Source organism: Molossus molossus, unplaced genomic scaffold (genome assembly GCF_014108415.1).
Source record: "Molossus molossus isolate mMolMol1 unplaced genomic scaffold, mMolMol1.p scaffold_m16_p_23, whole genome shotgun sequence".
Classification (NCBI taxonomy): domain Eukaryota; kingdom Metazoa; phylum Chordata; class Mammalia; order Chiroptera; family Molossidae; genus Molossus; species Molossus molossus.
In genome coordinates, this window is record NW_023425359.1 from 26,053,664 (window position 1) to 26,121,608 (window position 67,945).

The following is a 67,945-nucleotide window of genomic DNA, read 5'->3' on the forward strand; positions in this document are numbered from 1 at the left end:
CCTCTCTCCTCCCTGCCCTGGAAACGTCCCGGTGGGGGTGGCAGGTCGCGAGGTGGAGCGGGCTTACAGGGGGTGCGTCCGAGCACAACAGGACAATAGCTGCACATCGTCTCCACTGACGGGTCAAGCGAGGCAGAGGAGACTCCAGGAGGCCACGCAGCCAGTGAAGGGCAGAGTGGTGCCGGATGCCAACTCTTCTGACTGCACCCCATGGACATGCCGCCCCAGAGCACAGAGCTCGAATGGACCCCGCCTCGCTCCAGGAGCACCCGAGGTCTGGGGTGGACGGACCCAGCTTCGGCTCCCCCAGGCGGCCTGGCTCAGGGAGCAGGCTGGGGCGGCAGTGAAGAGAAGGGATGAGAGTTTTGCTTTTTTTTGGACCCAGAACTGAGGAGCAGACCTATTACCCACAGGGAGTATGCAGAGTTGTCTGCGCCTGTTCCCTTGGGGGTGAGAGTGTGTGGGGAGGGGCTCAGGTGCCTCCAGAGCTGAAGGTGGTGGGGTAGGCGACTCGTCACCCACCCCTCGCTGCAGCCCAGGCTGCCTGGGTCTCTCTCTGCAGGTGTCTGGCAGCCAGACGAGCCACAGCTGGGACGCTGAGGGAACATCAAGAGAGAGCCCTGATCACAAAAGAACTTGGGTCAGGGTGGACGGGTGCAAAGGCTTTGGGGTGGCTGGGGAGTGACGAGTGTCAGACATGGATGCCCCTGGGAGTGCTGAGGGTCGTGGGGAGCCGGAGGGAGAATAGATACTTCCCAGTTTCTCCAGCTAAGCCCTAGGGAAAGACCACACACTGTGCTGTCTGAGGCAGAAATGGAAGTTACCCCCCCCCCCCAAGATTCAGCAAAGAGCCTCTCCTCTGGGCAGGACTCTCTGGGTGTCCTGAGATGCAATAAGGGGCAGCGCCTCAGGGGCTTGGTGTGGCCCAGGGCCCTTTCCTGCTTTCCACGAAGGAGGATTTCTCTGGTTGGGCCTGGCTGACCGATGTGGCTCAGTGGTTGAGCATTGACCCTGCCCCAAGAGGTCGCTGGTTCGATTCCTGGTCAGGGCACATGTCCATGTTGTGGGCCTGATCCCCAGTGGGGGGCATGCAGGAGGCAGCCAGTCGATGTTCTTTCTCATCAATGTTTCTATCTCTCTCTCCCTCTCCCTTCTTCTCTCTCTAAAATCAATAAAGAAAAAATTTAAAAAAGAATTTCTCGCCCTGGTGGATTTGGCTCAGCGGTTAGAGCACCGGCCTGTGGTCCAGAGAGACCCGGGTTCACTTCCCGCTAAGGGCGTGTACCTCGGTTGCTGTTTGTCCCCGGCCCTGGTTGGGCCCTGTGGGAGGCAGCCACTCGATGTGTCCCTTTCACATTGATGTTTCTCTCTCTTCCTCTCCCTCCCTCCCAGTCTACCTGAACAAAAAATGGGAAAATGTCCTCAGGTGAGGATGAAATAAAAAAAAAAAAGAATTTCTCGGGTTGGGATACCTGTTCCTAGTGAGGGTCTGGTAGGGGGTAGGAGGCAGGCCCGGGGTCCTTAGTGGGTACCTGACCCTGCAGCAGGAGGCAGCCAGGAGGGCACTCTGGTGGTAACAGAGGGAGCCCTGTGCAGGGCCTCAGCCAGAATTCCCTGTGCACCCTGCTCCCTGGCTGGCTCATCGGCAACACCAGAGGACTGGAGTGTGAGCAGCAGAGGAGCACGGAGGGGGCACTGGGGGTGGGGGGCATGATGGAGAGGATCTTGGGAAGCGAGATGGCTTCTCTGAGCCTGGTACCCCATCTGTGAAATGGAAATTGCTAACAGACCAGGGAGGCAGGGGAAGGATGTGATAATGACTCAGGAGTGAGGCAAGAAAGATGCTACTTCCTGAGAATGTCCCGGCGGCCTCGTGGGAGCAGGTTTCAGGACTGAGGGGTGGGGTGGAAGGAGTCAGAGGGAGGCTCCAGGTCTGGGAAGCAACCCGCTGGTGGAGGGGGTCGCCTCTGGCACCCCGCGGAGAAGGGGCGGTGGACGCGGGAGGCTGCACCTCTGTCCACTCCCAAGGCTGGGTTCACACCAGGGACCCCTCAGAAAGCTCATGTTCCCCAGCTTTTCTCACCCAGAACCAGTTCCTTTGTTCAGCGGAGGGGGTGGGGGAGTAGAGGGAGGGCGAGGAGGGAGGGGCCGGTGCCGCCACCCCCGCCCCTCGGCTGCCTGGAGCTGGGTTGTCAGCTCCCGCGCTGCGGGGCGCCGAGTCCGAGCAGCTTCCTCCCCGGACCTGGGGCTTGGCCCGGGGCTCCCGGCACCCGAGCCGGCGGCTGCTGAAGGAGTCGGGCTGGGCGGGCTTTTGGTCAGACCTGCTCAGGCGGCTGTCGGCTCTGCCAGCTTTGGTGACCTTGGGTAGGTCCTGTTTCTGGCGCATCGGGCTCCCCGAGAGGGATGCAGGAGAGGGTTGCAGTGGGCGACGGGAGAGCCCCCTTCCAGGGACAGGGTGGGCGAGGCTCCCCGGGTAGAGCTGGAGCGGAGCCAGGGCGCTGCTGCGGGCCGGCGCCCAGCGCCGCAGGTGGGTGGGCGCACGCGGGGGAAGGCGCACCCCGCGCTGCGGCGGCGCCGGCTCGGACCCCAGAGCCCCTGCCGTCAGTCCCGTCCCAGGTGTGGAGCAGGGCGCTACCTCTTTAAAAGCGCCCGGGCCGAGCCTCCGCGCACCATGTGATCGCTCGAAAGGCTGGGCCGGCAGCGCTGCGGCGGAGCCAGGACGATGAGCTGCCGCGGTGCCCACAGCCCAGCCCTGCCCCGCGCATCCGGGAGCTCCGGGCGCACCAGGTGCCCTCGCTTTGAGCGCTGCCTCTGGGACTCCCTGGCGGCCAGCAGGCAGGCTGGTGAGCTCCTGGCGTCCCGTTCTGTGGGCACAAGTGGGCAGCGCCAGGCATGGGGGACCCTGTGGGGTGTGTGCGGGCAGCTGCTTCACACCTGATTACAAAGCGAGTGCAGGAGTGAGCGCTGCTCTCTGAAGTTGCTGAATGGTACCTCTGGGGCGATTCCGGGAGGGACAGAGGGTAGGCAGAGAGAGGGCCAGGGTGTCTCCCCAGCCTGGGCAGGAACCAACTGTGTCCAGCAGGGCACTTCTCCAAAGGGAGGGGACTTCCACAGTCCCAGTCCGCGCCCCACCCACAGGCCTCCCACCCCAGGCCTCCTGCTCACAGGTACCTGCTGTCTGATGTGCCCAACCCTTGGCTGCGATGCCGCCCTCCATCACGGCCTTCCAGGCTGCCTACATCAGCGTGGAGGTGCTCATCGCCCTGGTCTCCGTGCCGGGGAACGTGCTGGTGATCTGGGCCGTGAAGGTGAACCAGGCGCTGCGGGACGCCACCTTCTGCTTCATCGCATCGCTGGCCGTGGCTGATGTGGCCGTGGGCGCTCTGGTCATCCCTCTGGCCATCCTGATCAGCATCGGGCCGCAGACCTACTTCCACACCTGCCTGATGGTGGCCTGCCCCGTGCTCGTCCTCACCCAGAGCTCCATCCTGGCCTTGCTGGCCATCGCTGTGGACCGCTACCTCCGCGTCAAGATTCCTCTCCGGTGAGTCCCCAGCAGGGATGGTGATGGCCACACCCGAGCTGGGGGTGTGAGGGCCAATGTAGACAGGGCAGAAAGTGGAACACAAGACCCCAATAAGCCGGATGCCCCCAGCCCATTGTGCCCAGTCCACACTCTGCCTCTTTGCCCTCTGCCCTCTGAGCAATGGTGGGAGCAGGGGTGCTGCGTGGCTGGGCAGTGTGGCCCTGGCTGTGCCCAGGACCCTCGGGCTAAGCTGCTGCTGTTCTCAAGACAGCCAGCCGTCCAGCCTGGGTGGGTGGGTGGAGGGGCCACCAAGACAGTTCCTCTGAGTGTCGGGCAGAAGGAGCGGAGCCCGCGTGTCGGGGGCGGGGGGGGGGTGTGTGGAAGGGAGAGCAGGTTGCTGGGGTGGGGGAGGGGTTGTGTGTTGCGGGTGGCCTGCCAGGAGCCAGAGGGGCTGCTCCCCTATCCAGATAGGACAGACTTCCTGCACGCATCTCTGTGCGAGCGACTCCACCCTCCGGGGCTGTCCTGTGAGCCTAAGCAGTCGATCACCTCTGCCCAATTCCCGCTGCTGAGGCAGAGGAGGGAGAAATCGGGCCTCTGTCTCAATGTCCCTGCTCAGCCACAAAGCCCTCAAGTCTTTGCCACAGCAGAGGACTTTGCATGCAGGCAGCACCAGGGTGGGTGGCCAGATGGTGGCTGTCCTCCTGTGGGTGTCTAGTCCACACTGGGCTCCTTGCCCAGGGCTTCCAGGCCACAGGCTCGTCACCAGGCAGTGCCTGGGCCACCGAGTGCCAGTGGATGCCTGGGCGCACTGCCAGGCTGGCCCTGCTGGGACACCGGTGAGGCCCCCTCTGTAGGTCTCGTCAGCAGGAGAGGAGCTCTGGCCGTCTCTGGCACCTGCCATCCCTGGAGTAGCTTCCATATCTGAGCTGTGGGGCCTCTGGCCTCACTTGGCAGTTTGCCCAGGCAGGCCTAGCCGCCCACGTTTCTCCCGTTTGCATTAAATTTGTGCAACTTTTTGAAGCTTTTTTTTCATGCACCATTTTCCCCTTTCTCATCATGATCCTGTCAGGAAGCTGCAGTGGGAGCTGGTCAAGGGAAACTGAGCCCCGGAGGGTCTCCTGCCGCTGGCTGGGAGCGGAGCCTGGACTCCCCTGCCCACCTAATTTCCCGATTCCCCCACGTCCCGGCACCACGATGCTGGCTTCTGTGCCCTGCCTGCCTCCCTCACAGCTTCTGGGCTTCCCAGGGGAGCTGGGGTGACCGCTGCTCAGGGGAGAAGGAGGCAGGGAAGGCGACCTGGAAACCCAGGAGCTCAGCTGGAGCACCTTGTGCCCCCCTCGGTCCCGGGTCGTGGCGGGCTGTCAGAGGAAGCCTCAGCCCAGCAGAGCAGTTGGGCCTGTGCCTATGACATTAGGAAACACACAGATGTGCAGGTTTAGGGAGCTGCTCAAGAAACTGTCTGGTGGGTATGAGGTGAGCACAGGCCGCACGTGGCACAGGCGAAATGTGTTCCACTTGCCCTGTGGGGGCGGCGGCTGCAGGCTCTCCGCCCTCCGGGGTCAGCTCTCGTGCTGCGGCCTCCAGGCTGTGTTCTCGTGGGGCTATCTTCTGAGGCCTAGGCTGTGACGTGCACAGAGGTGAAGTACACGGTGGGCGGCCGTGCCCACTATGAACCTGGGAACGTCACGTGTTGACCTCTTTAAGCTCCAGTGTCCTCATCTATACAAGCGGACAGGACTATTGTACCTTCTTCCTGACGCCCGGCAGAATAGGGAGCACTTAGTGCTGTCTGACGTGTGCAGGGCCACACATGGTAGGTTTGTCCTCATCCTCTCATCGCTGTGAACACAGAGCTCGCAGGGGGGCTGCGCAGGCATCTTATGCCCCCCGCTCATGCTTCTGCACAGGAGCACGCATCCCCCCAGGTGTTTGCAGGAGGTGTCAAGGCACGGTGATGTTACATGCGTACCTGCCTTCTCTCCCTTGGTGGATCGTTAGTGTCTCGAGGGCAGTGCCCCGGCAGCTGTGGCATTCTGTCTGTCTCTGCTCTCTGCAGAAAGCCTGGCACTGTGTCTGGCACACAGCAGACACTCAGTAGACGTGGACTGGACTAGATGAGGCAGCGGAGCTCAGCGGTAGAGTCTAGGCAGGCCTTCCTGATGCCGACCCTGTAATTTACCTTCTCGCTAAGTCTAGACCGTCCGTGTTCCTACTGCGGAGTCCTGGCCACAGCTGCCCCTCAGCTCAGGCTTGCAGTGCCCACGGAGAGGGACCTTTCTCCTGCTGATGCCCAGCTCCCACAGTCAGGGTCCTGGAGGCCAGGCCAAGGTGATGGGCCCTTGCTTGTCACTGCTCCCTGCTTGTCTGCTGGAGTCAGCCACCTGCTGGGTCTGGGAGAACATGTCTCGGCCCAAGGTGCCAGGCACCTGGCTCCCTGCCCTGATCAGCCAGTCAGAGGTAGCTGTGGCCCTGGGCACCAAGGAGGAGGACTGACCAAGCACTGTGAGGCCAGCACATCTGGGTGACGTGTCTGCTGGCCCCTCACCGTGCGAGACGTGGTTTGGTCAGGCAACCACAAATTGTATTTCCTTCCACTTGGCAGAAAGACAAGAGAGAAAAAAGTTCACTGCATGTATGTGATTCAGTTACAGAAACAAACAAAACCCTCAGGTGGTTGATTCATCAATAACCTGTGATCACTCGTAGGTACTTTGTGTATCATCTGAATAACACCTCCCCCTGCGCGGTGACTGCTGCTGTGTCCCCTTCAGCCTCTGCTTCTGGGGACTCACTCTGTGGGGTGTCTTGGGGCACCTACTGCAGGGGCCTGGCCCTGGGACGGAGGGCTGTCAGGACCCCTGACCAAAGCCCTCTCTGTGGGCAGGTGACTCAGATGGGTGGGGTGGGGTGAGGGGTGGTGGGGGTTTGGGAGGCAGAACGACCTGAGTTTGAACCTCGCGCTGTTACTAACTCGCTGTGTAACTTTGGACAAAGTGTTCAGCTTCTCTGAGCCTTTCCCCCTTGTCAGCCGAAGGGGCTGGCTGCCCGGGCTCTCGGCTTCCTTTCTGCTGCTGGTGGGCTGCTGTCCGTCGCTGTCGCTCCTGACGGTGCTGTAGTGGGTCCTGGGAAGTCGGCTGTGTGTTCAGCTGCTAGGCTCAGGGGTTCAGAAATCTGCCCTGACCAACGTCTGTCCAGAGCAGAGATGGGACTGAGTTCCAGGCCTGGGTACCAGATACCTTTAGCCAGTGAGCCCATGTGCTCCTTGAATCAGCCCAGAAGCTGGGGTTTAGAGAGGAGTTCCCTCACGGCTGTCAGCAGCGAGATCTTTCTTCTCTGCTCAGCCCACACAAGTTCCTCCCCCTCCTCACCTTCACTCCAGTGGGCAGAGCCCCTGTAGCCTCGCCTCTGTCCACAGCTGGAAGCCGCCCAGCTGGGCTGCTGACCAGGGAAGCACAGCCAGGCGTGGGGGAGGCCGGCCTGCTGCGCCAGGCTCAGCCCGGAGAGAAATCTGGTGGATTAGGGTGTGTTCCAGTGCAGCCCTCCTCCCTCTGACTAGCCTGGGCTTTTTTTGTGTGTGTGTGACAGTTAGAGTGCTCCTGGGCGGGGCCCCCACAGGCTGCGGTCTGTGCTCAGGGTCCCAGAACAATTGCTCCCTAGTCTTGGCACCTGCTTCCAGGAGGGGAAGGCGGCCCCAGCTCCTCTGTGCAGATGGATCAGTCAGAGGCTGGAGTGAGAGGCAGCAGAGGGGCCGTAGGAAGCCTTGATGTCCGACCCCCCCCCCACCGGCAGAAGAGGAAACCGAGGCCCAGGGCCCCAGGCTGGTCAAGGTTGCCGTGGGGAGCTCTGTCCTTCCCCCAAAGCTGGCTCTTGCTCCCAGGCTCCGACCTCAAGGCGAGGGCAGGAAGACCGCTCAGCAAGGACCAGCACAGAGATGCAGCCTCGGCAGGTTAGGTCAGCAAGTTAGTGGTGGGCGGAGGGGGAGTGTGATGGGAGGATGCTGATCTGTGATTAGAAAGGTAATTTCTTAGTTTGAATTAGGGACAGCCTTCAGGTGGGCTGTGCCAAAGAGCATGCTGGGCCAGGTGACATGGGCTGCAGTGGACAGGGGTGTGGATTCGTTCCAAGGGCGAACACTTCCCTCAGCTGCCCCTGGACTGGCTCCCGGATGCCCAGGTGTGAGCTGCTGGGACGCAGGTAAAGGCCGAAGTGCCTTCTGAGAAGCCCTCCACCCGAGGGTCCTGGGTGGAGGCCCTGAGGCCGTGCCCTGACATTTGGTATTTATTTCTGAGCGTAAAAACAATGTAGTTGATTGTGAAAAATTTGAGAAATACAGGAAAGAATAAATGGGATAAAATCACCAGTAATTCTACCACCTATAGATAATATTTGGTGTTCCAGAAATTTCTTCCACACACCTATTTATCTACCAATCTACTTACCTATCTGTCATGTATCAATCATCTATTGACCAGATCACCTATCAATTTTTACATAGTTAAAGCATCTATAGCTTTATATTCAAGTTTACTCACCAAATATTATTTTATAAGCATTTCTCCACATCAATAACAATTATTTCATAAGGATTTTTTATGATGGTGTAACACTGAATTGTTTTGTTTTGTTTTGTTTTTAATCCTCATCCGAGGACATTTTTCCATTTTTTGTACAGAGTGGGAGGGAGAGAGAGGAAGAGAGAGAGAGAGAGAGAAACATCGACGTGAAAGGGACACATCAAATGGCTACGACCCGCACGACCAACCAGGGCCGGGGACAAACTGCAACCGAGGTACATGCCCTTAGCGGGAACCGAACCCTGGTCTCTCCAGACCGCAGGCGGACGCTCTAACCGCTGAGCCAAACCGGCCAGGGCTTGTGTTGTTTTTTTTTAATCCTCACCTGAGGGTACTTTTTCCCATTTATCTTCAGATAGAGTTGTGGAGAGAGAGAAGGAAAGAGAGAGAGAAACATCCATGTGAGAGAGGCAAATCTACTGGCCACCTCCTGTACGACCCTGACCTGGGCCGGGGACCAAACCGCAACTGAGGCACGTGTCCTTGACCAGAATCAAACCCGTGACTCTGGTCCACAGGCCGACGCTGTACCGCTGAGCCAAACTGCCAGGGCCATTGGGTTGTTTTTTTTATTCATCTCTTAGTCTGTGTGAAACGGCCCCTTCTTTTTTGGTACATGCCCTTAGTAGGAACCGAACCCGGGACTCTCTGACCGACGCTCCAACCGCTGAGCCAAACCAGCCAGGGCTTTCTTTTCTGAGAAATGGCCCCTTCTTAGGAAGCCTGTCTCTGCCCCTCCCCAGGAGCAGAGGAGGTCCATGGTCTGTTAGGTCCTCGGGTTGCATCTGCCGCCCCTTCCCCGTCACTCACGGTCCAGAGGGTTTTTCTGAACGTGTCCGGTGCCAAGACGGCCAGGGCCACACCTGCCCCCCTTCCCATGCCTGGCACCGAGCAGGCAGGCTGACAGCATTTTTTTCAATAAAATAATGTCATATTTTATTTATGAATTCTCATGTATTTTATTATTTGGATTATTACCATTGTTGTGTTATTATGAATGACACAGAAAGCCATCCACAGTTCACAGTGTTGGCAGGGTCGGGGTCCAGACCGGGACCCTGGTCCCTGCTGTTCTCGCAGCACAGCCTCCCGCTGGAGGGTTTCCTGAGCGGTGACTCCCCGCTCTCTGCTCCAGCTCTGTCTTCCCTCCAGACCCACTTCATCAGCTGCAGCTCCTGGCAAGAGCTCCGGCCTTCCTCTGCCCGTGGGCCCTCTGTGCGGGGCAGGTAGGACCGTCTGGGCCCGAGTCTAGGCCTCTCTGCCTCTCCTCCCTCCGGAGGCCTGGGCGCCTGTCACGTAGCCTCTTGCTGAGGAGAGCCGTCCCAGGTGTAGGGCTTGAAGTGTGGTCCCTCTTGGTCGGCCCCATTGGGCAGGGTGGGCACAGAGTAGAGACGAAGGAGGACACGATGACCTTGGGCAAATCACCCCTGCAGCCTCATTAGCTCAAGAGTATAGCTCAGGCCCTGGCCGGTTTGGCTCAGCAGTTAGAGCATCGGCCTGCGGTCCAGAGAGACCCGGGTTTGGTTCCCGCTAAGGGTACATACCTCGGTTGCAGTTTGTCCCCGGCCCTGGTTGGTCGTGCGGGTGGCAGCCACTCGATGTGTCCCTTTCACGGCGATGTTTCTCTCTCTCTCTCTTCCTCTCTCTCCCTCCCGCTCTGTCTGAACAAAGAATGGAAAAATGTCTTCAGGTGAGGATAAAAAAAAAGAGACAGTACAGCTCAGTAAATTCTTACACCTGTGTAACCACCACCCAGATCAATAGGACACTTTAGCAACCCAGAAGGCTCCCTGGTATCACCCCCAGTCAGTACCCTAGAAAGTAACCACCAGGTTGATCATTGTATACAGATTGATTTTGTCTGTTATTGAATTTTTTTTTTTTATCCTCACCCGAGGACATTTTTGGAGGATATTTTTGTTTGTGAGAGTTGCCACCAACAACCGAGGTTCGTACCCATAGTGGGAACCAAACCCGGGTCTCTCTGGTCTGCGGGCTGATGCTCTAACCCCTCAGCCAAACCGGCCAGGGCTGAACTTTTAAAAAGAACATCGAGTAGTATATACTCCATTTTATGTACCACATTGTATTCAGTGTAAACATTTCTGGATATAGTTGGAAGAAAGAGCCAACCAGTTTGCTTGTGGATGTGGGACGAGAGAGAAAGAGTCAAGTGTGACCGAACGTTTAGTTCTGAACAACTGAAGGAGAAGCTGGTGGGGGCAGCAGCTCCCCGGTGGACACGCTGGTTGGGCCGCAGCGGAGTGTTGAGCTGGCAGCTGGACGCTCCAGGATGCGGCTCAGGAGCAGGGCCTGGGCCGGGGGTGAGAGCCATGAGCACGTGGACAGCCGCTGGGTGAGGTCCCGAGAGGGAGAAGAGGACCCCGGAAGGACTGAGCGCTGAGGGGCTGGGCGGTAGCAGCAGAGAGTGAAGAGGAACCAGAGATGCCGGAGGGAACCCTGGGCCCACCTACGGGTCTGAGTGGCCAAGTGTAGAAAGTGTATCAAGGAGAAGCAGACATGGGCTGTCCCCACGGCCGCCAGGCGTCCATGAGAGGAGTGAGAACTCCCCTTGGACTTGGCGACAGCAGTGCGGGCCCAGAGGTGGCCGGGGGCCCTGGGTGGAGAGGCGGGAGAGGAGGGGATCCGGGCAGACCCTCCTCCGAGGGCTTTGGGCGAGGAGAGCACAGCGATGGGCGGAGAAGAGGCAGCCCGTTCTCTAAGAGAGAGGGACACTCACCCAGCCGGCCTGAACAACTGGGGCGTGGAGGGGAGGCTTTCTGCAGGGATGTCCTAGTTTAGGGAGCAGGGCTGGGACCTGAGACAGAGGGTGGCTTCAGAGGAGCATGGAGATGTTCTTGGGGGCAGGAGGCAGAGTGTGTGGGTGCAGGTGCTGGGAGGCCACGGCCTCTTCTGTGCTCTTAGCCCTGAAGCAAGGTCATCAGCTGAGTGGGAGGGTGTGGGAGGCAGGGATGGAGTCACTGGTGTGAAATCGTTCTCGGAAGTGGGACAGTGACTAGAGCCAGGGAGGCTGGTTTAATTGGGGGCAGCAGAAAGGGCCCCCCTGAAGCTCATGGGGACGGATTTGAGGAGACTCCGTGGGTCGTAGCCAGCTGTGCCCAGCTGCGGACACAGCAGGGAGGAGAGCCCGTCCCCTCACGGATTCAGATGACAGGCGGGAGGTCACGGCCGTGGCTGAACTCAGAGGCTGGTGGGCAGAGAGCCCGTACACCGGCCGCAAGGGAGCTACAGTTACAACCTGAGAGGAATTCGAGGGAGGAAGCGTGCTGGCAGGCTGTCCGCTTTTCCCAGGTCCAGGTCAGCGTCCGGAGGGACTCCCAGGGGCCGAGGACTCAGGCAGGATCAAGAGCTCCCATTGAATTCTAAGTGCACTGAGAAGCCTGAGTGCTTTCGGCAGGGATGACATGATCCCAATTACATATTTAAAAGGTCAAAAGTCCTTCATGAAATATTAGCAAATCCGATCCAGTGATATACAGTGTATCACAACCAAACGTATTCCGTATTCCGTGTGTGCAAGGGTTGTGTACTCCCCACATTAATGTAACAAGGTCCCTGGCCTGCTGGGTGCAGGGTGGGTCACAGGCAGGGATGACCGCAGGGTGGGGGGGCAGGGGGGGGGGAGCTGGGGAGAGTGGAGAACACAGGAAAGATCCGAGGTGCAGTGTCAGAACTGCCTGGTTCTGGAGCAGATGTGCCGAGTGGGAGAAGGAATCGTGTGGACAGACGGGGAGGGGCGAGGAAGGGACTGGGAGACACTCCAGTGAGCAGATGGCAGGTGCCGGGGCCTCCCCCTCACTTACCCCTGCTTCTACCCCTCCCTGTGTTCCGGCAGACAGGCCCCTGACTGCTGGCCTCACAGAAGGGGTCCCTCAAGCCCGCCCACTTCTCAGGAGGCTCTGGGCTTTCTTAGGCGAGGACCCTACCAGACTGGGGTCCTTCCTTCCTGCCAGGCTCTACTCCGGGTGAGACACAGTGGCCTCTGGATCAGCTAGGGCCCCTCCGAATCTCTACCCATCCTCAGCCACCTTTCGGTGGGTCCTGTGTCTGGACACTGCCTCCACAACCTCACTTCTCACCCCCAGTGTGGCCCCTGCTGTGACTGGCTCTGTGGGCTGTCACCCTCCCCCCTGCACAGCAGGTCCTGGCACCGCTGCTGCAGGGCATTTAGTGGCCGAGTGTCTGCTAAGCCAGCAGAGGGTGGTCACTCAAGAGGCTGGTGGTTGTCATCAGCTCCCGCCCAGCCCTGGGAGGCAGAGCAGGCAGGCAGGGGGCACTGGGACCCATCCTCACCTTCCGGGAGAGCCCCCTCAGCTCTCCCGACATCATCTCTGGGAGCTCCTGGAGTGGGGAGCGCAGTTGGGTTTGGCGCAGGCGCTGGGACCAGACCACACAGCTCTCCCCTGCAGCCCTGTCAGAGGCCACTGTGCCCACTTGTGGGCTCCCCCTGAGGCCGCGGCGTGGTGGGAGCTGGTGTAGCCTTCCTCTGTCCCAGCGGACCCAGCGGCTCCAGGCAGGGGCTCCCCTGGGGCAAGGAGAGGAAAAGGTGTTTTTGAAAGAAACTCCTCTACCCCAGATATTTTTAGTTGTTCCCTTTTCAGAGAGGCATTTTTCTTCCCTGCTCTACGGAGACACCCGTGGGAGGCCAGGTGAGAACACCGCTCCAGGCTGACAGTCCGGGCCGCAGAGCTGTCGTCTGGGAGCATCTCCTCCTGGGTGAACCTCCTCTCACACCCCGCGGTTGCCCTGAGGCTCCCGGAGGAGATGTGAAGGGTTGGCAGACACTAGGCACTGGGTACGCGGGGTCGTCAGTGGGGCTGTCGCTGTGTCAGATTCTCCGGAGCTTGTTTTACGTTTGCCGTGTGATGTCCTGTGGGTTCTGCCCCCACTGGGCTCAGGTCCCTGTCAAAATGGGCTGCGAGCACGTGCAGGCAGGTGTGCTTCTCTCCTGTCTTGCTCATTGTGTTCCTGGCCGGCACTTAGTAGGTGGCTGGTCAGTGTCTGTGGGGGGAGGCAGGGGGAGCTCAAGTGGAGGATGGGTAGCCCTGGACGATGCCAGTCATGCCAGTCGGGTATTTACTTTTCACCTGCAGGGCAAAGGCAGGTCCTGGAGCAGGAAGGGTTATTTCATTAAAACATTCCTAAGAGATCAGAGGGTGGGGGGCTGGGACACGGAGAGGTAAAAGGCTTACCTGGCAAGTTAGGGAGCAGTAGCCTGGTCTCCGGAACCCCAGCACACTCCTGTTTCTAGGAGGGAAGGGTGTGGCTAGCCCCCCTGAACCCTCCCTGTCTCCTGAGGGCCTACAGCTCCAGCCTCTGGCATCTCTGGGTGCTGCCAGCTCCGGAAGTCGCCTCTGGGGAGGAAAACATTCCATGTGTTTGGGGGTGGCTATGCCCAGGAGACACACCTGCCAGAGGGGCCTGCCCTCTACAGAGTAAACAGAACCCTAACCCTCCCCTGTGCCCCTGGGGCCACTTGGATGACAATGGTCCAGTGAGGGCTGGAGAAACACAGACACTATTCAGAGCTGCCCAGGGGCTGGCAGGCTCAAGTGAGCCCCGAGCCCCAAGGGGTGTGACAGCGTGACCACCCTGCCCCCTTAATCACAACAGGAGGTCACAGTGGCTTCAGGCGATTTAGTGCAGGTGTGTATTATTCACACATTCACACCTGTGTGTGGAGGGGGTTACAGCTTTTTATTTTCATTTTTAGAAGTAAGAACGTACTGTCCTGGGCTTCCAGATCACTGGACTCCGCCCCTCTCGCCTCCCCTCCTTCTCCAAGGCCCAGATGTGAGCTCCCATTTTCTGTGTGTGTCCTGCGCACCCCCCCCCCCCCCCCATCAATCTTCCTGAGGCAGGAACACAATTTACCTGTTTGGGTCAACAAACGTCTTCTGATGTCCAGCCCGTGTGGCTCACTGGTTGAGCGTCGACCCTGCACCAAGATGTCGCGGGTTCAATTTTCAGTCAGGGCACATGCCCAGGTTGTGGGCTGATCCCCAGTGGGGTGCATGCAGGAGGCGGCCAGTCAGTGTTCTCTCTCACCGATGTTTCTATCTCTCTCTCCTTCTCCCTTCCTCTCTCTCTAAAAATCAATGAAGAAAAATAAATTAACAGAAAAAGTCTTCTGATGACACTGGTTCTGTCCTGAAGGGCACAGACCCACAAGCTGCCCCTTGGCAGGAGGCCTGAGCAGGCCTGGCTCCCACCAGCACCCAGGGCCCAGGCCACCCCCGCAGTCTGCAGTGCTCAGCCCCACACCCCCTTCTGCCTGTGCTCAAAACACTTCCCTGCGTCCTGGCCCTCTCTGCTGAGCCTGCCTGGACCTTGGGGTTGAGGAGAAGGGCAAGATCACACGCAGAAACACCCGAGAAAGCTGTTCCTTTCTCTTGTCGGTCTCGTTCCTACTTATTCTTTAATAATCAGTTGAGACGACACCTCCTCCAGGAAGCCCTCGTTTTGCTTCATGTTCCCACAGGTCCGCAAGCCCCCCTGTAACACAGCCCTTGTCACATCTCCCTCGCTGGCCTGTAGCTACGTGAGTGCCGCCCATGCCAATCGTCCCCGTCTCCACAGTGCCCGGCGCAGTTTCTGCCTGTTTCTGGTGTCGGATGCCTGGCCTAGGGACTCGCTGAATGAATGGAGTAGTGGCAAGTGAGCACCTAGTGTTTGCTAGGCCCTGTGAGGAGCACTTTGTATGGATTCTCTTCTTCAAATTGCATTTTTATGAGGAGCACTAAATAGCATTTTATGTCAATAGCATGACGCACCGTACTCCCCACACTTTCTGAGAAAGCTGAAGCTCAGAGAGGTGAGCGCACTTGCTGAGTGTGGGCAGAACTGTCAAATGAGTAATGGAACAGAAGAATGCAAAGACCCGTATTTGAGCCTTGACTCCAACACTTGATGCTGAGTGATCTTGGTTGATCACCTACCTGTTTGGGTCTCAGTTTCTACATCTGTAAAATGGGCTTACTTCCAATCCCTACTGCAAATGTTTGTCTGTGAGGCAGCGCTCTCAGAATGGGAGGGGAGCCAGGGGTGAGCTGGCTCTGTGTATCGTGTGGGGAGAGGGTCAGGTGCCTGGAACCCGCTCCCCAATCTGTTCTCTGGCTGCAGTTCAGAGCAGCCCAAGGGCTTGACTGCCTGGCACTGAGCTGCAGGTCCAAGTGTGGGCGGAGCACAGACCCGAGACAGCAGAGCAGTCAGGGAGTGGGAGGACCTCACGCCCCCGGAGTTGACCTGCTTCCTCTCCATCCCCCACCTGCTGCAAACAGCCCCTTCCAGGCTTCCGGAAGACGATCCTGACCAGGGCCAGTGGGAGGCCAGCAGAACAGAGGCTTCACACCCTCGAGAACTCCCGGAACCCACGAGGTGGGGAGGCATCTGGGGCTGGTCCAGCAGCTGGCACTGGCTCTAACCCTCAGTGACTGATGATGGGGCAGCTCCAGGCCTCAGAGGGCGCCCCCACTGTCCCATCAGAATGTGGCCAGAGTCTGAGCTCAGTCTGCAGTCAAGACTTGAAGAAAAATGTTCAAGGAAAACATCTGTGAGGAGATTCAAGGGTAGGGGAGCCCTTCCCATCTGGGGGAGGCTCGGGGAGAAGATATCCCCCAATCTGCCCAGTACAGAGGGGTACACAGGGCTGGGAACCCAGAGCCCTGAGCACAGGGCCTGGTCTGCACTGGCCCACTTGACAAACCACGTGATCCGTAAGGGGACTCGAGGGCCCACGGCGTCAGGACTCAGGCTGCCATGCTGGCCTCCCAGTCTCAGCTCTGCTCTCACCGCGCAGACTCTCTGAGCCTCAGTTTCTACATCTGTAAACTGGAAACACTAGCCTCGTGGAATGTGGGGAGGCTCGAACTTAAAAAGAGAGTCTCCCCAGCATTGGGGCTCCTTCTTCCCCTTCCCTGTGGTTTCAGGGAGGGAGGACGGGGGTGGACAGCGGTGGATGTGTGTGTGTGTCTCTGTGTGGTTGGGGTGGGCAGCAGACATGCCCATCCACAGTGAGGCTTGAGGGCTCCTTTACACGCACAGTGTGCTGAGCTCAACCGTGGGAATGGCTGGCGCTGCTGGAGCCACCAGAGCCCTGTGCACAGGTGAGGGCACGGCCTGCCACTGTCCTGGGCACAGAGCCGGGCACCTCCATCTCTCCTCTGAGCCCATCTGTGAGCCTGGGGGCTGCCTGGCATGAGAGGGTCCTGGGAAAGGAGACGCCGTCGGGTGGGGTAGGGGCACCTGCCTGCGGACCTCCCCTGGACGCCAGGGCAGCTCTGCTGCCTTCTTTGTCACACACTTAATTTTATTTACTTTTTTTTTCTGACATGAGAGACACATCAACTGATTGCCACCCACACGACCCCAAGTGGGGCCGGGTACAAATTGCAACTAAGGTATGTGCCCGTAACAGGAACCGAACCTGGGACTCTCTGGTCCATGGGCCGATGCCCTAACCATTGAGCAAACTGGCCAGGGCTAGTTTTATTTACTTTTTGCAAGGCTGGTATCAACACCATTTTACAAATAAAGATATTGAGAACCAGGGAAACCAAGGAACTTGAAAATAAGTTAATAAACAGAACAAAGGCATTTGAACACCTGCCGGACAGATACCTAAGTGTGTGATATGCCCACTCCCTTAGCCACTGCCCAGGGAGCTTCCCAGCTGAGACAAGACATAAGATTCTGCAGATGACGAGAGAGGGTGAGAGCGGGGACCGAGGCTGCTGTGGGCACGGGCTGGCATGGTTTCCTATCTTGACCCAGGGCCTGTGTGTGCTCCTCTGCACAGCTGTTTCTCACAAGTGCAGGGAAGCTAAATCTGGAGGTGTTACTGGCATCGTGGAGCAGAAATAATCTCCTGAAGCGCTTGGAGGTGAGAGGTGGGGACGGGCTCGGGGAGGCCCTGTCTGCGCCACAGACAGAGGCGCCCTGCAGAGAGCATGGGCAGTCTCAGCTCCAACGCCAACCAGCCCTGCCGCAGTCGGGGTGCTCCCTGAGGCTTCTTGGGCCTCGGTTTTTGCATCTGTAAAATGGCAACAACAGAAGCCCTAGGAGTGGTGCTGTGTGCCCTGCTGGCTGGTGAGGTGGGAGACACTGCCCCTCCATCTCCCACCCTGGTTCTGCCTTTCTCTCCACATGTGCTGGGTGCTGCTCTACACAATGGTGGGTTTGCCGTGGACCTGGCCGGGGTTTACGGTCCTATTTCCTGCATGATCCAAGGCAGTGCGTTCCCTCCTCCGGGCTCTTCTGTCTGCCTTCTCCCTGCATGAGGTGGGGCAGAGTTTCTTTGGAGCGGATACCGCGTGCCACTGGGCCTTGAGAAGCTCGGACAGTGTGGACACTGGGGATGTAAGACCAGGCTGTCCTCCAGTTTGTCACGGCCTCAGGGGTTCCATGCCTGAGCTGCAGAACAGAGCCTTGGAGGCTTCTGACCTGAGTTGCCACTCCTTTTCGGCCACCAGGTGTGTAACCTTGGGCTGGTCATTCTGGTGCATGACCAAGAGGGGAAAGAGATGCTGGGAAGCTCGAGCCCTGGTGACCGTGGAAATCTGGGAGGTGGTGCCGAGTAGGCAGAGGAGACAGGCCCTGAGGCTGCGGGCGCACTGACGGCACTTTGGTCTGAGTCAGAGTCTGTGCCTCTGGTGCAGTGGCTGGTGTTTGTTCCTGGCCACCAGGGTCCCTCTGCTGGGGAGAGGGCAGCAGCCGCGGAGGTCAGGGGTCAGGGGAGGGACAGGGGCCGCAGTCAGGCTTTTGGGGATTTGAAAGCTGGTGCTGGGTTCCAACTCCTCATGGATGGGGCAGCTCCAGGGCCTAGAGTTGGACCTTCCAAATGGCCCACATTGTGGGTGTTGATTTCAGTGGGGGTAGGGAAGGCACTTTGGTGTCCCCTGCACCCTGCCTGAGGCTGCATCAGGTCCTGCCCAATCCCTGGTTCAGTCCCCAAGGCCCTTTGTTCCCGCTGTCTGATGTTCTTTTTCCAGCTCTGAGCACCGTGCTTTCAAGCTTTCATGAATGGTGGACAGAGTTTGATTCAATAAGCTCCCCTCCCCCGCCCTGCACTCTGCAGGCTGCGGGCTCTGGGGCTGGGTGGATGCCCTTGCGGTGGACAGAAGGGAGAGCCGAGAGACGGCTCTGTGCCCCGGCTCTTCCTGTGGTGCCCCCTGGGTTGTGGTGTTGCAGGAACCACTGAAGTTAGACTGCAGGGTGGACTTCCTGATGTACAAGTACAAGCAATGGAGCAGAGGCCCACAGCTGGGAGCGCATTCTTCCTTTGGAAAAGTGTCCAGGGTGGGGGACCCTCCCTGTCCTCTGCCGTCTTTTCCAGAGCAGAGGGCGAGATACCGTGAACTGTAGGGAACCCTGAGGCCCAGGCAGCAGAAACAGGACTCCAACCTGGAGAGAGCCCTTGCCATCTGAGGGCGAGCGTATCCCCGTCTCCAGGCCAGGGAAGCCTGGGCACTGGCGCCTCAGTCTGCACAGGGTCACTCCAGCGGGGAAACAGCCCTTCCGGCAGAGGCCGAGTCACCCCTGGTTTGAGACAGGCCAGAAGAATGTGGGAGAAAGGGCCTGGGGGCCCCACTTGCAGTATCCAGAGGGAGCAAGGAGCAGGGGGAAGTGCTGGGCCAGCTGGCTCCCCCTCCCACCCTGACCCTCCCTGACTGGGGCACCAGTGAGACGGATCAGGGACAGACCGATTCTGTACCAAGGTGGAGCTCAGCCTGTGAACAGCCTCCCAAAGTGAAACAAGTAACTTTGTTTCTCTGTCCCTGCAACTGGTTTGCATCCATCTCTTCCGGAGCTAACAATGGTCACCAGCTGCTACTGTTCACCAGGGGGCCTAGCTCAACTAGTCCTGCACCACCCTCGTGGCCCCACGGAGCCCACCAGGCCAGTCTTCCATCCAGTGTGCAGAGGACCAGCCCGGACAAGCTCCAGCGACTTGCAGGCCGCGCGCTGGTGGGGCCACTGTTTGAACTCAGATCTGACCCCTCAGCACCCCACTCACTCCAAAAATACTGTCTCTCTCCATTCCACGGTGCCCGCCTTCCCCTCCGTGGGCCAGCAGCTAGAGCGTGACATCTGTGGAGGGGGACGCCTTTCCGGGCCATTGAATGTGCCCGGGGCTCCTCCCTCCTTCCCGCTCATGCCCAGCTTCTGTGGAAGAGGGAAGCGAGGTCTCATTCAGTCCCACACCATCCCGCTGCGGACACAGATGCCCCGAGGCCAGCTCCCTCCCTCCAGGAGGACCAGGACCTAGGTCTCCTGAGGCCAACACCTCAAGGTCTTCCAGGCAGGAGGCCGCCCTGGGGGTCCTGATGGGGCTCCTCACACACAGGACCCCTTGCTGGCAGTGTGGGTCCCTGTTTGCAAGCCCAGGCACGATGAGATGAAACACGAAACATTCCTGCTCCCCTCCTAGGATCCAGCCAGGCTGTGGGTGCTCTGCCTCGTGAGGCCACGGTCTGCTCCCTTCCCCCTAACATCCGCTCTTTCCACCTCACTGGGTAAGGAATTCTACCTCCCTCGACACCGAGGACGCCCCGGGAAGGCTGCACAGCCACTCACAGGTCACCGAGTCCTGTGCCAGACGGGATGGTTTTTTCCACCCCACCTGATGAGTCAGAAAGTCACCCACAGCAGGTGGGGCCATTAGGTTTTGGTCTCCTCACTATCCTGGCCGTACCCTAGGGCTGGGGAGAGTCAAGGCTCAGAGCAGGAAATGGCCAGGAATACTGAGGTCAGGGCACACTGCCCTGAGTTGACTGTTCAGGTCAGATACCCTCTTCCTCAAGGGCCACGGGCCACGGGGATGTGGCGACATCTCCTGGCTTTGGGAGTCCGAGAGCTGGCTGGCGAGGAGGTGGCTGCGTCTCAGTCACCCAGGACGCCGGTTCCATGTGCCTGGCTTGGGGGGGGGGGGGTCACACACAAACATACTTTGAAAATGTGAATCCCCTACGTCTGAGAACCTTTTCCCCCACACCCCGCTCCCTGTGGACTCCTCTGGTCAGACCTTTGAGGGAACATGCCAGGGACAAGCAGCGGCACCTGTGTGGTCAGTACCCGTGTGACCTTGAGTGTGCAGCTCGGCCTCGGCTGTTTCAGCACAAGCTGGGTTCTCATCAGACTGCGAGCTCCCTTTGCTCAGGGCTGTTCCTCCCCGGCAGACAGCGTCTCTTCTGCTCCCTCCCAGAGGCCAGACGCGAGAAGGGGGTCAGAACCGGAATCTGAAGCAGAGGCATGGGGGAGCACACACGGAGACTTGTATTTCCCACCAGCCTGTGCAATCGTTTGTCCTCAGCAAGTGAGCAGGAGCTATTTCCAGGGCCCATTACACTAATAACCTCACCGACTTATTCTGCTCCTTCCTTTCAAGGAGCTCAGCGTCCCTCCCTTCCCCAGCAGCTCTGCAGGAGGGCCATGGGGTTCAGACGGCCCCCTCTGGGGAGTGGGGTGCTGTAATTCCCGGAGGATGGTGGGTGATACCACAGGACCCAAAGCAGGGTTCTTAGGGCCCCGACCACTCAGCCTCCTGGGGCCCTTCATCCAGACTCCTCTGGGCAAAGTCACTGTTAAATATTTGCCCCTGGAGTGTGCCACAGCCTTTGATCGTATCTGGTTTCCTGTTCTCCTCTGGGAGGAACTCCTCTGCAGGAAGTAGTTCTAGTCTGAAGGCCTCACTTCCCTGGTCTTGAGATCCCAGGTTTCGGTTACCAGTGGCTGAGATCCTTGCTCAGAGGGAGACAGGAAGGAGAGACCAGAGCAGTGAGGTGCCTTCAGAGCCACAGAGGATGCTGACCCCTCCGGCCCCCACCCAACCCTCGGGCCCGGTGCCTGAGTGAGGAGCCGGTGACAGGGAGACGGATGCCAGGCCCGGGGGACCCTGCCCTGGTTTCAGCAGCTGGATGGACATTGCATCACCCACTCTGCAGATGCTCTCTCTCCTGAGTCAACACACGTTTATTCCGAGACTGCTCAGTTCTCGCTGACAAGGAGTCTTTGTGAAGACTGCTCAGTTCCTCCTGCTCCCATGTTGCTCCTGCACGCTGGGGTCTGACCAGGAACTCAGAAGTGACATCACTGTTCACAACGGAAGGCCTGTGATGCCAGAAGCCGGTCACACCAATGAGGAAGCACCTGAGAAGCCAGACCCGGGCAGTGAGGTAGCGCGGAGATCAGCAATGACAGGAAGCGACCCTACCCCTGGGCTTCAGGACACAGGGCAGAGGCGAGTCCTGAACCCCAGGGCTGGCTGCACCTGGACTGTCGTGGCCTCTCTGTGGGAGGTGAGCCAAGGAGGAGACAGAACTGCTGCCTGATACCCAGCCGGAGAGGAGGAAGTGTCCTGGCTCCGTCCCCTCCTTCGCCACAGCACTGCCTGCTGTGGGCCCAGCTGACTCAGGAGCTTGGGAAACGCCTCCGTCAGGCTCGCACCCCGTGGTCCCAGGGCAGGGCTCCAGGGCCAGCCCGATCTGCTCTGCTCGTATTCTGTCATCGAAGGGGCTGTCGGGCCTCGGTGCCTGGCCCTCTGCTCCCTCAGGTGCTCCTTCCTGCCTGGGTTCATGGTCTGCTTGGCACCCGGTGGCTTCCTGAGCTGTTGTAGGGCAGCCACTGTGTGTTCTCAGAGTCAGCCTACAGATCATCCCCCCCCCCCCCCCCCCCCCCCGTGTCCAGGAAGAGTCCTCATCTGAGGCTGTAGGCAGGGAAAGGCCACCCTCTGTGCCCAGAGGGGAAGTGATCTCATTTGTCAAAGGGACCCATTCATGAGGCAAAGGACAGTCGGGGAGCTTTGGACACATGCTCATGGCTCGTGCTGAGATTTGGCTTGAGCTGGAGCCCTGTTTCTCTGGGCTCATCCGGTCGGAGCCTCTGCTGGGCTCACACGGTGTGGGCAGCGTGGGGCTCTGGCTGCCCTGGATGTATTGGAGCTGGTTGGTGGCCCCGGAGGGGGTGAGATCTTGCACCCTGATTTGGGAGGGACATCACCAGGTGTCAGAGGCACATTTAGCACACCCCACCCTATGTGCACCCCAGGACTTGCAGCCTCTGCTTTTCTTTCCCACAGCTGGAGAGGTGGGTTGCTCCCTGGTCCTGGTGCAGCCCTTCCTGTGAGAACCTGCCCCACCTCAGCCAAGGTCTTGTGTCCGGCCTTTTCCCACCATGGAGAAAATAGCAAGAAAAACAGATGAGATCTGATACCCTGAGCAGCAGGGTCTGCTGGGACCTGACCCTGGAGGAGCCCCAGTAACACTCTGACCCAGGGGCTCCAGGAAGTCGGGAAGGGCCGGGGAGCAGGGGAGGGGGCACCTCTCTAGGTAGAAGTGTCCCACAGCCATATCCCACCTGGGACACTGTCAGTATCCACCTCCTCTGTGGGTGGGTCCTCATCGCCCACCCCCCATCTCTGGGTGGTGCTCTCTGAACAGGGTCCAGTTGTTCCCACTGTAAAGCTTGTAGGAAAGGGGCATCGTCATCTGCCAATCCTCCTGCGTCCAGTCGTCCACAGTGAGCCTGTTGCCCCGAAGGAGATGAAGACATGGGCACGCCATGGCCCCTTTCTGAGCCTTGAATCTGTAATCTGTGAAATTGGGGTTCCTCACAGGAGGTTACAGGGCTCCCTGAGGCATGAATGTAACAGGGCTTGTGAGCGATGACTGCGACAGAACCCGGCGGGTGCGGTGCCTGGCCTCCACCCTTCCTTCTGCAGGGGAAGCTGGCCCTGGGGACGCGTGTCCCTCCTTTCTTCTCTCTTCACAGAATTGTCTGTGCTCCTCTGGTCTCGCCCCAGAGGCTCTTTGGACAGAGCTTCCCTCGTTTATCTGGAAGCCCTCGGGGTCATTGGGAGCCAGCCCGTGCCAGCTGTTTGCAGAGGTTGTGTTTGCCAAGCGTCTAGAGATTCCAGAGGGTTCCAGGTGTGAGTGTTTTGAGGGCTCGGTGAGTGAGAGCGCGGGCACAGGAGTATTGGCGGGGTGTTTGCAGAGCGTTTCACACGTTATCTCGTCTGGCCCGCACCCTCGACGTGGGCCAGTGCTCATTTTGCAGAGGAGGACTTGATCTGGCAGCTTGCAGGGGCCCCGACTTGGTCCCGTTTCAGCATATGCTCTGCTGGCCTTCCTGCTGCTGACCCGAGAGGAGGGCTCAGCCACAGCAGAGAGCAAGGGCCCCGGAGAAGAGCACCCAGGCAGGGGCAGCAGACTGGGCGGCTGTCCGGCTCGGTGCCTTGGAGACACAAGGACGCCACCATCACAGGTTGGAGGGTGCTGCACCGAAGGTGTGGGAGTCCCCTGGGGTCCTCGGTGTCCCCATTGGGAAGACAAAGAATGAGAAATGGGGTTCCCGAGGCCCATCCACCTCACTTTCTAGACAGGGCAGGGAGGGTACCTAATTTCTCCCACCCCCAGATTGTCCCCTTCCTTTCCCGTAAAGCCTTCACAGGACAGTGGGCTCTAGTGGGCGGAGAGGCCTCCAGGAGGAGAGGGACCTGAGGTCTCATGGCCGTGAAGGAGGAAGCCACAGGCACGGACAGAAGCAGCAGCTGGAGGGAGCCCCCCCGTTCACACCCATGGGTCTCAGTAGCTGTTTGCAGGCTCCAGAGGGCATCCGTCCGCCTGTCTTGGAAGCCAAACTGGAAAAAAACAACTGTGCTGCTGAGCCAGCACAGAGCCAGGCGCAGCCTCCAGCACCTTCTCCAAGGGCCCTGTGGCCAGAGGACACACTGGCTGCGCTTGATCCCTGGAAGCGGGGACATGAAGCCCTCAGCCATCGTAGGGTGCGGGGTGATCACCAGCCAGGGGCCCCTCGTCAGTTTTGGGGTCCTCCAAACGTTTTTATCATCTGTGCGTTATGACGTGTAAAGGCTCGGTAACCCCGTCACTTGACAAGATCCCTAGCATTTCCTTCCAAGGACATATCACTACCTAAAGTTGGCTTGTTTCAGTACCTGTGTGTTATCTGTACCTTTCCCCAAAGTGTGAGCAGCATAGAAGTGGGCTCGTCTTCCTCTGGGACAGACATACTCAGAGTGTTTGCTGAGCAAATGCTCCCCACGCGCGTAGATGCAAGTACCTCGGCGTAGTAGATGCTCAGAGCATCCGTTTTCTTTCCTGACAACAATTCCCAAGTGGCTTGGGTGTGCTGAGCCAATATTGGAGATCTAGGCCTCAGGAGACAAGCCCTGTGCAGTGATGGGGCGCTGAGCAGGGGGTGGGTGATGAGGGGCTGCCCAGGGAGTGTGGACGAAGCCTAAAGGAGGCTTGTGAATGCTTAAAAAAAATTTTTTTTTCTTTATTGATTTTAGAGAGAGAGGAAGGGAGAGGAGAGAGATAGAAACATTGATGAGAGAGAACATGGACTGGCCGCCTCCTGCACGCCCCCCACTGGGGATCGGGCCCACAACCTGGGCATGTGCCCTGACCGGGAATCGAACAGGCGACCTCTTGGTGCAGGGTTGACGCCCATCCACTGAGCCACACCGGCCGGGCAAGGTTGTGGGTGCCGTTTGAGTGTCGCTGGCCCAGGGAGAGCTGTGTGCTCCCCAGGGAGTGTCAGCCTGCACTGGGAAGGATGGGCCACACCGCCACCTTCAGCCCCGGCAGCTCCCGGGACACGTTCAGTTCTGTGTCTTCACGGCCCCCCAGGAGGCTGTCCTGAAACAGCTGATGAAGGCCAGGGGCCTGCCGAGTCATCCAGTCGGATGTTCCTTTGGTCATTTTATTTAATTAAAATGTAGTGAACGGTTTTTGTCATTGACCAGGAGAGATGAGCCAGCGCGTTGCAAGCTGTGCCTGGGTCTTAGACCCTGAAAACCTGGAGCTTTAGCCAGAGATATGCACTCCCTGCTACCTGGCCCCTGGCAGGCAGGGCCTCCTCCCGCGGGGCTGGGCCAGCCTCCGCGGGGCCTCACACTCTGCCCTCCTTCCCCAGGTACAAGACGGTGGTGACGCCCCGCAGGGCTGCCATGGCCATCGCCGGCTGCTGGACCCTTTCCTTCGTGGTGGGCCTCACGCCCATGTTCGGCTGGAACAACCTGAGCGCGGTGCAGCGGTCCTGGGTGGACAATGGCAGTGTGGGTGAGCCTGTGATCAAGTGTGAGTTCGAGAAGGTCATCAGCATGGAGTACATGGTCTACTTCAACTTCTTCGTCTGGGTGCTGCCCCCTCTGCTGCTCATGGTCCTCATCTACCTGGAGGTGTTCTACCTGATCCGCAGGCAGCTCAACAAGAAGGCGTCGGCCTCCACGGGCGACCCGCAGAAGTACTATGGGAAGGAGCTGAAGATCGCCAAGTCGCTGGCCCTCATCCTCCTCCTCTTCGCCCTCAGCTGGCTGCCCCTGCACGTCCTGAACTGCATCACCCTCTTCTGCCCTTCCTGCCGCAAGCCCAGCATCCTCACCTACATCGCCATCTTCCTCACGCATGGCAACTCGGCCATGAACCCCATCGTCTACGCCTTCCGCATCCAGAAGTTCCGGGTCACCTTCCTCAAGATTTGGAACGACCATTTCTGCTGCCAGCCTGCACCCCCCATGGATGAGGACCCCCCGGAAGAGAGGCCGGATGACTAAGCTCTATCTGCCCACAGCCAAAGCCCCTCTGCTCGGCCCTCACCTCCCCGCTGTCCGACTCGTCTCCATGCGCCTTCCCTGGCCGGGCTGTGGGGTATGGGTGCCCTACACCTGTGGGTCCTGCAAGAGGTTTGGGGACAGTCCATGGGGAGGGAACCAGGTCACTTGAGGGGAGGAGAAAAGTAGCTTGACCTTCCCTCCTGCCTGATTGTCCCATGGTTCAGGCAAAGGGGCCCATGGCCAGGTCTGCTCCCACCGGCGGGGGCACTGCTTGTCTCAGTGGGGGTGGCCGTGCAGCCCTGGGACCAAGCTAAAGGAGAGGAGGAGAAGGAGAGAAACTGCGTGTCTTGGCCTTGCTTTCTCTCCTCTTCTGTGGGAGAAGGTGGCTGGAGCCGCGGGGGGCAGAGATGAAGGAGCCGCGGTCCCGACCTCCCACAGCCTCATGCTCCGAGCCGTGCTGGGTGCCTGCCCCTTGCTCTGAGCAGCCGGGGTCACATTGGGCGGAATCATTTCCAACATGTGCTCTATTCTGTACCAGCATTTGGACCCGGTGGGGTTCCAAGCCCTGGAAGGTGCGGAGGGGTGTGTGGGCCTCACACAGCCGTCAGGTGGCAGCACTGACCGTCCCGAGGAGGAGCCTGGAGTGAGGCTGCCTGTCCTGCCCCAGCCCTCAGCCAGGCCTGGACTCCCCTGAGTGACACCCATCCCTGCTGCCTCTGGCCTGAAGGAGACATGTCGGCCTGGGAGCACTGTGCCCGCCCGTCGAGGGGGTGGGCGAGGGACGTGTCCGACTGTGGGCGCTCCAGAGATGAGAAATGCCAGGCTGGGGCAGGACAGCAGAGACCGCCGTCCTGAGAGTGTGGGCAGGAAGGTTCTGCTGGCCTTTAAATACCCCTGCACCCCTCCGATTCCCTGGCGTGCGGCCCAGCGTTCAGGGGCTTTGGGGTCCTGCTGCAGAGTCGTGGATTTTAGGGTGTCTGGGGAAGGACCATGCCCTTGCAAGCCCAGAACCCCTTGTGCAGAGGGGTGAGGGGCGAGATTCCGAGTGCGAATAGCGACTCCAGGCCCTTCCTCTCTCAGAGGCGGGTTTGCCCTGAGTCCCGGGGGCCCCCTGACTAACAAGAGACTGTGAACCCACATGGAGAGCACACGGCTGGGTAACCACCGTTTCCCAGGGCAGCAGACACCCTCTGCAGAGAGGATGCCGAAGGGGGTGGGGGTAGGGAGAGGGGTGTGGAGGCCTTTGGAGTGAGGTTTCCAGAGAAAGGTGTGTCTGTTCGTATTGTTATAATTTCTGGGTAGCAAGCTAAAAATCTATTCAGGAAAACCCCTGTGACTCCTCCAGTCCCCTCCCATGGACCTTCCTCATGGTGTCGTATGTGGGGAACCCCTTGCAGTGACCCAGGGCCCCCCGTTGTGGTGATCACTGTCACAGAGGCCCCGGCTGGAGCACCACACACCTTTATTTGACCGCTTCTTGCCCAGCATGCATCTCTGCAGGGCAGACCAGTCTTGGCACTTTCCAGAGCCCCTGTGCCCGTGCAGCCTGTCCCGGGGCTGCCAGTCCCACTCCTGGGTGCTGGGCTCCAGCCTCGGTGGAGGGAGGCTCGGATGGTGTCAGGGGGCAGAGTCATCAGTCATCACTATGGAAACGGGGGTCTGGGGAATCCATGGAGCTTGATTTGGTACTTGGTGGCCATGGCCCTTTAGGTCTGCAGCTCCTGGCAGAGAACCTGCTTCTTGAGCCCTGTTGTTGGCAGGGGGAGGTGAGGGGGTGAGGGGGTGAGGGGGTGAGGGGGTGAGGGGGTGAGGGGGTGAGGGGGTGAGGGGGTGAGGGGGTGAGGGGGGCAGGGCAGGGGAAGCTGCCCTCTCTTGCTCCCCGGGTCTGAGCTCTGCCCACCCCCTCGCTTTCCATCCTCAGAACCGCTCACAGGGAAGGTGGACACGTGTTGTCCGCCCCACTTTTCTGATGAGAAACAGGTCCAGGAGGAGGCCCTGGCCTAAGTCCGCTCAGAGCCAGGACTACACTGTCCTCGGGTCTCTGGAGCACCCCAAGCCCGTGTGACTGCAGACCTGTGCCCAGGGCTGCCTGCCACCACCCGCCTCTGCCCCAGACGCAGCCCAGGGAGCAGGTCCAGCCGTTTACCTTCATCCCATCACATCGCAGCCTCCTCGAGGGCTCCTCAGTGTGTGGCTAAGGCTGTAAGAGGGCCCACAGGTTAGAGCTGAGGTGGGGGGGGTGTCTCCTTGGGACCAGATTGGGGTTGGAGACACCAGAAAGCTCAAGGCTACATCCCAGGTGAGCTGTTCCCCTCCGCCCACACTGGGCCACCATCCTGAGAGGGGAGTCTTGACAGCCCAACCGAGATCTCACGACCCCTTTGTCCTGCCTTGAGTTTCAGGGCTCAGCCTTCTCTAGTCCAGCAGGAGAAGAGGTGGGATCTCCTGCCTCCCCCCCCCCCCCCGCCCATCACAGGTCCCTAAGGAGAGACCTTCCTCAAACCCTCACCTTTGACCTCCAGCCGGCAGTCCACAGATGCCTCCCCCAGCACATTGATGGCCTTGCAGGTGTATACCCCAGAATCAAAGGGGCTGGGCTTCCGGATCTCCAGGGTGTAGACACCTTGTTCAGAGAAGGTGCGGTATTTGGGGTCCCCCAGGATGTTCATATTGTTTTTCATCCAGAAGATCTTGGGCTGGGGGAGCACGGTCACAGAGAAGCTTGGAAGGCTGGCTGGGAGGGGGCTCTCCAAGGAACCCCTGCTGAGACTTCTCAGCCCCACTGCCCTCTCTGTCCTCCAAGCCCCGGGCATGGCAGTGCCCTGCCCCTCACCTTGGGCGATGCTCGGACACTGCAGGAGAGCTGGGTGCTGTAGCCAGAGGTAGTAGTGTGATCAGCCAGGGGCTGGGTGAACGAAGGGGCTTCAGAGAAGTCTCTCTGGACAAAGTCTTTGAGTTTGGCAACAATATCTGGGTTCAGGGGAGAAAATGGGGTAAATTTGAGATTAGAGGAGGAGACCTCTTAGGATGGACCTCAGGCTTTTCCATAAAATGATCAGCAGAGCTTCCATCTAGGCTTCTGCTGACAGCTGTGGTGCTCAGGTCGAGGGCTGGCGGCCTGGAGGAAGACCTTGCCCGCCGGAGGACGGCAGAAAAGCCATCTGTCCTCCCCCTCCTGCGGTGGGACCCCAGGCTCTTGGGATCCTTGGGAAGCCAGATATGGCCGGTGTGTGGGAACCCAGAGACACAATGTCTGAGAGAGGCCGAGGACAGGCGAGACCTTGGTGCCTCAGCAAGGGGGGCAGACAGCTATGATCACGGCTGACGGTGGAGACCAGCAGCCTGGAGACCCCACACTTTACTTCTGTTGGTCTTTGCAGAAGTAACCGGCTTTCCTTTTTTAAACAAAAAATTCTTCCTAATTCTGTGCAGCTGAGGCTGGTGTTAAAAGGCGTGTGCCTTCCGGAGCCACATGGGCTCTGCATGGGCGGGGGCTGGGATCTCATGTGACAGGAGGGGCCGCGGCTGTGTAGAGAGTGTCAACACCCGGTTCCACCTACCATCCAGGTGGTGTTGTATTAGGGGGAGGAGATTTGTGCTGTTGGTAAACTTGCCAGGGTCCACTCTCCACACACGGGTTCCTCTGGGACCCTGCACGCGAGACCCAGGGACTCTGTGGTGTCAGCAGCCACATGGCCTTTATGGAATAAATACACAGTCTCCCAAGGACGCTTCGTATTTGCACGGGACTGACTGCTCCGATGTGTCTGTTCAGTCAGGCCACCACATCATTTCTTTGTGGTTGCATGTGCTCCTGTGCGTGTGTATGTATGTATGTGTGCATGCATATGTGTGCACGTGTGCGTACGTGTGTGTGCGTGTGTGCGCCTGTGTGCGTGCGCATAGCTGTGCATGGGGCAGGGTCCATGAGAAGCCCTCAGGGACCCGAGGGGAGAGCCGGAGATGGAGTTGGGGAGAGAGGGGCAGCCTTGCGGGGCCGGCCTGCCTCCTGGTCCGGGCCCAGACCCACCTGCTTTCTTGATGTGGGCAAGCTCCTTGGTGATCGCAGCCGAGTCGCTGAGTCCACAGAGGTTTTCCGAAAAGACGCGGAAGGAGTAGGAGTTGCCCATGACGAGGTCGGAGACGGTGCAGGAGGTTGGGTGGTAGTGCTCCAGCACGGTGAACCATTGCTGCGGGGGCCCGGCCCTGTCATCTCAGCCCTCACCCCGCCTTGAGCTCCCTGCTCACCCCACGCTACACCCCTGGGAGGCTGAAACTTCTAGCCTTGGGTCTGAAGGACTTTCAGTTGGGAGCAGGGGTCTCTGGGTCATTCGGGTGACCTCTCTGGGGTCCTTAGAAAGTCCCCTCCCACCCCCCACGCAGTCTTCAGGAGGAAACCGAGGCCCAGAGATGAAATGGATCTTGCCAAAAGCTGTGGGAGCAGGAGTCAGGCTAGTGCTGGGCAAACTGGAACTCGGTTCCTGGACTCTCAGTGGCTGGGCCTTCCCAGCCACCTTGGGAACCTCTTCCCCACCCCACTCGCCCTTCCCCGCCCGAGTCTGCTCCCGGGCCTCACCCCTGTCTTCTTGTCTGCCTTCTGCACCGTGTAGCCCAGAAGCTCGGTGTTGCCTGTGTCCTGGGGCGGCGTCCATTCCAGGGCAGCGTTGCAGCCCCAGACGTCCACCAGCCTGATGCTGCTGGGGGGTTGAGGCTTCTCTGCAGGAGCAGGGGGAGTGTCGGGGGGAGTGAGGTAGGGGGCCGAGCTGGCCACAACCCCTCACACCCCAGATTCTGCTCCTTGCACACTCCCCTGGCCTGACCCTGTGAATATCAGCTATGGTGCAGGACGTGGGGGTATCATGGGGTCCCTGGTGAGACACCCCACCTGCCCTGGCCCCATACCAATGACCAGGATGTTGATGGCTGCCCGGGCCTCCAGGTTCTCCAGCCGCACGGTGAGCTCATAGCAGCCTGAGTCCGAGCGCTGGGCTGAGCGGATGAAGAGGATGGAGTCCTGGTCCCCCGTGCGCACGCTCACTTTCTTGCTGTCCAAGGCGTGGCCGTTGTGGGTCCACGAGGCCTGAGGCTTGGGCTTCCCCTGGGAGGGAGGAGCCCTCAGGGTGTGCAGGAGGGGCCAGCACCCCACAGCCATCCAACGCTGAGGTCTCAAGCTGCTCCCAGGGAGCTGCCCCAACCAGCCCTTCCCGGGAGGGGCAGCCGAGGCTGGAGCCATGGGTGCTGCCCAGACCCTCACCATGCAGGTGTCCAGCCAGCCCTGGGATGAGCTGCCCCATCCGCAAGTTGGAGAATGTGCATGACAGTGGGAGGGTGGGGCCATCTGGGTGGGCCCCAGGCAGACCCCCACAGGCATCCTGACATTTCCTGGGCTCTTCTGACCACCTCAGATGGGGCCCCAATTTCCACCTGTGCTTGTTCCCTGAGCATGCGACACACACACACCTGGAATGGAATCTGCAGGTTGACCACCTCTCCCACCTGGCGGAGGTAGGTCTGACGGAGGTGGCGGGGCACACGGATCTTGGGGGCCTCTGCATCAAATGAAGAGTCAGCTCAGCAGTGGGGCTGCTGATTGGTGAGGCTGTTGGCTGGGTAGAAGGGCTCCTAGGTGTGTCCTGGGGCCATCTCCTTGTGGGAAGCTTGCTCCTGAAATCCAGGGGCCAAACTCCCTAAAGCCCTTGGGGAACTAAGCCAGGAGGTCCCAGGTGGGCAGGGCCTCCATGGTGTGAACGGAGAAGCACCCAGCACTGCCTGGACCCCTGGACCCTGCCTGCTGGATGTGCCTGCAGCCCCTGATTCCTGGGCTCCAGATGTTGGGCATCTGCACCTACTGGCCTGCATTCCCAGAAAGTGGGGGCAAAGCCTCAGCCCCCTAATCTAGCCCCCACCCACACTAGCCTAGTACCATCCGAGAAGCCCCTGGGAGACCCTAGTGCCCAGTGCTCCATCTGCAGGTGACACGAAAGCGCTGGGATGTCTCCCTCCCCACAAGATGCAGAGGTTCCTGTTTTCTGCCTCCCTCCCCTCCCACCACCTTTCTGTCACAGTGGGAGGACTTCCTGAAACCGACTTCAGCCCTAGGCTAGAGTGGTCACCTGAGCAGGCACAGTTCCTGAAGCCACCTTCCGAGGGAAGCAGCAGCAGCCAAGCCTCTTGCCCCCAGGTGGGGGCAGGGGCGGTGGCTACTGAGGCTTCTGAGTGGCAAACAGGTGGCAGCAGTTGGTGGCTCACAGGGAGGAGGGGAGGGGACAACGAAGGAACACTGTGTCTCCAAGGATCAGCTGTGTGGGCACTTGGCTCTGGAGCATTAGGGTGGAATGCTGGGTGGCCAAGGAGGGACAGCTGAGCAGCCGAGGAACCTGGACAGGCCCCCACCCTGCCCTGCCCACCAGGAGGGCTGGCTGGTCCCTGTTCATTCTCTCCCCTGCTCTCTCCAGGAAATCCCCTTCTGCGCTGCCAGAGAAATTCTAACGGGGTAGTGGGGCCGAGTCTGGCTTCGGAGGAGAGGCTGGGCCCTTGCTGCCTCTCAGAGCCTCAGCTCCCTGGGGCCGAGGGGAAGGTCCAGGACCCTCCAACCAGAAGGTCTTGGTGTCCACGCTGCGGCTGCCAGATGTGACCATGTCTCACCCAAACTCAAATGCTGGGAACAGATTTCGGTTTTGAAAACCACGGAGGAGACTCCCTGGCACCTGGCAGGCAGGAGGGATCCTGCGCGGAGTCAGGCTTTGGGAGGGACTGCAGCCGGAGGTGGGCCTCCTCCGGAGCGTCCCTGACCCTGTGGACAGCTGTGACAGTCTGGGGGTCTCAGGCCCTGGAGCGAAGATCTATCTCCTTGAATCCAGACTTGACCCTTCCTGTGGCCATGACACCCCTACTTCTACAGGCCTCATTCAGACGTGTGAGGTCCCCCTGTGGGGGTCGAGGTGCGGGGCTGAGACGAAGATGGAGAAGGATCCCGTCCACCTGCTGTCCTGCATCTCTCTGCTCTGGGCCCTGGGCTGTCCCCAGAGACCTTGGATTAAAACAAGTGACTCACTGCCATGAACAGACTGAAACCTGACCGGCTCTGGGAGGGGCAGGGGTTTGAGGCCGATGCTCCCCACAAATAGAAATCTTAGCAAGGGACACAGCTGCTAAGGCGGTGCTGCCCTCTGGGGATGGAGAAGCCTTCACGGGCCTTTCGAGGGTCCTCGTCTTACTCCCACCAGAGATGTGGCGGGACGACTTCTGTTCCCAAATCTCTGGGAGATCTGGAACCCAGGCCACATGAAAACATCAGAATCCTCCAGAAATGAGCTGCCACGGGCCCTGGAGGAGGGAGACTAGACAGGAGGAAGGGCGGCATGAGTCTCAGCTCTGGGACCCAGAGGCAGGTGACCTGGGGAGCTTGAGCTTTCATTGTTTGGGGTCAGGAAACCCTTCCCCCAATGCTTCGGGGATGGGCCCCTCAGGGAAATGGCCTCACGGACCTCCAGAAATCTCTTGCTGCTGAAGAACCTGGAACTTTCTTAAGGCAAGATGGTGAGAGCATGTGACATGTGCACGCCTGGTGGGGTTGGGGAACTGGCCGCACCGTGCCCTCTGCCCACGGCCTCAGCTTCTCCCCCCGTCCCTAGGGTGTGGGGAAGGAGAAGAAGGCTCTACCGATGATCTCCGGGATGTGCACGGGCTGGCTCAGCACCGCTGGCGGCCCAGCCCCTGCCGAGCTCACAGCGGCCACACGTACGAAGAACTTGTCTCCCACAGCCAGGTTCCGTATGGTCTGCTGGGTCACCATCACGGGCCGGGCGTTCACGGGCACCCACTCTGAGGCTGGGGGGGAGGACAGGGTGCGAGGCTCTGACTTCGTGGCCATGGGCACCCTTCTGGGCGGGGCCTCTCTTCCGGCTGCAGATCTGGAGAAGCTGACCTCTGTCTCTGGGCCTGTTTCCCTCTCCCCCTCCTCCCTGACCTCTCCTTTCCAAGTGGCAGGAAGGACACCTGATGTTAGAGGCCTGGCCTGGTGGCTAGAGGGTGGACACTCTGGCCAAGTGGCAGAGCAAGGCAGGGTCAGAGGCAGAGGCCAGGCTGAGCTTGGCTGCCATGGACGACAGGAATCTGACCCCTTTCTTCTCACCTCCACCCCCAGCTTCTCTGCCTCCTGCTGGCCCTGCCCTGCACCATCCGCTGAGACGGGCCCTCCCTCGCTTCTCCACAGAGCAGTGCCCAGCATCCCGTCTTGTCTCCTGTTGCTCAGGGGCTCCCTAGAGCTGGGGGACAAGCACTTCCTAAGGACATTCGGACATGCCCTGCCCCCATTCCCTCCGCTACGTCTCCCTGGACTGAGCAGGGTCTGGGGGCTTGTCTCTGCAGCCCCCAAGCCCAGCTTGCTGACTGTACACAGGGCTTTACCTCCCTCCTTGCGTAACTCCAGCACATAGCCCTGGAGCCCCTGGCTCCCGAGCTTCTCCGGAGGCTCCCAGCTCATGGTCACCGAGCAGTCACTCACATCCTCCACCGTCAGCTTCAGGGGGGCACTGGGCACATCTGTGGGAGAAGGAGGGGCGAGGGAGAGGTGTGTGGCCCAGAGTCCCCCCATCCTCTGGCCATGCCTTTGACCCTCCTCCACCTGCCCCACCTCTTATCACCTTCACTTGGAGGAGCAGGTGTAGTGGCTTCGGGGGCAGGTGCCTCAGGGGTTGCCACGGGAACCTGCTTTTCCTCCAAGGTCTCCGATGCTGCCCCTTCCTTGGGGGGCTCTGATACTGCTCCTTCTCCGGGGGTCTCCGATGCTGTTCCTTCTCCGGGGGTCTCCGATGCTGCCCCTTCCTTGGAGGGCTCTGATGCTGGCCCTTCTTTGGGGGTCTCTGATGCTGCCCCTTCCTTGAGGGCCTCCGATGCTGCCCCTTCCTTGGGGGGCTCTGATGCTGCCCCTTCCTTGGGGGTCTCCGATGCTGCCCCTTCCTTGGGGGGCTCCGATGCTGCCCCTTCTTTCAAGGGCTCCGAGGGCACCTTGGCCAAGTCAGAGCTATTGGCCTCCGAGGTTGCGGTCATTGCTGGGCTGGCTGGGGCTCAGGCTGAAGTGCTGAGGCCAGCAGTGGAGGGTCTGGGCCTCCAGGGTGCCTGGGACACCTAGGTCCAGGCTTATATAGGCAGGGGATGCCCCACCCCCCGCCAAATGATTCCCAGCTGTGGGGTCAGGTCAGGTGGGGGCTACTGGGGGGTGGAGAGGCGCCTAGGCCAGGAATAGCTCTGGGGGAGGAACTGAAGGGTCCCTTGAGGAGCACACTGTCGTCCATCACCCCGCTTGGCTCTCGGCAGCCAGGGTGCTGGTGCCCAGATGGGAGGAAGGCACAGATGGGTGAGGTAGGACATTGCCAGCAGCCTGTGCCAGGGGTCAAGGCAGTGGGAACGAGGGCTTCCATCTGGAGGGTGAACCCAGATCAGGCCATGTTGGCCTCCAGGGGGTCACGTGTGCCCGGGCTCCTGAGCCTGGGGCTGGGGCCCAGGCAGCCTGAAATAGCCTTCCTTGGGGAGCTTTGCCCCTGGTCCTCAAGTACCCTGGGAGGGTCTCCTTGTGCTGTGTGAGGCTGAGCGCCCTGGAGAGGGAGGGAGCTGGGATGCCAAGGTGGGACTGAGGAAGGTCCTCCAGCAACGGGATCCCAGGGAGGGGGGTCCCGGGCCCCTGGCTACTGCCTGTCTTCAGATCATGGCAAGAACATTTCCGGGCCTTCGCACCCCCACCGATTCCAGAGTGCACAATGACAGCCCTTAAGGGAGGGTCAAGTCCATAAGGCAGGTGTGGAGGAGGCCCTGGAGGAAGCCAGCACGCCGAAACTTCTAGCCTCCAGAGCGAGGCCCGGCGTGGACATTTGTGGGGAGACATGATGCAGGCACAAGTTTCTAGTCACTGATTCAGACTGGTGATCATTTAATAACCCGGGAAACACTGTCAGCGAGAAGGGAGTCCAGGGCTCGTGGCTGCTGTGTGGGTGGAGGGATCCCCGGAGGAAGTGAGCCGGGACCTAGAACAATGCCAAAGCAGCAGACTCCACAGCCCAGCTGCACCCGCCCCCGGGCTCCAGGAGACAGACGTGCCTGGAACGTGCCCCTCAGGACGATCTGCAGTAGCCGGATCCTGGGGAAAGAGCTGCCCCCCACCGTGGAGGCTGCGGAGAGGTTTGCACCCCGAGGCAGAAAACGTGCCGTCTCGCCCGCATCACAGGCGCAGGTGGGGGGCAGGCGCTCAGCCTCCGCGAGCATCTCCAAGTGGTGGGACCACAGAGGAAGCCGGGATGGGTTGTCTCTGGGCAGACTTTCAGGTGCATGTAATGAAGTCTCATTTCCCATCCTGGGTGGTGGTGACACCACTTTTCACTATGTAGCAATTCTTTTATTTTATTTTACTTCTTTTTATCCTCACCCGAGGACATTTTTGCATTTATCTTCAGATAGAACAGGAGGGAGAGAGGGGGGAAGAGAGAGAGAGAAACATTGACGTGAGAGAGACACATCAAGTGGTTGCCACCCACATGACCCCGACCGGGACAGGGACAATTCTCTAAATTAAAAGACATATATTTTATGCTTTAGCATGTATGGGATGTCCCACAATTTAAAAATAAATACACGTGTAATGTATTTGGGGTCCTCAGAGGCAGGCGGTCTCCTTCCTCCCCGGCTGTCCTGGGGGGGCAGGGCCTCTGTGTCCTCACCCGTGCCAGGTGACTCAGGGTGTTGTCGGGCAGGGTGTGGGCCTGGAGACCCGATCCCCATCCCTGACGCTGAGTCTGCAGCTGTAAGTGACTAACTGCAGGACCCTGAGTCACCCCTGCCGAGCCTGTCCCAGGTGGGGGAAGGGTGGCCCCTGGAGGGCTCTCACCCTCTGCTGTCAAAGACCCTTGTGTGGCTAGGAGAGCAGTAGTCAGGGATCAGGGCTCGCCTGGCCCCACTGGCCAGCAGTGAAATGTCACGTACCCCCGAGGCTCTGGCCAGGTCCCCACTCTCCTTGCCTTCAGCTGGGCTATGACCTTGGGGCTAGTCTGTCTGTCCAACTCCAGCTGGTTCAGATTTCAGGACGGCCAATAGGTGTTTCCTTCCCTATACCTCAGACTAGTGTCGCAGGCCAGGAGGCCAGGTCACAGAGTGCAAACCTCAGGGACTCCATGAATGAATCCCCCAGGGTTTCGGGTGCCCACCAGCTGTCCCAGGTCAGCCTGTGCCAAGGAGCCCTGCTGGACTGAGGGCTACGTGTGTCCCAGGAGAGAGATGAGGGCGTCAGGGGCTGGTGTCATGATGGGAAGGGGTCCCCCAGGCAGTGAGATCCCTGGAAATGGGAGGACAATGGAGATGGGGGGAGACCCTGTCCAGAGCACCTGCAGAGACTCCAGACCTGGGATGAAGGGAGGGCGTGTGATGTGACATGGGTGTCTCCTTTCTAGCTGGAGAGTGGAGTCAGGACTCTGCACCTCGACCCTGCACCGACTCCCCCAGCCCCCAACCTCCGCAGTAGCTGAATGTTTAGGGTGAAAGGGCTCCCCTCCTCCTCATTCCTGCTCGCCTTCCAGGAACAGAAGAGGATTCTCTCAACGAGGAGCTGAGGCAACAGGTCTGAATGACAGTGACTTTCTATCTGGACGCCGTCAGCCCTCGGGTGAAGCCCTCGGCAGAAGGATTTGAGGATGCTGGCATCCTTTTGGGATTTTCAGGGTCACAAGCTCAGGGCCCCAAGCCTGGGAGAGAGGAACCCAGAAGAGATGGGAGAGGGGAGCTCAGCGGGGCCTCACAGACAGAGGAGCCTGTGCCAAGACTCTGAAACCAGTGCTTTACTGAGCAGCTGTGGGGCTGGGGGAGGGAGACAGGGGCAAACTGGTGAAGCCGGCTGAGCAGGGGGTAAGCTGTGTGGTCTCTGCTTCTGCCTGGTGTCTGGGACTGGGTGGGAGGTCTTGCTGTGGTGTTCTCGGACAAGCAGGCCCGGGGAAGGGAGCTGCGCGTTTTCCCTCATCGGCCGCCTGCTGTCTCGTGTCTGACACTGTGGGGTCCCCAGCCCTCACTGCCCACTGCCCCACCGCCACTGGCGTGTCCACACACTGAGCTTAGAGCTCAGATCTGGGCCTCGCGTGGGTCCCGGGGAAGGACACGGGGAGCAGAGCAGGTGACCTGGCCCACCGGGTGAGGGCGCCCGGCCCAGCGTGCGGGCAGAGCCCTAAGCTGCGGCGAGGGCATCCTTGATGGCATTTGTCAGAGGGAAGTGCTGGTTCTGACCGCAGAAGGTGCCCTGGAAGTCATCCAAGTCCAGCGCCCACACCATGGCTCCAGCCAGCTGCCTGTTCCTCAGGTACTGCACCTGACAGGGAAGGCCCAGAGGTGGCCGGGCTCAGTGACCACCCAGATGTGTGAGTGTGTGTGTGAGGGCTGCTGTCCCTGGCCCCTCCCCAGGCAAGGCAACGCAGCCTTGCCCTAAGCCAGGGACCCATGTAGCTGCCTGGAGTGGGTTCTCCTCTCCTTCTTCCTCCTGGGTCGTGGCCTGGATGCTTACCTTGGTTTTGACGCTGTCCTGGTCATCATAGCCCACCCACTGGTTGCCTTTGGTGGCATAGGGGACCTGCTGGTCGGGGAGTCTGTGCACCGAAGCCCCACCAAGGAAGGCACAGATCTGAGCGGAGAACAGGGCAGAGTTAGGTGAGACTCAGGTCACAGGGCGCAACTCCTCAGGCCTCTTTCAGACCCTCAGGCTACTTCTGCTCTCAGAACGTGCTTCCTGCACAGCTACGGAACAGATGCAGATGTCCTGCCCTGTGTGGTCCCCTCCTCACTGTGCGGAGCAACAGAGGCTGGACAGAAAGCACAGCGCCCAGGACTGGTGGCCAGAGGCAGACTGGGTATGCCTCACCTGCCCCTCATCCTAGGGTGCTAGTCTCTTGGAACATGAGTTTTATCCCCCCACCCCCAAGAAAAAGCAAAAGGAGGGTTGGGTTGGAGGCTCACCTTCCCCAGGAGCTTACCTTCTCCCTGAGTCATACCTCATAGTAAGCAAGGATCCCTGTCTCCTTGGTGAATTGGCCTGGTATCCCTGGCCCCGAGCTGGGGGCTCCCACACCCATCTCAGAAGAGGCCAGCGTGAAGCTCCTCCCGAAGGTGGGAATGCCCATGAGCAGCTTCTGGGCCGGGACCCCCAGCCTCAGCACGTACCCCACAGCGTAGTCCTGGGTGGGGGCGGTGGGGAGGGGGAGCACTTAGCCTTGGGAAGGACACCGTCCTTGTACATACAGACCTGGGAGCCCCCCTGTGTCCAGGAACCAATGAGCTCATTCTAAGTGCACTGCACATGCCCTGCTGGTCTGGCTCAGCGGTTAGAGCCTCGGCCTGTGGACCAGAGAGTCCCAGGTTCGGTTCCTGCTAAGGGCATGTACCTCGGTCGCCATTCGTTCCCGGCCCCTGTTGGGGTCAAGTGAGTGGCAGCCAGTCGATGTGTCTCTCTCACATCGATGTTTCTCTCTCTCTTTTCCTCCCTCTCTCCCTCTTGCTCTATCTGAGAATAAATGCAAAAATGTCCTCGGGTGAGGATAAAATAAATAAATAAAGTGCACTGCACAGTTTCATTCTCGAGACGCCCCCTGAGTGCGGGAAGGGAGTCCTCAGCCCTCTGTGAGCTCCTAGGAGGGCCTGGCTCCTCGGCAGAGGGGGCCTCCTCCGGCCCCAGACCTCCGGGAGGGCGTGGGCCCCAGGCCTCAGTCTTCTCAGCTATGACATGGGCCATCCCCCTGCCTAGCAGGAAGCTGAGGAGTGGAGGGTAATGTGTGAGCCCCCTCACTCACAGCATTGCTGAACCTGTCAGCGCTTGCACCCCCCTGGCCTCGAAACAGGGGGCTGGGATGTCCCGTGCTCCGGCGCCAGGCTCCGTGGAAGTCATACGTCATGAGGCTGATGAAGTCCAGGTGTCTGTCGAAGAGGGGACAGATGGCGAGGTGAGAGCCCGAAAAGGTCTCGGCCTTGGGACGGCCACCCCACAGGATGCGAGCAGGGCCGACCGGAGCTGGGAGACAGGCCGTCCCTCCAAACCCATCCTGCCCAGTGACCCACTGCTCATGCTGCGGGATCCCTCCAGCCCCACATGGTCATGGTGCCGAGAGCAGATTGAAAGTGGCATCAACAGAGCTTCTGAGCAAACAGGACAAAGGGCACTGGACCTGTGACCGCACACCGAGGTGAGGAGCTTCGAGTGTGCTCATGAACACGAGCCTCAGGTGCTGGGGCAAATCCTGAGGCCTCCCTCAGTCCCACCCTCTACATGGTCAGTTTAAGTCCAGCCTCCTGCCCTGACTGGCTCGGCTCAGCGGTTAGAGTATTGGCCTGTGGAACAGAGAGTCCCGGGTTTGGTTCTCGCTAAGGGCATGTACTTCAGTGGCAGTTTGTCCCCGGCCCCCACTGGGGTTGTGTGGGTGGCGGCCACTCAATGTGTCTCTCTTATGTCGATGTTCCTCCCTCTCTCCCTCGCACTCTATCTGAAGATAAATGCAAAAATGTCTTCGGGTGAGGATACAAAAAAAATAATAATAATAAGTTCAGAATCTCCACCTCCCTGAAATCGTGAAGAGGATCTAAAGTCGCAGTGAAGCCCCGTCCTTTCCTCCCAGCTTCCTGAGACCCAGGCCCTGGCTGCTCCGCCCCTGGGCTGGGGCTGCTCCTGCTCACGCGGGAACCCGGCCCTCTGGGCAGGGGCATCCTCACCAGGGCAGCGGGTGCTGATTTGCACAGCTCTCCGGCTTCCTTCGCCACCAACACCTTCGTAGCAACTCCCTCCACTCGTGAGCACAGCACCCCAAGTGAGAAAGGGCAGACGGGGTCATCATGCTCACTGACAGACGGGGAGACTGAGGCTCAGAGAGGGAGAGTGACTTCCTCAAAGTCACACATCAGCTCCCGGAAGTCCTTCCCCTGAGTCTGCCTGGAGGGCGGGAAGCGGGGCTCACCGGGCCAGCTGGCGGACGTCGTAGCCTCGGTCGAGGGCCACCTTCCCGGCAGGCACCGCGGCACTGAGGAGCAGCCGCTCGGCTTGTTGCGGGGCTTCCTTCGCAAACTCAGCCTTCATCTCCTGGGTGTGAGAGAGGCAGGCAAGAGAAAGGGGTCCTGGTGGGGGAGAGGGAGCCCCGTGGAGGGGGCCAAGGTCTGGGCACCTCCCTGGCCTCGCCCCTGCTGGAACCACAGCCTGACGGGGCTCCGTGGGAGACAGGTGCCCACCCACGGTCCTGTCTCAGGCTCACCCAGCCTGCTCCTAAGGGCTGTTCACACGCACCTCGTCTGCAGCCCACCCCACCCTGGAGGGACCGTGAGGTCCCCGTGGAACTGCAGGGGAGGTTTGGGTCTGTGACACAGCAGACACGAGACCACGCGGTTAACGTGCCCGTGTGGGTGCCGTGGAGAGCTGGTCTGGACGAAGGTGCACCTGGGGTAGGCAGAGTCACCCGGGTGCCCCTGGAGGCAGCTGAGTGTCCTGGTGCGGCGCACCACTGTGGGACTGGACAGTACGCAGTGACCTCTCCCGGAGTGGTCAGTGACGCTGGGTGCTCTGCTCGGTGACCGCACCCGCCTCCCGCGTGGTCACAGTGTTCTTCTGCTCTGCACAGGGCACAGGCCTGGGGGCCTTCTCCCTGGGTCATGTCCCAGGACCCTGACTGAACCCTCTTCCCTGCCTCAGGAGGTCATCCACGGGAGGCAACTTCTGTCCACCCCATCCTGGTGCCCGCCCACTCCCTGCCCCAGACCCGACCAGCACCTTGACCAAAGTGGTGAGGTGCTGCTTGTCATTTCGCCCAGCGTCCAGCCAGGCAAGGTCCAGCCCGTCGAAGCCGTAGGTCCGCAGGAACAGCGGCACCGACTTGATGAAAGTCCTGCGACTCTGGGCGTTGGAGGCCATTCTGGAAAATCTAGGACCAACATCACCCCGCAGAGCGCTCAGCCCGGAAATGCTGGGGTGGGCCCTGCGCCTCGGTCCAGGAGATGCGACCACGACAGGCCCCAGCCCCTGTGCCTCACTGGTGACCCTCCTACCGCGGGTGAGGGGACACGTGTCTCCTCACTCCTAGTCCATCGTCGTCGGGGGAGTGGGTCCTACCTTTGCGAACCGAAGTTCCATCCTCCGACCGACAGGAGGGTCTTCAGGGCGGGGTTCCTGTGAGGAGGCGGGGGGCGGAGTGGGAGAGATGCTGGGACACTGGGTGGGCCCGGGTGGGCCCTCTGAGGTCCCTCTGGCCTTGAGACTCCATTTGTAAGACTAAGTTTGCTGCCTGTCTCTGTCCTCGCCCCTTCCCCAGCCTGGAAGCCAGGATATGAAACACAGAGCAGCGGGCAGTTCCAAGTCCCCTGGAGAAACACGCTCAGGGACAGGGGGGCTTCCCTTTCCCCGAGCACCCTGTGCCCTCTTCTCCAGTGGACTCTGTGAGCCCCGTGAACACTGCCCAGCATCTGCCCTCATCCCCCTCACTCTGCCCACAGGCGGGTGAGTGCTGGGCCCCTGCCCGGGTCCCCACCTGGTCTTGAGCGCGTTCAGTGTGTCATAGAGAGTGACATCATTCCACTCCCAGGTGTCAATCTCATCGTGGCTGATGTTGGCAAAGCTGTAGATGACATGGGTGCAGAGAAAGGGGTCGATGGCGTCTGGGAAGCAGCTCCCGGCGCCCTCTCGGTACTGGGACCAGCTGGTGTAGTAGCAGACCAGTCTGTACGCAGCGCCTGAGGGAAAGAGTGGGTGGGACCCGGGCCTGGACTCCGCCAGGGACCCTCTCGGAGCCCTGAGCTCGGCACCCTGGGCAGAGCTGCGAGCAAAGGTAGAATTCTCAACGAGGAGCCAGCTCGGCACCTCCGCCTGGGACGTCCCGTCTGATGAAGAAGAATGAATGAGACTCACTGCAAGTAGAGAAGGGTTCCTGGGGGGTCTGCAGAAGGGGAGAGGCTGGCCCAAAACAACCGGGGTCAGAACCTGGATAGAACCTGGCAGGACCTGCAGTGGCCCCTGACCTGAGGGGCTCTGGCCGCCTCTTCTCTGCCCCCGACTCCTGACCCTCCCCGGACAGCGGTGCTCTCGGCCCCTCCCTCAAGGTGGGCACCATGCTGGGCCGAGGAGGTGCTGCCTCCTCTGTGTCCTGAGCCTCCGCTGCCCAGCGAGCAGAGCATTTCGCCCGCTGGCTCTGCAGCAGGAACGCTGGGCCTGGGCACCCCACTGCCCTGGTTCCCGCAGGCCTCCGCCGCACCAGAGCCTTTGAAAGATCCTTATTTTGGAAAATTTCAAATATACAGAAAAGTAGAGAAGAGTAAAATACACATCAAAATAATTATCTCCATTTCACAAATGTTAGAATTTCTGAGCCGTCTGAATCACAGAAGAAACTAGAAGAGGTGTCCCCTCTGCCAATACTTCCTCATCACACCCCTCACCACACTCGCCTCCCAGGACTCGAGGGGCTACTTACAGCTCTGGAGCAGCAGCAGCACCCCAAAGCCTGAGGAAGAAGCTGGGGTCAGAGCCTTGTAAGTACATCGGGCTCCCTCCCCCAGGCAGGCAGTGTCGCTGCCTCTTCCCCTCCCTTCCCCTCCCCTCCCTCCCCCTCCCTCCCCTCCCCCTCCCTCGCCCCTCCCCCTTTCCCTCTGCTCTGCTGTCTTTCCCTCCACTGCCTTCTGCCCCTCCCCACAGCGGGTCTGACCCCTCTGTGCAGTGGCTCTGTGGGTTGTCTGGGCCCTTCAGCCTGAACACCCCAAGGCAGACTCGTGGCCAGAGACCTGTGTGAGCCACCCTGCGACCCATCCTGGCTGCGGAGGAGAGGGGTGCAGTGTGGTCTCTGCCTGTGCTCCTGGTGTCCAGCTGCCTCGTAGGAGCCTCTTCCTGGGCCTCACGCTTCCTTTTATACCTGTCCCCCTCCCTCCCCTGTGCCCCAAACCATCCCATTTATGGGAACTGAGATGCTGTGAAGGGACCGCAGGCTGGGAAGTGGTGGGGAGGAGCACCGTGGGCACACGAGGAGGGTTGAGAAACCCTTGAGAGTTTTGAAAATGGGCCAGGTCTGTATGAAGCCGAAGAGCCATCAGCGGGATGACCTGGGGGTTCCCGGGACTCAGCTCAGCTCCCCTTCCTGGCAGCCCCCCCCCCCACCACACACAGGTCTTCTAGCCAACAGTTGTCGGACTCTTCTGGCGCCTCGTCCGGGCCCTCGGCCAGGTTGGCACCGCTGTGCAACCCACCGTGCCTCAAACAAGGCTGTTTTCATTCTCTCCCCGAGCCCAGCAGCACCCTGGCTGACCCGCTCTCCCCCCAAAGTTCCTCTCCCCAAGCTGTTTCCTACAGCCTGGCCTGAGAGTGGAGGCCTGTCAGCAACTGATGTCCTGGTTACTCCAGGAGAAGTCAGATCACAGTGGGAAATGTCCGCGAACGTCCGACATGCCCGGGGGCAAGCGGGAGAGGGTGTGTGGTGAGTCTGGGTCTGCAGAGAAGCATCAGGGACCAGTGCTTCCCCAGGAGCGTCTCTGGAGATTTCCACAACCTCTGCCTCCGTGGGAGGCCTGTGAAGCCCGGGCCCGTGACGTCACCCGTCTAAATCCCTCACGGCCCCTTTGATGAGACCCAACGTCTTAACAGGCTCTGCATGGCTTGGCCCTGCTTGCGGACACATTGTTTGGCCAAAGATCCAGGACAACCTCATTCTTTGCCGGCTATAAATTAATGACTAGGCAGTGAGTGAAAAGTTCAGAACAGCAAGAGCCAGAGCGGGTCAGAGGGCTTTTCAACAAAGTGCCATTATTTTCAGTGACAGCAGGTCCTGACGTGGTGTCAGCACAGTGGTTCCACAGCCTGTCTTGGTGAGGCCGCTCCCTCTCCTCTCCCACCTGCTCCCTGTGGACTGGAGACGTCCTCCTCTTTCCTGTGAGTGTCCAGAGCACCCTCTGTGAATGCTAGAGGGTCAGTGCGTCTTCCCTTCAGGCACTCGGCTCCTTTTGTGGCGAGATGGTGGACACAGTGACCGTCTGGGGTAGCTCTGTCCATCTTGGGCACGAGGAGTGGACTTCCTCTGATCGAGCTATTGTGAAGGAGCAGCCATGCAAACATTTTCATAACAGGGTGCAGGGTGTTAGGAAACCTCTTATTTCCACTCTCTTCCTTTGTTAAAAAATGATTTCAGGCTTGGTTTGGCTCAAGCTTTGTGGTTCTGTGTCCTCCCAAAGGAGGCTCAAGGACAAATAGCCAAGAGCAGGGAAGGTTTTTTGCTACTTGCAAGCTGATGAGGTAGCTACACGGATGTGGTAGGAGACATGAGACTCCTAGGTCAGCGACAAAGGGCTCATTCACAGCACAGCAAGGGGGAGCTCCATGTTCGCCTCTCTCGCTGGGGCAAAGCGTTTCGGAGGGAGACCATCTGGCTCAGGCCGAGTCTGGGACTTTAGATGAAGACCAGAGCTTAGGATTCCCACCACAAGTTCCTGGAGCACCTTTCAACTTTTAAAAAAATTTTTATTTTAAATTGACCTTAGAGAGAGAGGAAGGGAGAGGGAGAGAAAGAGAGAGAAACATTGATCAGTTCGCCCCGTACTCGCCTGGACTGGGGGATCGAACCGCAACTCTTGGCGTCTAGAACGATGCTCCGATAAACTGAGCCACACTGGTCAGGGCTCTGGGGCACCTTTTAAAATAACCACTTAGCCCTGGATAGTGTGACTCAGTTGGTTGGAGCATCGTCCTGTACACAGAAAGGTCGCAGGTTCGACTCCCAGTCAGAGCACATACCCAGGTTGTGGGTTCAAGCCGTGGTCGGGGTGTGTATAGGAAGCAATTGATCAATGTTTTTCTCTCACATCCATGTTTCTGTCTCTCTCTCTCCCTCCTCTTTCCTCTCTCTCTACAATCAATAAAAAATATATCCTTGGGTGAGGATTAAAAAACATTATTAGAATAACCGCTTAGAGTTGAGCCCAAGAAAGTTCCTAACCTCTGCCTCAACCACCGTAGAAGCAGTATGGACTTACTTTCTGTCTGCTGCTCACCAGTGGCCCTGACTGATTTCAATCAAAACGGCCTCACTTCCCCCAAGTGGAAGCTTGGTTGCTGAGGGAGCTACTTGGTGACCAGCTGCAGCTGCCAATGGGTCACCATCTGCATATTCTTAATGTAATACACCATCTGCAGGTCCTCCCACACACCTCCTGTGGCCCTAGGTTCCAGAAGGTGATGTTGAGGTGGCCCAGGTGGACGCTATGGGTACAAAGGGTGGCAGCCCAGCAGTGGAACTCTGAGGTTAAGGACACAAATCTGCCCGCTGGTGCGGCTCAGTGGACTGAGCGTCGTCCCATAGGCTGAGAGGCTCCGATTACATTCCCGGTCACGGCACGTGCCCTGGTTGTGGGCTCGATACCCTGTAGGGGGCGTGCAGGAGGCAGCCGATGGATGTGTCTCTCTCACATCAATGTTTCTCTCTCTCTCCCTTCCTCTCTCTCTCAAAAATCAATAAGAACATATTAAAAAAATAAAAAGGAATACAAATCTCTTATCTTTATCCTCACCCTAAGACACTTTTGCGTTTATCTTCAGATGGAGTAGAGGGAGAGAGGGAGGAAGAGAGAGATAGAAACATCGATGTGAGAGAGACACATCAAGTGGTTGCCACCCACACAACCCCAACCAGGGCTGGGGACAAACTGCAACTGAGGTTCGGCACCGAACCCGGGACTCTCTGGTCCACAGGCCGACGCTCTAACTGCTGAGCCAAACTGGCCAGGGCTGGAACACAAATCTTTTATAATGAGCAGTAAGCCTGCCTCTCCTTGGCCCTGGAGGGAGATGTCGTCTTCACGACACCGGACAGTAAACAACCTGCCTTCTGCTCCAAAGGAAACACTGTTTATGTCTTTCAAGGCCTCGGCTCTGCGAGCGCTGACGGCAAGGGCGCAAGGACAGCCTCCCCGACGTGCAGATATGCAGGGACCCCTGGAATCGGCTCCTATTGCTGCCTGACTTCGGCCAGTGCACCCCGAGGGGAAGACCCCCAGCTGGGGCTGTGAGAGCCCTCTGCACCTCATCCTTTGCCCCTGACTCAGCTGACTTTACGTTCTGTGTGGCTGTCTCAACCCTGCCCTCCTCTCCAGACCACACCCAGTAGTGGCCTCTTTCACCCCAGTGCCCGGCGCACTACATCTCAGCTGAGTACTTGCTGAGTGAGTGGTCGCAAGATGCTACATACCTGCAAACACTTCGTTTAGAGTGTGGAACCCGATGTTCTCAAAATGTCATCTCCTTCAATAGTTTTTGCTTCTCTGTGAACAAGCGACTCTGGAAGTACCGTCAAACCCCAAAGCACTCCCCATGCTGGTCGTTCATTTGGCGGCTCAGCCAACGCTCGGAGCAGGCACAGGCAGCTCAGCACTGCAGCGGGCGGTGAGGACAAAGCCAGGCCCTGTCCGCGGGGAGTCTATGTTCTGGCCAAGAAGGTGGACATCGAACAAAGAATAACGTACGGGAGTAATTTGTTGTAACTGTGAGAAACTCAACAAGGCAGTTCCGAGGGATAGGAGACTTAATAAGGTGCACGTCCTTAAGAAATGATGTGTACGTTGAGGTGGGGAGGGTTGGGGGGGTTCCACTTTTGGTGAAAGGCTATATTCCAGGAACTGGAAGAATTAAAGAACCGCTGAGGCAGAGAGGCAGGAGAGGGAGGCATGATATTAGACTGGTCTGCTCTGGTGTCCAGGAAAGACTGTCCCTTTACCTGGTGCCTGGGACCAGGCACCTCCCTCCTCAGGGAGATGGAGCCCTCCATGCCCCGAAGGGACCTGGATCACCATTCAGGCCACCACACAGCCGAGAGTCCCTAACACCCCATCAGTTACTGGCATACCCCCTTTGTGAAAACCCTAAATTCAAGGGTGGGAGCCATGGCAGTGGATGAGTTCATCCAGGGGAAGGAAGGGAGGAGGCCCCTGGCCAAGCCCAAGGCACCCGCCATCTGGAGAGCTGGTGGGGGAGGGGTGGCTGAGTTGCAGCTGCAGCTACTTCATTCGATCAGATACCTGCCAGGTGCAGGGCCAGCTGCCTGTGCTGCGGATGCCTGGGCCCTGGGCCAGGGCGATGGGGCCCTGCCCTCAAGGAGCTCACAGTCCGTGCAGGTGAGATCCTACGAGCCACGTGGTCAACTACTTACCGCCACATACTGGAAGGCATGTCTGCAGTCTCAGGCCCCCAGTGTACAGGAGGGGCCCTGGACGAAGAAGGGGTTTCTTGGAAAGTAATGGAAGAGGGTGCTATGATCTCGGATTCCTAACTGGGCAGATTGTGGTGGGTGGTCACGCCCCCAGGCTCAGAGCATCTCTACTAACACGTTCATCTTTGCCTGAAGCAAGTCCTGTTCACCGTCCACCATGTTGGTGCATCTAGGTTAACACACCTTTGTAATAAGCTGTAACCCAAGTAAAAAGACGAAAAAGAAATTGTTGCCCTGGCCGGTTTGGCTCAGCAGTTAGAGTGCTGGCCCGTGGACCAGAGTCCCAGTTTTGTTTCCCACTAAGAGCATATACCTTGATTGGGGTTCGTCCCAGGCCCTGGTTGGGGTCGTGTGTTTCTCTCACATCGATGTTTCTCTCTCTCTCTCTTCCTCCCACTCTCCCTCCCACTCTATCTGAAGATAAATGCAAAAATGTCCTCTGGTGAGGATTTAAAAAAAAAGAAATTGTCATCAGTTTGGCTCTAATAAATTATTAAAAATATTTTTTACAGGTTTGGATGTGTCTTTCTTTTCTTTTTTTTTTTGCTGATTTTAAAATTTTATTTATTAATTTATTTTTGTTACAGATGTTGCTCCTTTTTTTCCCATTGACACCTTCCTCCCCATCTCCCCCACCCCGTCCCCAGCTATGTTGTCCATGTCCATCGGTTATGCATACATGCATATAAGTTCTGTGGTTTATCTCCCTCCCCCTTCTGAGGATTTCAGTCTGTACCCTACTTCCACGTCTCTGGGTCTACCCTGTTCCTCAGACTGTTCTGTTCATTATATGGTTTGGATATTTCTTACATCAACAATGTGTAAAAACTCAATTGTAACCCTCAGTCACTGCATGTACACATCCTGGCAGACTCTTTCTTGTAAACATAAGGGCCTTTAGAAACCCAAAGAAAACTATAAAGGTAAGGGGTTAATGATGGCCTTGGGAAACTCAGAGGAACCACGAGAAAAAAGAGATTAATGGTTGCCCTGAGCTCTAACAGCTCCTCTCTCCCCCTTCTCTGTATCAGCCCCTTAACTGTGCCAAGTGGTGCCAAGAGAATGTAGTTTTTTGTTTTTGTTTTTTTGTCTGTAGTTTGTGCCTTTAAAAGCAGTCAATAAAGAGGGCAGGTTGCTGGGATTTGGGGAGAGCCCCTCAGCCCGCCGGTATAATAAAGGGCTCCTTTACAATTCGGCTGTGCCTCTCTTGTTATCTCGCTGACACCTCACAACAATGGAGAAAAGAGATGCAGAGCCGGGAGCAATTCCAGATCTGGTACCCTTTCCAAGACTCCTCACTCTCCCTGGGACCCACACCCCTCCCCTGGCCTCCACACAGAGCCCTGATCCTTTGTCATCCACCCATCCCAACTCCTAGGAGCCTGCGCAGCCAGTCCAACCAGCCCTGAGGAGGGGCCATAGGAGGTGAAGAAAGACTCAGAGACGTCACACAGAGAAAAGCTGGGGCAGGTGGGACACTGCTCTGGATGGAGGAACAGGGACCCTGAGCCAGCTCAGCATGGTTATTATGTAGCAATAATGACAGGGGAGTTCAAAACTTCACTATCTTCAGACACCAGATGTTTCCACCGGCCTCTGAGCTCAAGGTGGAGACTGTCGATACATTCTTGCCTGTGGCTCAGACACTTCTGCTTCTGCGTGGGCCTTGCCAGCAGCAGGGTCAACAAGAGACCTAGGTCTCCGCCTTCTGCTGCAGGCCAGCACCCTCAGGAACAGAACCGTTTCTAAACACAGGACGAACTGAAGCAAGATGACCGTAGCCTGGAGCTTGCGTCTCGGCGGAATGCTCCCTCAGAAACCGTGGCTTCATTTCCTGCTGTTGAGAAATCTTGTGCCGACCAGCTTGCATTTCACGCTGCTTGAAGGAAAGAGAGGAATCAGTCTCACTGAGCTTTTCAGAGAGAAATGAGGTCAGCCCTGATGACCGCAGGCGAGGCCCTCCATCAACAGCGCTCAGTACAGCGAGCCGGTCTGCCCCTTCCCTTAGCTGTCTGGGTCGCGGTGCCCTCGTGGCTGGCTCTCCCATGGCTTCGCTCAGTCCACGAACCTGCTCTGTCTGGCCCCAGCCTCTCCTCCATCTTGTGACGAGTCCCACACCCGGTCCAGTGTGAACGTGTCCTGAGCATCCTTGCTCTCCGTCCTCGCCTGGGTCTGAGGAAGGTGTGGGCCAGCTTTCGAGGCTCCGGGTCAGAGCTGGCGCCTCTGTCTGTCAAAGCCCTCAGGGCACTGACTGCTCAGCCAGAGAGGGTCTCTTCTTCCGCTTGTTAGATGTTATTGCTCGTGTCTCACTTAATGTTGAGTTCCAAAGCATTGTGGGCTTGTATTTTCTTTCCTTCTTAACTCTATAAATTCCAGAAGACCCAGCCTTGAGTCTTGGGTCCACTCTCCTCTGTCTCCATCCACAGTCTCGACAGAGAGCGTGGACATGGCTGTGGTATGGATGTACTTTTTTATTTAAGTTGTGTACGTGCATGTGTGTGTGTGCTTGAACTGATGTGGGAAATGCTGCCTAGGGCTTGACATTATTGGTTCTCTGGGGACATGCACCTGTCTGCTAAGAGCAGAGTCTGTAAAGGGATGGATAACAGTTAAGTTGTTCATCCATCCATCCAACAAACTTACTAAACATCTAGTGCTTGCCGAAATAGTCTTGGATGCTGGAGACGCGGTAATAAGACCAAGTTCTTGCTCACATGAGGATTCTGTTCCAGCCCCGGGAGCTAGATGACACACAAGGGGGGTCACACAGTGGAGAGCACCATGATAACATGAGTCAGAGTGATGTCCAGGTGGCTGGGACCAGGCTGCAAGGGCTCCTCAGGAGAGACCCGAGGGCGGAGCCGCGGTGGCCTAGAAGATTCCGTGTGAGCAGTGCGGAAGGGGACGGATGGGACGAAGCTTGAAGGTGGGAAGGTGGGAGAGGTGGGTGCCAGGTGCAGAAGGAAGGAATGCGCAAGGGGATCGTGAATTACAGGGCGATGAGCAAAGGCCATTCCCATTCAGCAAGAAGATGGTGTGGGCATTCGACACGGTCAGTGCGGTGTGCAGGGCTGTGGGCCGCAGGACGGAGCTCAGTCGGACTGTAGTTGTGGTGGTTGAACGAGGGCAACTTTTCTGGGTCTTAATTTCCTCAAGGGGAACTACCGAATCTTTAGAGTTCTTGTGAAGAATCGATGATGTAATAGAAAGAAGCACAGAGAAGCCTCTTTACAAATGGTGACCTGTGATCCAGGCAATGACTAAAACCCAGTATTAGGAGTGACCAGGAGCCTGGTGCCCAGAAACCGAGTTGGCTCTCGTCCTAGCAGACACTCTCATCCCCATTCATCTCTCTTCCTCCCGCCCTTCTACCGCCTGACCCTTCTTTCCGGTATCTTTTCATCTTTTTCCTCATAATCTACTCGTGCAGATTTCCTTCACATTATCTCGAGACACATCATCCGAAAAACCCCAAATCTGGAGTAAAGGCATTTATTGATTATTTAGTATGGATTTTTCCTCCTGTAAAAATCAGGGGTATTTAATGCTTTCGACATCTCTCAGTTAAAAAGGAGCCTCAGCAGCATCCACACCTAAAGTCAGTGACTTGTCCTCCGATGACTACATTTTCCCACTGAGATCACTTCTCTTAATAGAAGATGGCTCCCACCACTGGATCACAGGATTAGAGAGAGACTGTCTCAAGGCATTTGGGGCCTGGTGCGCTGGGGGACGTATCTCTCCACTGGCTGGGGAGTGGACCTCTGGAAGCTGTCCTGAGACCAGACACCTCTGAGTCACTGCAGAGATTCTCTGGATACGCTTGGACACTGTGCTCAGCTGATGGCTGGCTCTGGCTCCGGCTGCCCCTGCGGATGTGGCCCAGCTGTGGCAGACAGGAGGGAGCGGTTCCCTGGACTCAGCTTGAGGCTGATCTTGAAAGGAGGCCCGCGGTTGGGAGAGCAAGTTGAGGAGTGACCCCCAGGGAGTGGAAGCTCTGCCCTCCCTGGCTGTCTTCTGTTCTGGGACATGTGGTGGTGGTGGTCGGTGGCCCGTGGTAGGAGGTCATGTTGTCCAACCTTCCCACTGGACAGCGGGACACTGAGGACTCAGGTGAAAGGTCACCTGTGCTCGGCCACACAGAGAGGCAGAACCGAAGGCTTCGTGTACTGTCCTCCCTTCAAGTCTCCTTTGAGTCTAAAATATGGGGGGAGGGGGTGGCATTTCTTCTGTACTCTGACTTTGGGGTCCCAGATGTCTAGCTTCAAGTCCTGCCCTGGAGCCCTTCACCCTCCAAGTCTGCTTGTCCATGGGGCAGGGCCAGGGGAAGGGCCCAGGTCACACACTGGCCAGCAGCCCAAGATTCAGCCTTGGACGCAGATGAGCTCCATCGGCAAACTGAGAGCTAACTTGAAAGCTGGGAGGGGTCCCCGCAGAAACCCACACGAGGTCATGTGAGCCAGGACTGCTGCTCAAGGGTCTCACTTCGATGGCAGGAAGGAGTTCAGGGAAATAGCCTGCCAGCCTGTGGGTAACAGAGCTGCTTTCTTTCTGAGGAAGGCCAGGGGGACGTCCGAATGACGGGGGGCTCGGGGCACTGGGCTCTGCTGCCCGATTCCTTCAGACGCCGCTCTGCTCAGGTGGCCCCTCAGGGTCCCTTCTTGGGCTGTGGGGGTGTGAGGGCGGGGAGCATATCCTCGGCTAAGCCGGGGCCCTGACGCTCAGCTTCTTCAGTTTATTATTGTCCTGGACGACAGCTGAGGATGGCAGGGCCTCGCTGGGGGAGGGTGTCCGAGGCCCCGCACGGCAGGTGTCGGTGGCTGCGGCGAGGAACGACTGGAACGTCTGTGTTCTCTCTCCCTCACTTCCGTGCTGGACCAAGTGAGACCCGACCCGCAGGAATGTGACAGGGGCCTTGGGAAGGGCCGCTCCTCTCCGGAGATATGTTTGGAAAACACGTGTTGCTTCCATGAGGGAAGGAATGAGAGAAATTTGGCTGCTCCCTCTTTTCACCAGGCTCTGAGGGGGGAGACGGGTTTGACTTGCGGCACGAGATGGGGGAGCAGCCGGGGAGTGACCCAGACTGGAGCCGTGGCTTCTGGGGCAGATGCTGAAGGACAGTAGTTGCTTGGACAGTGTACGTTTGGGGGTGGCGTGGGGGCTGTGCCTAGGGACGTGTTAGCTGCTCCTGGGGCTGATAGATACCCTCCGCCAACCTCTCAGAGGGAGCTCCGTCTCCAATGCTTGGCCACCCTTTTCCGTTCTGCATCTGGGGGTGCTCCTCCCTCAGCCAGGATGGCTTCCGGTTTCCCACAGACCTCGCGACAGCAGGCCCTAGAGTCGAGGGAAACGCATGTCTGTTCCAGGCGAGAGCGTTACAGTGGAGGGAGAGTGGCCTTCTGAGGCCTCTGCATTGCATGGTCGCTCCAGCAAACTGGAAAAATTGCAGGTTTACAGCCTGACCCCTTCCTCTTCAGGGCCACTTGGGAAGGACGGATGGAAGGGACAGACAAGCAACAACCTCCCTGGATATCTCGGAAAAGGGCCGTCGTGCACAGGGAGCATGAGATCCCAAGTTGAGGGTAAAACCGAAGACGGTTCCAGCAGTGACCATCACCCTTCTCCTCCCTGGGGGAGGGGAGGGATCCAGAGTTCCACATCCAACACACTCAAGGAGAAACCTGGAATCCACGTGGTCTGAAACCAATAACAGACATTGAATCGGCAGTTAGAAACCACCCCCCCAAATGCATCAAGCTGAGACGGCGTTCCTGCTGAGCGCTGTCAAACGTTTCAGAAATGCTGTTAAAGAGCAGGAAGAGGGAACCTCTCCAACGTATTTTCTGAGGCAGAACACTGGTACTGCACTTAGTTTATTCTTAGCCCGGAGGACACCTGGGGATGGCGAGCACATCCTTGAGCGTAAGAACTAAACCGCACAGGACTGTCCTGCTCACTAGTGTATGAATACGGAAAGGTGGTCCTCCAGAACCAGCAACGTGTAAGACGAAGTCTATCGAGAGCTAGTTGGATGCATCCTGGGGATGCAGAATGAACTTAACAGGGAAACGCTGAATTCTATGATTTACTTCATTAACAGAATAGAAGTAAAAATCCATTATATAAATAAAAGGCATTTGGCAAAAATTCACAGCCCTTCTAATGAAAAATCTTAGCAAACTTGGAGTAGAAAGAAATGTCTTCAGTCTTATACAAGGGATGTGGAAAACCTACAGTGAACAGCGTGATTGACGCCGACTGTTGCCAACACCCTCAGCTCAGGCCAGGAAAAAGATAGGGACACTCTATCATTCACCTCTGTCCTGCAGGTCTTAGCTAGTGTTGTTGACAAGAAAAATAAATATTGCCCTGGCCGGTTTTGCTCAGCGGTTAGAGCATTGGCCTGCGGACCAGAGAGACCTGGGTTCGGTTCCCGCTAAGGGCACGTACCTCGGTTGCAGTTTGTCCCCGGCCCCGGTTGGGGTCGGGTGGGTGGCGGCCAGTCAGTGTGTCTCTCTCACATCAATGTTTCTCTCTCTCTCTTCTTCCCTCTCTATCTGAAGATGAATGCAAAAATGTCCTCGGGTAAGGATAAAAAAATAAAAATAAAAAAATAAACAAAAGGTAAATGTTTTAGAACCAAAGAAAAAACTTATTTGTGCTGATGATCTCATTATCTACATAGAACACTCTGCAAAATAATCATTGAAATTAATGCGAGGGCATGAAAAAATGCTGTTACACACTTCTATTAAAATATTGATGATATTACTCTATACTAGCAACAGTTAGAAAATTTAAACTTTGAAAAAGCACAGATATTATAGCAATAATAAAAAAATTAAAAATATATAGGGCTAATGATAATAAAAGATATATGATATCTTTAAAGAAAAAAGTTATACAATTTTATCAATATGTTTTATTTTATTTTATTTTGTTTTATCCTCACCCGAGGATATTTTTCCATTTTTTGTACAGATAGAGTGGGAGGGAGAGAGAGGAAGGAGAGAGAGAGAGAAACATCGACGTGAAGGGACACATCGAGTGGCTGCCACCCGCACGACCAACCAGGGCCGGGGACAAACTGCAACCGAAGTACGTGCCCTTAGCGGGAACCAAACCCGGGTCTCTCTGGACCGCAGGCCGACGCTCTAACCGCTGAGCCAAACTGGCCAGGGCTTTATCAATATGTTTTAGAAGATATTACTAAATACCTTTTTCTGAGATATGGCAACTCAATATCATAAAGATGTCAATTCTCCCCAAATTAAACTACAGATTCAATGCAATTCTGATAACAATCTAAACAGAATTTTTAAAGGATCTCAGAAAGATAATTCTAACATGTACATGGAAAAGAAAAAGATAAGAATAGGGGAGATATTCCTGAAGCAGATAAGAATTAGCCCTACTAGACATAAAGATTTATCATGAATCCCTAGTAATTAAGTCCATGAGTTCCTGGGTCAGGGATAGAAAAAAGAGTTGTGGACCCGATCCCTGGAGTGGGGGTGGGGGTGGGGGGGAATGCAGGAGACAGCTCATCGATGTTGTCTCTCATCAATGTTTCTGTATCTCTCTTCTTCTCCCTTCCTCTCTCTCTAAAATCAATAAAAATAAAAACAAAAAAAACTAAACTATAGAACCAAAGCCTAAATGACTGGAAAGTGTGTTTCAGACTAAGTTGCTCAAAGCCAATCAAACCCTAAACATTCAAGTAGTACTTGCGTGTCTTCAAGGGCTCACTCCATGTATGGATGAATTGCCCATTTTATATATTGAAGTGGGCGGGGGGACGGCAGTATGGAGACTAAAGGGAGAAAGTCTTGTCTAAAAAGTAGTATTTCCTGTGGGGCAGGGTCTCAGGCCTTGTGGGGGGTGACAGCAGACACCTGTAGGTCCCACGCGAGAAGCGGGCCAAAGTGCACGCTGACAGCTGTGGTTCCTACTGACTGAACTGGGGTGTATGACAGAAAATGCAACCAGAAGAAACAAGCCTGATAAAAGTCTCGACACTGTGCCGATCATAGAGACTCTATTCTCCAGGGTGGGGGAAATTTGGGTAGTTCTGTTCACAGGAAGTGACAGAATGAGATCCCTAAATTAGAAAGATCAAGGTGGCCGCAGTGTGGAGGCCGGACTGGACGACAGAGGAACAGGAAGCAGAGAGGTGGTGGTGGCCCGAGCTGAGGCAGGCACCAGAGGTTTGCAGAGGAGCAGGGGTGTGAAGACCAGAGAGAGGCCATGGGTAATACTACCCTGAGGACGAAGGCAGAACAGGCGTAGAAATTAGTATCTAGGGGTACTTTGGCTATTTGGACACGGATAGAAGAGTTAATTCTGCTAAAAGGAGCTTATTTGTTAAAGTCTTGATTTATCTGGCCCATCGAAGATTGGAAAGGACAAAGAAGGGAAGAGGGAGGGAGAGTGAGTGCACCCCAGGATGGGCAGGAGCTGACATGGACCACCTCACTGAACCGGCACAGCCACTGAGAGGGGCGTTGTCCCCATCTGACAGATGAGGAGGCTGTGTTTCCATTTCTTTGCCTGAAGTCGCACATCTAGTGGTGGTGGAGCCCGGAGTCAGCTCTGCACCTGCCTGGGGCTCAGGCATGGCCCCGTAAGGGACTGTCACTCAGGACTCCATCTTCAGTTGCTAGGAAAGTCTTGTCAGTTGAGACCTCAGAGGAAGGGAACGTGGACAGAAGACCAGAGCTCCTGACTGAGGAACAGATGTCAAAACGCCGTGGGATAGGCAGGGAGTAGAAGTCACTGCTATAGGTGTTGGTTGAGGGACTGTGAAGGGCCAGGCTGCTGTCTCCCCCCACCTGCCCCACCCAGACACCAGCTGGGGAGTGCATGGCTGGACCATCAGGTTATGTGCAGACGTTCTTCAAATAGAATGACCGGCACTCAACCCAAAGCTGAAAGGACTGTTGTATTATGGTAGTTGTCCAAGATACTGTGTATGTGTTCCTCTGGCCCACCTTGGCCCACTTAGGTCTTGGTCACTGCGCTTTGAACTATGTGAGAATCAGTCTTCATTTTAAATAACTGCAAAATGGAGATAATCGTCCCTGCCTCATCTCATAAATGAGATCAATAGGTCAGCGGAGGCATAGGAGGGGCTTAGAACAGAAATGATATCAAAGTGAGTTTATTACCAGTTCCGGATTCTCCTTTTAATGCAGGGTGGGCAGAAGCTTTAAGGCAGAGAAACGCTCTTTGCTGCCATCTTGTGTGCATACCGGGAACAACACCTTACTGGACGTAAGTAGAAAAACTATTTTCTGCTGCCATCTCGTGGGCATCTTGAGAATAACACTGGGTTGAGAGCATCAGGAAAAGCTATTCTCTGCTGCCATCTGGTGTGAGAAATCTGAGTAACACCGTAGTGGAGATCCCCAGAAAAAGCTCTCCTGGTGTCACACAGCATGCAAGTAAAAATCATAAAATCTGAAACCTAACGACTGTTGATAGGCTCAATGAAGTATTTTAGAAACAACAGATTTTTGACCTTGAAGACATAGAAATAGTAATTATCCAAAGTATAGCACAGAGATTTAAGGGAAAAGGCTGCCTTCTCTGCCCACCCCAAACAATCTTTATGAGAAAGGGATCTATCAAAAGGTCTAAGATATTTGAAATCAAAGACTCAGAAGAAACGGAGAGGCAGAAAATAAAAGCCAAAGATGAGAACTTTGTTCATAGGAGGTCTGCACTGCAGAGTGTTAGAGAAACTTATCTTGGCTGAAGGAAAATTATTCCATTTGGAAAGATAAATCTAGACAAAGAAAGTAAAAGTGCCAGATATGACTTCCTGGCTGGGCACTATTACAAGAGGCACCAAAAATAGGTCTTCTTGAAATCTGGAGGAGTTGGAAGCAGAGGCAGAAGCATCTAGTCCAACTAGTAAAAGCCAACGAGTCCCCTGTTCAGCTGGTACCGAAAAGGTGGGCACCCAGCCATTGTGGGAGTGTGACAGGCACCGCTCACCACCAACACCAGAGAGGTGCTATTGGACAGCCCCTGAATCAGAGGGAGCAGGCTGTCCCCAACCTCGATCCTTGTCTACTCACATAAATGAATTTATAGCAGAGAACTTGATTGCAATGTGAAGTGTATTTATTAAAACATTAAAGCAGGTGAACTAAAAAAAAATTAAAGCATGCACATTTATTAACGAAGCAAGCAAACAAACCTATGCACTTGGCTTAGGAAGCACAGACGCTCTCAGGTCATCTGAAGAGCGAGTGTGGTGGGAGATTTCTGCCTTACACACCCTCTTGTCTCACATTTGTTTTTTTTTCCTCTTCCAGGTCCCCTGGTACAGAAAAACTCTCAAAGTCTCCCCTTTGTTTTTACTTCTCTACAATTTATGGGAAGTACCTGGCTCTTTTGTTTGTTTGTTTGTTTACACTCTTCCCCCCTCCTCCCTGCTGTTCTGATAACATCAGGATAATTTGATTCTGCCCCCCTTCACTCAGTTGGTCCTTACTTGGCCAAGAATTAGCCCCTGAGGGACCTGCAAACTTTTTTTCCCCCATGATAAAGGCATAGAATGACTCTACTAATTAAGAATCTTGTCTCAATGGGCTCCGTGGGGTGAGGGGGAGGACTGGAGAGTGGCATCTGCTCTGGCAGGGGCACTGGAAGCCAGCAGACAGCAGAGGGACTTGAACCCCAACAATCTCTTCACAAGGTCTTACCCCACTTTATAATTATTGTAACTTTATAATACAATGCATTTTAGTATCTGGTCAGATTTTCTTCTATTCTTTATTTTGCTGTTCATAATTTTCTATTCTTCCTTATTTTAACAGGTGAAGTAACAAAAAGCAATTATAATTTTTTAAAATATTGCTGAGATTATAATCTATATCACAAGGAATGTATAGACAACTTTGGGATATTGACATCATTATGTTTTTTTCTATTCAAGAACACGTTACTTTGTTTTTGTATTTATTATTTTCTGTGGGAAGCATTTTGAAATTCCATGCAGGTCCTACATATTCTTGCTAAGGTTATTTCTAGGCATTCTATCGGTTTTGTTGCTATTGTGTGTTATCATTGATTATACATTTAAGTTACTGTTTGTATCTATAGAGAATATTTATTCATGCATCTTATGCTTGACAACTTATCCTTGAAGGTCCTGTTGCGGAGATGACTCTGGGTCAGCAGAAACCGGTGTGTAAGAAGTGGGCAGGTCCTGTGAACTGGATGAAGGTCTGAATGTTTCCAAATGCTCAGACGCCAAGTTACTATCAGGAAGGATCAGGACAATAACTTTAAGGTCTATTTTGGTGGTGATTTAGAACGGCAACTATGTTTTCCAAACTTTCAAATTTGAAAGCAACATGGCTTATGTTAAATATACAGTTTTCCAAAGCTACAAGTGCTCATTGTGACCTCAGATTTCCAGTTTGAAGTAGAAAATCAAATTTCTAAAATGCCTGGGCAGAAACCATTACCTTTGGAAGATGTGTGATTAGTTGAACCAAATTTTATGATTTTAGAGTGCATTATTTTAACGTAGAAAGTGTTCTGGGGTCCATCTTTGTACTTGGGTCTGCTGCAGGGTCAGACATTTAGGGTCTGTTTCCAGGGTACTGGTCCGGCTCTGGCATCTGTCACCTAGGTCATTGGCTCCCATTCAATGCCAACAGGAGTCCCCAGGATGGGGTGCAGTGAGGCAGCCCAGGTGAATTCCCTCTTATCCAGACAGCTCAGCTCTGCTCTGCTGCCCTCCATGGTTTCCCGTCTGGTCCTGTCGTTTCTACTGTTCTCTGCTCCTTGCAGACATCTTCATCGGGCAGGTCAGCACCAATCGATCCTTGAAGTGTGGATGGCGTGGGAAGCCTCTGTGTAGAAATGGCTGCCGGGCCCTTAAAAAAATGATCCCGTTTATCCACCCAAAGCCCTTCTTAGTAAGTATTTTCCTTTTCAGGATCCACATGTTTGATGTCTGGCATGTGAGGGGCACAGGGTGTACTGGTGTAAGAGAGGAGAGACCTGGAGGTGAATTTTTTTTTTAATTAATATTTTCTTTTCTTTACTTATTTTTTGCATTTATCTTCAGACAGAACAGGAGGGAGAGAGGCGGGAAGAGAGAGAGAGAAACATCAACTGGTTGCCACCCACACAACCCCAACCGGGGCTGGAGACAAACTGCAACCGAGGTACTTGCCCTCAGTGGGAATTGAACCCGGGTCTCTCCAGTCTATGGGCCGATGCTCTAACTGCTGTTAAACTGGCCAGGGCAGAGGTGAATTTTTATGTATTAATTTTATTTATTTATTTTTTCCCTATTTAGTTGAGAGAGAGAGGAAGGGAGAGGGAGAGAGAGATAGAAACATCGATGAGAGAGAACATCGATTGGCCCCCTCCTGCATGCCCCCCAATGGGGATCGGGCCCACAACATGGGCATGTGCCCTGACCGGGAATTGAACTGGCGACCTTTTGGTGCAGGGTCGATTCTCAACCACTGAGCCACAGCAGCTGAGCTTACTGATTGATTTTAGAGACAGAGCAATGGGGAGGGTGGAGAGAGGGAGAGAGAAACATGGATTTGTAGTTTCACTTATTAATGCCCTCACTGGTTGATTCCCGTGTGTGTCTTGACTGGGGATCAAACCTGCAACCTTGGGGAATCAGGACGACACTCTAAGCAACTGAGCTACCCAGCTAGGGCTGAAGGCGAATTTTGTATCTAAGCTCCAGCCAGTTTTTGAGGAGCAGAGAGAATGGCTGGGAAAGGAGGTGCTGGAGACCTGGAAGCAAAATTTTGGTTCTGACTGCAGTCCATTTTATGAGTGGCAGATGGACGTTTTGGTAGGTGGTGAGGAGAGAGCTTATTGTTGTAATTGGTGCTGTCTTACTTTAGGTCTGCCGGGGCATTTCAAAGGTATGTTCTTGTGACTGCACAGAGCTTGGTTAAGGCAAAGATAAGCTTTTACGCCCTGGCTGGTTTTGCTTAGTGGTTAGAGCATCGGCCCGCGGATCAGAGAGTCCCAGGTTTGGTTCCCGCTAAGGGCACGTACCTGGGTTGCAGTGTGTCTCCGGCCCCGGTTGGGTGGCAACAACTTGATGTGTCTCTCTCACATTGATGTTTCTCTCTCTCTCTCTCTTCCTCCCTCTCTCCCTCCTACTCTATCTGAAGATCAATGTAAAGATGTCCTCAAGTGAGGATATAAAAAAAAGATAAGTCTTTACTAAAAAAGTCTTATGCATTGGGTATGACTAACTACCATGTCCTGTTTAATTCAGAATTTAAAAAATTTTTTCCCTTTATTGATTTTACAGAGAAAGGAAGTGAGAGGGAGAGAGAGAGACAGAAACACATGTTCCCCACCGGGGATCAGGCCCACAACCTGGGCATGTGTCCTGACTGGGAATCAAACCGGCGACTGATGCTCAACTGCTGAGCCACACCAGCCGAACTAATTCAGAATGTATTAATAGATCACCAAGTGGTTAATTTCTAGAGAACCCCCTTTTTTATCCACATAATATATTTTCCAAGGTCAGGAATCTATTCAGATCTTTACCCACGTTTGGTGGGGTTGTTGGTTTTAAGGTTCTTTGTGTATTTTGAGCGGAAATCTTTGATCAGATATGTGTATTGCAATGGTTTTTTTTCCAGTTTGTGGCTTGTTTTTTTAATTCTCTAAATAAGTTCTTTTATAGAAAAGTTTTTAATTTTATAAAGTCTGCATTATTAAAAAATTTTTAAATATATGTTTTCATTGATTTATTTTTAGAGAGAGAGGAAGGAAGAGAGAGACACATTGATGTGAGAAACATCAATTGGCTGCCTCCTGCACGCCCCCTACTGGGCATGTGCCCTGACCCGGAACTGAATCCAGACCTCTCAGTCCATGGATGATGCTCAGGCCACTGAGCCACACCCACGAGGCTCTCTTGTGCTTTATTTTTATCTGCTGATGTTTTGTACAGTAAGGTTTCATGGCTACGTATGCTTGAAGTTTAGAGGTTCAGGGTTTCACAGGTTAGGGCTGTGGGATAGGGTTTTAGGGGTTAGGTGAGGTTCTAGGGGTAGGGTTTTGGGTCCCTGTCTGGAGTCCTGTGGGCAGTGTGAGCGTCTGGGGCCTGTGGTTCAGCTCCTGTGTCTGGCATCTGGTAACTGGTGTCCGGTGTCCAGCACCCACTTAGGGATCTTTGTTCCTAATGAGACACGTGAGTTCTGACTCCAGTGTCCGTGGTTCTGGTGGAATTGTATTTGGTTCTTTGTTGTCCGGATTCTGGCCGGGTGTGGCTGGTTTCCTGGATTTGTGTGGGGTCCATGTGCAGGTATGTCACCAGGCTCTGATGTCCGGTGTCCTGTGTCAGTCAGTGTCTGGCACCTGGAGTGTGGCCTTCATGGTCCAGAGTCTGGCTTTGGGTCTGAGGTCTAGCTTTTGATTTGGGTCTTCTGTGTGGACCAGGGTCTGTGTCTGGGATCTGGAGTCTGGCTGTGGTGTCTGGTGTCTGTTAACTGATGGTCATTCTCTTCAACTGAACACCAGCTGGAGTCCTTAAGTTGGGGTGCGGTAAAGAAGGCAAGTAGCGAATTGTGATACAGCAGAGCTGTGAGAAGCTGTGTTGTTTCAGGGGGACCATGAAGTTCAGAGGTTCAGGGTTTCACAGGTTAGGGCTGAGGAAGCAGGTCAGTGTTGCTTCTTCTTCATTCTGAAGCACCATGGCTTTGAGGAGGCCCTGGGGGTGAGGCTGCCCTGGGCGAATTCCCTTTCCGGCTGCACGACTCAGGTCTGCTCTGCTCGAGTCCCTGTGGTCTGGTCTGGTCCTGTCATTTCTTCTTTTTCTAGATGTTTTTATCAGTCAGTTCACTTTGGGAGAAGTTAGTAGGAACCTCACCTGAAGTGAGTGATGTTTTTGTGAGAAGACCCTGTGTGGAAATGGGAGAAGACCCTGTGTGGAAATGGATATGAGCCCCAGTTTTTAAGAATTTGAGTCCAGTATTCTACCAGGAGCCCTTCCTAGAAGGAATCTCTTTTGTTAGCATCTACGTATCTGTTGTCCACCCTGTGAGCTGCACAGGGAGCCCTGGGGTGAGGAATGAGGAGAGCTGGAGGTGGACTTTCTATCCTGGGTGTCTGGGGAAGAATTCAGGAGACTTGGAGGCAACATTTCCATGCTGGCCTGAGTTCTCTGCTCCAGAGGTAGACCGGGTGTTTGGCTGCGGGGCAAGGAGAGACGCGGAGGTGAATTCCACAGTCCAGCTTCGTGGAGAGTGCGAGAGGCAGAGGGGTGATTGGATAAGGGGTTCGGAGAGACCTGGAGATGAATTATTTATTTCCTCTCTGCACAGCTTTTGAGGGAGTCGTGGGTAAATGGGCAAGGAGAGACCTCCTTGCTTCAGCCAGGGTGTAAAGAGCACAGTGGTTTTGGGGCAATTGGGGAGGAAAGACTTTGAGCAGAGTTCTGCACCCCGAGTGTAGCCAGCTCGTGTGGTTAGAGCAGTTGCCTGGCAAAAGGAGGAAAATCCAGAGCTGAATTTCCCATCCTGTGTAGGCAGGAGGTGGTGGGCAGGAGGGTGTGTGGATCTGAGGAAAAGGCCTGAGGATATGAGGGGCCAGTGGACACACTGAGGGGAACTGTAAGCCCTGACTCCAGCTCAGCATGTAGTGGGTGTTGTAGCTGCCTGTCCTTAGAATCCAATAAAGAAAAACAACTTGTCTTTGAGCTGCCCTAATTAACAACCTCAGGGACAGCAAGATGAACAACGGGGAATGTTATAGACGGCTTTAGCCCCATAAAAATTAACCCGAGTTTGACCTTCACTGGGAATTTGAAAAGTAACATCCTTCAGGAAAAGGGAGGACAGAAACGGCCCCAAGGCCAGAGTGTCCTGCATGCTCTGTAAAGAAACTGATAGGGAGAAACTGAAGCTCCCTTTACCCCATAAAACTGTAACTGTTCAACATGTGTGTATTGCACTTGACTGACCGCCGATATCTGTCTCAAATTTGTTAGTTTTTAAAACTTGGATAATGGAATGAATAGCAGGATAGATGTGTGCTGACCCAGTTCACCCAGTTCCCTTTCGCCTCAGCTCCCTCCCACCTCCGTTCCCTCCTGCTTACCGCTAACTGCCTCTGCTTCTGTGCACGCAGCTTGCTTGCTCTGCTAAACTCTTGAATGACCCCTGCCCTCTATAAGCAACCCTCCCCCTGAGCTCAGGGCTGCAGTTCTCCTCGGTGTAGGTTGGCTGCAGTCCCTGCGCAGGTAATCAAGCATCCCCAAAAACTGAAAAATTGAGTCTGAGTGTGGTCGATCTCCTGGGTTACAACAGTGGGCAGCTGGGGAACAGGTGAGGTGACCTGGAGCCATTTTTCTTCCTGGCTCCACCAAGTAGGTGATGGGCAGAGGGTGTCCTGAGGTACAGCGCGAGGGACCTGGGTGTGATTTTTACATCCTGGCCTAGGCTCTGTGTGCGAGGTAGAGGGGTTCCCTGGGGTAAAGGGTGAGTTCCAGCAGGTGTTTGAGAATCAGAGGGGTGCCTGGGGTACGGGGGGCACTTTCTCCAGGTCATGTTCAGGTCACTGCTCCCTCAGCACCGGTTTCCTGGGCAGAGTCCTTGGGGTCTGGTGGGGCCACTTTTTGTGATCACCTCCCTGGGACAGGACTCAGGACGGCACTGCTTCCAAGTAGACAAAGTAATGGACAGAATAGACAGTGTACCCAAGTCCAATGGTGAGTTCTGTATGGTCACGATGTCTCCTCAGGTCATTAGAGAAAAAGCGATAATATAATAAACGGGGTCGTCCCTGAGGCACGCAGCAGGGCCCTGTCCTGAGGGCAGAGGCGGGGCCAGTGGGAGCAGAGGGGCGGGGTCGGGGTGGAGCTGGGCCCCGGAGGCAGGGGCGGGGCAGAAAGTCCGGCCATGATGTGTGTGGCTGAGGGAACTAAGGGAGAGGCAGGTACAACCTGAGGGGAGCAGAGGTATGAACCTGAGGAGAGGAAGGGGGCCCCATTGAGCCTAGACGGGTGTTTATTTACGAGGGAGGCGTCCGGCAGACATGAGGCTACTGGTGGCCTGGGAACAGCATGGCCTGGTCCTGAGGTGTGAAGTGAGGGGAACTGTGGGCGGGAGCTGAGGTGAGAGGTGAGAGGTGAGCGGTGAGAGGTGAGCGGTGAGAGGTGAGCGGTGAGCGGTGAGCGGTGAGAGGTGAGAGGTGAGAGGTGAGCGGTGAGAGGTGAGAGGTGAGAGGTGAGAGGTGAGCGGTGAGAGGTGAGAGGTGAGAGGTGAGAGGTGAGTGGTGAGAGGTGAGAGGTGAGAGGTGAGAGGTGAGAGGTGAGTGGTGAGAGGTGAGAGATGTGAGGTGAGCGGTGAGAGGTGAGAGGTGAGAGGTGAGAGGTGAGCGGTGAGAGGTGAGAGGTGAGCGGTGAGCGGTGAGCGGTGAGAAGTGAGAGATGTGAGGTGAGCGGTGAGAGGTGAGAGGTGAGAGGTGAGCGGTGAGAGGTGAGAGGTGAGAGGTGTGAGGTGAGCGGTGAGAGGTGAGAGGTGAGAGGTGAGAGGTGAGAGGTGTGAGGTGAGAGGTGTGAGGTGAGAGGTGAGAGGTGAGAGGTGAGCGGTGAGCGGTGAGAGGTGAGAGGTGAGAGGTGAGAGGTGAGAGGTGAGAGGTGAGCGGTGAGAGGTGAGCGGTGAGAGGTGAGAGGTGAGAGGTGAGCGGTGAGCGGTGAGAGGTGAGAGGTGAGAGGTGAGAGGTGAGAGGTGAGAGGTGAGCGGTGAGCGGTGAGAGGTGAGAGGTGAGAGGTGAGAGGTGTGAGGTGAGCGGTGAGAGGTGAGCGGTGAGCGGTGAGAGGTGAGAGGTGAGCGGTGCGCGGTGAGAGGTGAGAGATGTGAGGTGAGCGGTGAGAGGTGAGAGGTGAGCGGTGAGAGGTGAGAGGTGAGCGGTGAGAGGTGAGCGGTGAGCGGTGAGAGGTGAGAGGTGAGAGGTGAGAGGTGTGAGGTGAGCGGTGAGAGGTGAGAGGTGAGCGGTGAGAGGTGAGAGGTGAGCGGTGAGAGGTGAGCGGTGAGAGGTGAGAGATGTGAGGTGAGCGGTGAGAGGTGAGAGGTGAGAGGTGAGAGGTGAGAGGTGAGCGGTGAGAGGTGAGAGGTGAGAGGTGAGCGGTGAGAGATGAGAGATGTGAGGTGAGCGGTGAGAGGTGAGAGGTGAGCGGTGAGAGGTGAGCGGTGAGCGGTGAGAGGTGAGAGGTGAGAGGTGAGAGGTGTGAGGTGAGCAGTGAGAGGTGAGAGGTGAGCGGTGAGAGGTGAGCGGTGAGAGGTGAGAGGTGAGCGGTGAGAGGTGAGCGGTGAGAGGTGAGAGGTGAGCGGTGAGAGGTGAGCGGTGAGCGGTGAGCGGTGAGAGGTGAGAGGTGAGCGGTGAGAGGTGAGAGGTGAGAGGTGAGAGGTGTGAGGTGAGCGGTGAGAGGTGAGAGGTGAGCGGTGAGAGGTGAGCGGTGAGCGGTGAGAGGTGAGAGATGTGAGGTGAGCAGTGAGAGGTGAGAGGTGAGAGGTGAGGGGTGAGCGGTGAGAGGTGAGAGGTGAGAGGTGAGCGGTGAGAGGTGAGCGGTGAGAGGTGAGAGGTGAGAGGTGAGAGGTGAGAGGTGAGAGGTGTGAGGTGAGCGGTGAGAGGTGAGAGATGTGAGGTGAGCGGTGAGCGGTGAGAGGTGAGAGGTGAGAGGTGAGAGGTGAGAGGTGAGAGGTATCTCACCGAGGAAGAAAGAGAAACAGTCAGAGGTGGGCAAAAGTTTTATCGAAGCTTCCCGGGCGAGGTTCACTGGTCCACCTGCTAGTTTCTCAGGGGGGAAGATTTATAGGGACGTTAGGACCTGGGTGGGGTGATTAGTGTGCCCTTAGCGGGAACCGAACTTGGGTATCTGTGGACTCTGACCGCTGAGCCAAACCGGCCAGGGCTAGGTTATTATTTTTAAATGATCTCATGTTTTCTGTAGTACTTTTTTCCTAAAGTGCAAATGGATTTGATTTTTGTAGCTTACTTAATTCAGAAAAAGAAAATTTATAAAATTTACTTCCCCAAGAAGTAAAAAATATACTTTTCCAGATATCTCTACATGCACATTTTCTTTCTTCTACTTATTTTAGATCTCATGTACTATTTTAGGTTATTACTGTTAATGAAAAACCTTTTGAATTTTCCCCTTTTCTAAAATGTGCATTTAAGGGTACATATCTTTTCCACACTTTTGAAATGTAGTTTAATTTTATATGTTTTAATAGATCTTTAGTGAGAGAAGAAGGGAGAAGGAGAGAGATAGAAACATCCATTTGCTGCCTTCTGCACACCCCTATAGGGGTCGAGCCCGAAATCCGGGCATGTGCATTGACCATTGACCGCTTTGTGCATGGCTCAATGATCAACCAGTGAGCCACACCAGCTGGGTGGCATGTAGTATTTTTATTATCATTAAGTTCAAAGTATTTTCTAGCTCCAATGGTGGTTAATTTTTGTTATTCAGAAGTATATTTTATAACTTTTAAATATAAGGAGTTTCTAGTTACCTTCTGTTCATGGTTTATAGGTGAACTGCAATGACAACAATAAATATACCTGATGTAATTTCAATCCTTTGAATTTTGTTGAAACTTGCTTTTTAATACAATGTCGTCACTGAAGAATGTCCTAAGTGCGTTCTCTGCTGCCATCTCGTGTGCATCTTGGGAATGACAACTCAGTGTGTGTCAGTGCACAGGGATTCTGTATTTAGGAATATTGACTGCATTTTACTGCTCATGTTCAGTTTTTATATTATTACATATTTTTTGGAGTTCATTGGTTATAAAAGAGGTGTGTTCTGACCTTGAATGAGAGGAGTGTTCAATCTATTATGATTATAAATTTGTTTATTTTTCTAGTAGCTCTGTTCTATGTAATTTGAGTTGGTGTTACAAAGTGCATAGAAATTTGGAACTTCCTGCTTAAATTAAACCTATACATATGATGTGTTCTTCATTTTTGTCTTTAAGTCTATTGCATGTTA

The 67,945-nt window shown here is 56.3% G+C and overlaps 3 protein-coding genes across 5 annotated transcripts; 1 reads left to right on the plus strand and 2 right to left on the minus strand.

Annotated features, from left to right (window-relative positions):
- The first annotated feature begins 2,751 nt into the window (after positions 1–2,751).
- ADORA1 (adenosine A1 receptor) lies at positions 2,752–26,895 on the plus strand. Of its 2 annotated transcripts, XM_036277596.1 has the most exons (3): positions 2,752–2,843; positions 3,168–3,544; positions 25,057–26,895. In XM_036277596.1, exons 2-3 carry the CDS (start codon positions 3,204–3,206, stop codon positions 25,694–25,696), a joined length of 981 nt encoding a protein of 326 aa, XP_036133489.1. In that variant the 5' UTR covers positions 2,752–2,843; positions 3,168–3,203; the 3' UTR covers positions 25,697–26,895. The 2 variants fall into 2 exon arrangements, with proteins under 2 accessions (XP_036133489.1, XP_036133488.1); XM_036277595.1 differs by having other exon boundaries at positions 2,752–3,544.
- A 246-nt stretch (positions 26,896–27,141) lies between these two features.
- MYBPH (myosin binding protein H) lies at positions 27,142–34,747 on the minus strand. Its single transcript, XM_036277785.1, has 11 exons — positions 34,342–34,747; positions 34,106–34,240; positions 33,359–33,526; positions 31,157–31,245; positions 30,599–30,794; positions 30,273–30,412; positions 29,727–29,886; positions 28,530–28,666; positions 28,206–28,392; positions 27,843–27,896; positions 27,142–27,443 (listed from the first exon to the last, which is right to left on the minus strand). The coding sequence occupies exons 1-10, from the start codon at positions 34,745–34,747 to the stop codon at positions 27,880–27,882; spliced, it is 1,635 nt and encodes a 544-aa protein (XP_036133678.1). The 3' UTR covers positions 27,142–27,443; positions 27,843–27,879.
- A 2,798-nt stretch (positions 34,748–37,545) lies between these two features.
- On the minus strand, positions 37,546–43,549 carry CHI3L1 (chitinase 3 like 1). Of its 2 annotated transcripts, XM_036277512.1 has the most exons (10): positions 43,469–43,549; positions 43,162–43,191; positions 42,223–42,424; positions 41,808–41,864; positions 41,469–41,619; positions 40,666–40,787; positions 39,511–39,634; positions 38,716–38,898; positions 38,232–38,348; positions 37,546–38,039 (listed from the first exon to the last, which is right to left on the minus strand). In XM_036277512.1, the coding sequence occupies exons 1-10, from the start codon at positions 43,491–43,493 to the stop codon at positions 37,899–37,901; spliced, it is 1,152 nt and encodes a 383-aa protein (XP_036133405.1). In that variant the 5' UTR covers positions 43,494–43,549; the 3' UTR covers positions 37,546–37,898. The 2 variants fall into 2 exon arrangements, with proteins under 2 accessions (XP_036133405.1, XP_036133406.1); XM_036277513.1 differs by lacking the exon at positions 38,716–38,898 and having other exon boundaries at positions 37,976–38,348.
- Positions 43,550–67,945: the final 24,396 nt, after the last annotated feature.

Excerpts from the sequence above, each read along its gene's own strand:
- ADORA1 (XM_036277595.1), top strand. The coding sequence starts at position 3,204 with ATGCCGCCCTCCATCACGGCCTTCCAGGCTGCCTACATCAGCGTGGAG. Across the intron at positions 3,545-25,056 it reads CGCGTCAAGATTCCTCTCCG|GTACAAGACGGTGGTGACGC; the intron begins GTGAGTCCCCAG and ends CTCCTTCCCCAG.
- MYBPH (XM_036277785.1), bottom strand. The coding sequence starts at position 34,747 with ATGACCGCAACCTCGGAGGCCAATAGCTCTGACTTGGCCAAGGTGCCC. Across the intron at positions 31,246-33,358 it reads GCACATCCCGGAGATCATCG|AGGCCCCCAAGATCCGTGTG; the intron begins GTAGAGCCTTCT and ends CATTTGATGCAG. Across the intron at positions 28,393-28,529 it reads GTGTCCGAGCATCGCCCAAG|CCCAAGATCTTCTGGATGAA; the intron begins GTGAGGGGCAGG and ends GTGCTCCCCCAG.
- CHI3L1 (XM_036277512.1), bottom strand. The coding sequence starts at position 43,493 with ATGGGTCGCAGGGTGGCTCACACAG. Across the intron at positions 40,788-41,468 it reads ACCTCACCACTTTGGTCAAG|GAGATGAAGGCTGAGTTTGC; the intron begins GTGCTGGTCGGG and ends TCTCACACCCAG. Across the intron at positions 38,040-38,231 it reads AGGACAGCGTCAAAACCAAG|GTGCAGTACCTGAGGAACAG; the intron begins GTAAGCATCCAG and ends CTTCCCTGTCAG.